This window comes from Phragmites australis, chromosome 17 (assembly GCF_958298935.1).
Source record: "Phragmites australis chromosome 17, lpPhrAust1.1, whole genome shotgun sequence".
Lineage (NCBI taxonomy): Eukaryota > Viridiplantae > Streptophyta > Magnoliopsida > Poales > Poaceae > Phragmites > Phragmites australis.
In genome coordinates, this window is record NC_084937.1 from 20,009,627 (window position 1) to 20,081,715 (window position 72,089).

General features: G+C 43.6%; 4 protein-coding genes across 5 annotated transcripts in view; all 4 read right to left on the reverse strand.

The window, feature by feature from the left end:
- Positions 1–31,553: 31,553 nt before the first annotated feature.
- Positions 31,554–37,731, reverse strand: LOC133897416 (plant UBX domain-containing protein 2-like). Its single transcript, XM_062338146.1, has 3 exons — positions 36,751–37,731; positions 34,391–34,669; positions 31,554–32,066 (listed from the first exon to the last, which is right to left on the reverse strand). The coding sequence occupies exons 1-3, from the start codon at positions 37,714–37,716 to the stop codon at positions 31,821–31,823; spliced, it is 1,491 nt and encodes a 496-aa protein (XP_062194130.1). The 5' UTR covers positions 37,717–37,731; the 3' UTR covers positions 31,554–31,820.
- Positions 37,732–39,163: 1,432 nt separating this feature from the next.
- Positions 39,164–41,086, reverse strand: LOC133896619 (HMG-Y-related protein A-like). Its single transcript, XM_062337218.1, has 2 exons — positions 40,917–41,086; positions 39,164–40,790 (listed from the first exon to the last, which is right to left on the reverse strand). Exons 1-2 carry the CDS (start codon positions 40,983–40,985, stop codon positions 39,897–39,899), a joined length of 963 nt encoding a protein of 320 aa, XP_062193202.1. The 5' UTR covers positions 40,986–41,086; the 3' UTR covers positions 39,164–39,896.
- Positions 41,087–42,106: 1,020 nt separating this feature from the next.
- LOC133897924 (putative 1-phosphatidylinositol-3-phosphate 5-kinase FAB1C) lies at positions 42,107–49,930 on the reverse strand. Its single transcript, XM_062338752.1, has 11 exons — positions 49,227–49,930; positions 48,208–48,891; positions 47,968–48,121; positions 47,556–47,894; positions 46,527–47,345; positions 46,076–46,407; positions 45,869–45,995; positions 45,596–45,754; positions 44,025–45,506; positions 43,671–43,937; positions 42,107–42,765 (listed from the first exon to the last, which is right to left on the reverse strand). Exons 1-11 carry the CDS (start codon positions 49,487–49,489, stop codon positions 42,511–42,513), a joined length of 4,881 nt encoding a protein of 1,626 aa, XP_062194736.1. The 5' UTR covers positions 49,490–49,930; the 3' UTR covers positions 42,107–42,510.
- A 20,127-nt stretch (positions 49,931–70,057) lies between these two features.
- LOC133897977 (uncharacterized protein At1g66480-like) overlaps positions 70,058–72,089 on the reverse strand; it is a 4,532-nt gene continuing 2,500 nt past the window's right edge. Inside the window, exons 2-3 of one of the 2 annotated variants that reach the window (XM_062338819.1) lie at positions 70,234–70,349; positions 70,058–70,135 (exon numbers count right to left, since the gene is read on the reverse strand). In XM_062338819.1, coding sequence (XP_062194803.1) covers positions 70,257–70,349 — 93 coding nt within the window. In that variant the 3' untranslated portion in view covers positions 70,058–70,135; positions 70,234–70,256. Of the gene's footprint in view, positions 70,136–70,233; positions 70,350–71,053; positions 71,472–72,089 lie in introns of those variants that run through there. The other variant, XM_062338820.1, reaches the window with a different exon arrangement.

A 72,089-nucleotide genomic window follows, 5' to 3' on the forward strand; every position in this document is an offset into this window, starting at 1 on the left:
TGCATTGCTGGAAGATACCTGCCCTGGGTGTTTAAGGACCGAGTCATTTCGCAACCATTCCTTAGCAACCCCCATGCAACCATGTGTCATGAATGGGAAGGACTTGACTTCTCATTCACTGGACTGAGTTAGGCATCATACAAGGAGGCTAGGAGCAGCGAGCAGTCAAGTGGCCATCTGTCCCTCTGTTTGGAGGTTGCTAGTACCGGCCTAGGCTTAAAAAGGGACTAGCCTTCAGTACATGGACTCTGGTGCTTGGGGGTAAATCTCGTAGAAAAGCCCGGCAGGAGAGGTGTTTGGAGAGTCTCGGTATGATTCGCTCCTCTGCTTGCAATAGTTGGAGGCTGAGCATATCGCGTGGGTAAGTTGTACAAGCTCTACAGAGTGTAAAATTGTTTGAATAGCCGTATCCACGGTCCTGGACATGCGAAGGCAGAACCTTTTTTTATTAGACTCTGGCACGTTTGTGTTGATGAGTGAGTGTGTGGACTAGATATCCGTGTGATGAGGTTGTTGGCTGAATCCGCCAGGATCTATGTGGTACTAGAGATACACTAGATGTGATGAAAGGTACTGCGGAGTGAGGTGTAGCCCCTCCCAGGACCGAGAAAACCCCAGATATAGCTTGTTACTTGGTTTTGAACTATTTAAACTGTTTTAAAGTCAATCATAGATGATACAATTGGATATCTGCATAAACTATTTTACATTTAAAACTAAACTATAAAGCCTTATCCTTGAATCACCCCTTTATACATCTATCAAACACCTTGAAGTACTATAGGGCTTGCTGAGTACCTTCCGGACTCATTCTTACTGTCATTCAGATGAGGAAGCAGATGCTGACTTCGCCGGAGGTGAAGACAATGATGAATAATAGTCTTAGAAGTCGTGCCCGCACCCTAAGCTGCTTGTGGCTTCGGCTTTTGCTTTACTCTGTGTTTTATTGGTCTCTCGGCCAGGTTTGTAATATACAGTACAGTTTGTAAACCTTTGTACTCTGTAACCTTAATAATTATGTTTGAAGTTTGACTGCGATACTATAACTATTATACTGTGCGTATCAGCTACTTAATCTAGGGACTGACACTGGAGGCACAGAAGAATCCGGGTTTGGGGTCTTACACAGGTGTTGGATGCAACTTGGCGGTCGACGGCGGGTAATCAAGACCAAGCAGAATGCTTGGTGCCGGACGATCAGGGAGGCAGGACGAAGTCAAGGGTGATACTAGCTGTACATATGGAGGTCAAGCAAGGTATAAGATGAAGGATGAAGATAACGTGTTGACAAAGTCAAGCGAAGGGGATGCGTTGCAAGTGACAAGGCAGTCTAGAAGATCGGGAGCGGGAGAGATTTGCCGACGGTTAAGATCGCAAGATGGAGGACAAACGTCAATATCAGAAGACTTGCTTGAGGTCAAAGCAAAGCAGCTGAGTCACACATTCAGAAGCATGCGAGTCGGTTTTCCAGTTTGGCCATACAACCTTGGGTAGATGGAGTGCATGTTGAATCATCGTGAAGCTTGCGTTAAGGTGAAGCTAAATCGTGAAGGTGCCACGGTCTAGTAGATGGAGGAGAAAATAGACCAAAATGCTCCTGGTGGTAGATAGGAATGTATTACAAGAGAGGAGTATTTTAATAACAGTTAAGGAAACTTAGGAGTTAAGTTTTCTAGGCTATAAATAGAGGGGTATGGTTGGTTGGAGAGGTGTCCCTTGAGCCAACTACATGAGAGTCTTGTGCTAGGATTTTAGAGGAGAGAAAAATGAGTGCTTAGTCTATGTAATAGGTGAGAGTTTTGAGAGATAAATCTTTGTAATCCAAAAAAAAGACTGACCTCTTTGAGTAATGAAGTTTATATTTTTGCATATGCTTGAATTTTCCTCCTTTTAGTTTCCCTCTATTAGTTTCCTTGCAAATTTGCAAGTTTTTTAATTTCCAGTTTTAATTTTTGGACTGAAATTTCAGCACCTTGCGAGGTCATTCTTCTTGTTGCTAGAGGCATAAAATTCGTATACACACGCTTATATGATGGGGTCTTGAATTTTTTTACCTCTAGACAATCGACTTGAAGAGTTCCATCTTTTCTTGTTTCTTTGCAAGTTATGATATTTCAAGTGCTAAGACATATGAATTAATCTTAAATGGAATCTACGGTTCATATACCATCCGTGGAGTCGTGTTGTCTTGATTTTCTCCTGTTAAATTTTTTTCTCTATTTTTGCTTTCACTTGAGTTTGAGGTGCGTTGGGTGATCCAAATAGAGGAAGATCATCGATTTCTTAAGAAATTTGTTAAGACGTCTATTCACACATATAATCATTAATCTCATTCCTACATCATTATTAATAGATCTTTAGTAACAAGTCGCAACGATCTGTTACTGATTCTGTATTTTTTTATCTGTTTTTTTACATAAGTAAATGAGAGGCACCGAAGCTGGACCACGGACCTTTCTCCGAGTGCTGGGTCAGCTCTAACATGGATGCATGCACTACGCTTATCATTCATTCATGCCAATGATAATAAGAAAAGAAAGCATGCCATACATTCATCTCTAAACAAAACCATTGCATCATCATTAGGATGCAACACATGTCATGAATCGAATGCATGATTAATTGTCCGAGGGAATGGTGTAATTTGCACAAGATAGATAAATGTCCGAGGGAAAATTCAGCAAAGGCAGGGGGAGCTAACCTAGACTGCCTGTTACATTAATTGAACAAGGTGTTCTCCTTCCTGATGAATTCGAAGTGTCGTCAGGGTGATACAATTTTAAACCCTGTTGAATTGAATGCGTGCATTTCTAGGGATATTGCTTTAGTTTAAAATGGTTTAAAATTGTATCACCCTGGTGACACATCGAATTTGTTTAAACCATGCTAAATTGAATGCATGCATTTATAGTATGCATCCCATACCTCGTTTGTACGCAAGCGATGACTCTGCAAGTCATTAGAGAACTCTTGCTGCATATTTAAAAATGGAAATATATAACGACGTGCAGTGCGAATTAATGTATCGCTGCAGATCGATAGTGGTGTGGAATAGTAGAAAACGCGTGATGTGATCTCCCAGTTGATATTGTGAAGATATATTACTTGTAACAATCATGTTGGTAGGTGCAATTACAATAATTTGGTCTGCCACATCTGGTCAAGCTCCAGCAACTTCAATAATTGCTAAGAGCAACTTCAGCGGTTTCTGCTCCCTTATAGTTAAAGGAGTATGCGGCACGTGTTTTTGCATGTCATATGTGGGCGCGTGAAGCTGTGGGAGCGGGTGGATCCACGTGGGAGGATGTGAAATCTACATGGGAAGCCGTGGGAGGAGAGGGTAGACCGTGTAAAAGATTCAGGAATCAGTATAGCTTCTGAAATGTCATGATCATCGGTTATACTCAATCAAATTTGAGTCCTCCTCCTTAAAAATAATCAAATCTATCTGTAAACTTTAAACTTAACTGAACCAAATCCTCCCTCTCCCTAAAAATTGCGCAAGGGGATCAGAGAAGGGGGGAGCAGAGGGAGCACAGGGTGGCGTCACCGGCGCGGTTCGGACATGGAGGGGGAGGCGGTGGTGGCATACTAGAGATCGGCCCCATCAACAGAGAATGTGTAAGGGAACGTGGGAGGGTGCCGGGCCCATGTATCAACACGGAGGGAGCAGAATTGAGACAGAACACGAGCTGGTTGAGGAATGACCACTATGTATTTTTTTAAGTCGTAAAGAAGAGAAGTAGAGATTAATATTTAATGTTGCTTTGTTTAATAATTAACCATTATCTTTTGTCAATAGAATACGGTAACTGCAGGGCACCCGACGTAGCCACGGGCCATTGGGCGCGACAATACCGCGCCAAACTTCTAGTGAAGAGGAAAGAGAAACACAGTAAATTATCCGATTTCCCCCAATCAGTTTGTAAGATCCACCTATCACTCCATTCTCTCTTCTCTCTTGCTGGCTTGGCCCACCTGTCATCCCTCTCCCTTCACCTTCGTCTCTCATATTGTATCTACATCCCCCAATCCACCCAAAATCAACATCTTCTCCCCCATCCCCCTCTCATAGCACCACCTCTCTCTCCTTCTCTGTGTGCTGCCACCCAAATCCAGTCAACCACAAACCAGAGCACCTCCCCCATCTCTTTTTCCATCTATCTGAAGCAGAGCAACAGACACCTCCATCTGCGCCATCTTGCTCCTCTCTCATCGGTGCCCCCAAGTCCACAAGCACCACCACTCAGCTCTCTCTCTCTCTCTCTCTTAGCCATCTCCCTCACAGGAAAAAAAAACATCAACGCTTTCCTCTTCTAGATATCACCGCCGCCAGCTCCTCCATGCTCCTCTCTTCTTCTCCTAGCGCAGATCTCTCTCCTCACTCCGCTGTGGTGAACCTGCTCGAGTTTCATGCCGTGGTGGATCGGCTCGAGGACGTCCGCTTGTGGATGCTCCACGTCAAGAGCGGCGAGTGTGTTGCCGTGAACCGCGTCCTCGCCACGCACCGCCTGCTCCGTGACGAGACTAGTGTCATGGCAAATCAGGATCGCAGGCGAACGGTGACGGCACAAACAATGACTGAAGGTTAGGCGATGGCGGCGGCATGGGCTTTGCATCGACGAGCTCCTCTAGTGGTAGATTGAAGATGGCGTGACCTCAGAATGGGATTTGTGTGGCCCCCTCTCATGGTGCTTTTGGTGCGCGGGCGGGGCCGTGGCCAAAGGAGGTGGCACGGGGTGGAAGAGAGAATGAGGTGTCAAGGTGGGGGTGCAGAATGGGAAAGAGCGGGCATTGCATGCTGGCCCACCTATTAGGTGTGGTGGTGAGGGACCGGCCACGGGACGTGGAGCGGGAGCAGAACGTGGGACTTACATGAGAGGGCAGATCACAGGAAAAAACACTATGTATTTTTTTTAGTAGTAGAGATAAAAAAAAATTTAACTAAAATCTCTGTCCAACAGTTTCCCTAAAAGAACCTCTATTTTTATTCATCCCCTAAACCGGCCTCCCCATCCGCCAAATCTACGGGTCCTCTTCGATCCCCTGTACTCGCTCCCGCACGCCTCCCGCTCGCTTCTCAGCGTCTCCAGCGAGCCGGCAGCGTCTCCGCACGCCTCCTCCAAATCTGAATTGCCCCGGCGCCCCTAGGGTCCAGGACGCCGCTCCCAGGGCGAGGAAAAGCAACACGTGGTGGAGGTCGGCAGGGCCCCCAGGCTCCAGCACGCTGACCACGCGGAGCTCGGCGAGCAGGAGCAGAATGCAGACGTCGGCGAGTAGGAGCAGCACGCAAGAGCTTTGCGAGCAGGAGCAGCAAGCGACGGAGCAGCAAGCGACGGAGCTCGGCGGGGCCCCTAGGCTCCAAAACGCTGGCCGTGCAAAGCTTGGCGAGCAGGAACAGCACGCGCAATCGCAGACATCGGTGCGCAGGAGCAGCACGTGGAGTAGGACTGATTCATCTTTGTGTTGGTAAATAATCCTTGCTTGCTTGGATGGAGTCCTTTGATCCAAGAGTTGGTTTTCTTTCTCTCAATCAAACCCAGATTCCACCCGAATTAATTCTACCACAAGCACTATGCGCAAAAATAGAGAACACACCACTTCAAACCTGCGCGAAAAAGAAGAATAAGTTGTAGGTAAAAGGATTAACAATAAAGCATGAACAAAAACATATGAACTAATTACAAATATGCGTTTGAAGATAGTTAGGTCGTAGGTAGGAACATCTGAAAATTAGTTTTGGTGTAGTCTCAAATACCCTGACTCTCTGTTGCGATGAACTTCTCGACGTATAGGCACAGAACCGTCATAGCACGGTGCATTCAAAAGCTTATATTGATTGTGTGTGACAACAATAATAAGTTTGTCATCATCATATGATAACGACAAATTCAGGGTTTGTTGCATGAGAAAACTGTAGTGACTCATTGTGATGTGGTGGAGGAGAATCATCAGGAAGAGCCAATATATAGAGGTTCAAAATATAGCCATTGGAAAATTAGTGGTGGGGAATATAGCCATTGAAAAATATTCGTTAATAGCCGTTGGAAAAATATCTATTACAAAAATAATCGTAGGAAAAATATACGTTACAAAATTAGCTATTGGAAATATAGTCATTACAATTCAAATATTTTATAAGATTTCAATACAATATAGGAGAGTGAGAAATAGAGGCTGAGATTTAGGGGATCTGCTGGAGAGAAGAATATAAGTGAGAAATCTTTTAGGGAAGACACTATATAAGGATATAGGAGATGAGTGTTAGGGGAGTTGTTGGAGATACTATTAGAATATCAGGGGATTCCCCACCAAGTTTGCATGGTAATAGTATTGACAGGCAACTAGGTTGCATGCAGTTGCACGTGGTTAGGTCATCTCCAGTTGATACTTAAAAATATGTTCCCTATAATATTATTATAGCATCCCTTAATACTATTGCAGCATCTTTTTTTTTCATCTCTAACAGACACCATATTTCCTACCTTCTATTCCTCTCCTCCTTCCCTCAGACTCACGTGCATATACTCATCTACAGTGATGTGGTGCTCTTTTTCCCCCGCAAAGAAGCGGCCAACGTCCGGCAAAATAGCGGCTCCCACATCGCTGTTCAGCCGGATAGAGCAACTGCTAGAGTTCGGCAATCGGGTTCTGATGCACGACACCGGGATAGAGATCGGCAAAAGCCGATTCTCCTGGAGATGGCCTTAAGGCCTGATTGTAAATCATGAACGCAATAATGTAGGAATTTTGCAGGATACTTTTATGCAAATTCTCATTCTTCTCTTTCTAGGAAATGGAAGCTTGAACCATCGGTAAAAAGCCACAAGTAAATGTGAGGGTAATATTTAATAACTAAGATGCATAATTCACCTGCATATTCGGGGTAAAAATATGTTGGCCAAGTTGGAAGGACAGCCGTAGGAGCTTCAAGCCATGTTTGGATAGGTGGTTAATCTAAACTGTAGAGCCATGAATGTATTTGGTGTTGAGTAACTCATCCAACGTCTCCTTGCGCATTCTACCTGATCTGCGTCATGTCTTCCTGCTTGTTCTCATATGTAAAGGATCGACCATGTTCGCATATGGAAATAATCAATCATGTTTGCATATAGAAATAATCGACCATGTTAATTAGCAAATCTAACGCTGATAGCAGCGGCCTGCCCCTCACCCATGTATCCGCATATGAAAATAATCGATCATGTTCGCATATGGAAATAATGATCATGGTTGCACATGCAAATAACGATCATGTTCGCGGGATCACGTAATCAATTTTATTTGGATTCACACAATTATACTTACTATCTCTTCCCAAACTTGTGATTGTCCATGAATCTATTTGTTTAAATCTGTTCCTCATCGTGTAATCACGTAATCAATTTCATTTGGATTCACACAATTATTTCTTACATGATAGCAAATGGCATCCATGGTGGCTTAGCAGCATCATTCTCTGAAAAGATCGAGGCTGGACTAGAGATCTGGCCTCGCGTCAGAGCTCCTTGAGTTCATCGGGAAGTGTCTCGCCTCTGGCCATGGCATGGAGTCCTTATGATCCGTGTGTTCATCGTGGCGGGCTGCCATGCCTTTTAAAAGCTTTGTGCCGCTCCTGTTACTCCTGTTTGGTCCCGAATCGGAGAGTGTCACCTTCTACAGCATGTCGGAGGGGAGGGCGTTCTCCTTGCCGCTCCCAGACGTGTGCTGCAAGGTGTCGTGTGAGTGACTGGAGCTGATGGACGAGGCGGTGTCCATGACACTACTGAATCCCTTCGCTGGCGCCTACGTAAGGCTCCTGTCGATTGATGAGCATGTTGTGGCGGTGTCCTCCTTGATAGGCATGTCTAATGTCAATGGCCAATGGGTGATGCACTGCCTGGATAGATGCTACGGGCATGCGGCTGCTCCTGTTGCCATCAATCTACATTATATGAGGGATGTGTTCTTTCGTGAGATCATGCTTTCAGCTCCATCCGACACCGGGTGTGAGTGGATGGCCATGGCCATTCTCACGAGCTCCATGGACACCGTATTCTACCACATTGGGGTTGACAATGCCTAAACTCTACTCGACACCAACCTGGAGTTCTCCTTGGACTCCATCTCATCCACTGCCAATAGAGGTTCTTGGCAATCAATTGCATCAAAGAGATCTCCATTTGCAGTAGCATCAATGCCAGCACAACACCTATGGCGACAGTGGTGCCATCATTGGCTATACCTACAAAGGTATGCCACTGCAACTACCTAGAGGCGAACGGTGAGCAGCACCTCGTTGGCACCGTGCTGAGCATGTGGCATAGGACAACGACGCTTTGCCTACCGTAGCATGGTCTATAGGTGCAATCTCCTCGATATGATGCTGGCGTGGTCCAAGGCAAAGGACGTCAGTGACCTCACACTATTCGTGTCGAAGCATTCCAAGGACAGCTTTAGTGGAGCAAGTATCTCCAAGTACAGGCACAACATCAACTACTTCTCTAAGCCTTTACATGGTGATCAAAACACATGGGACTAGAGTTTGGAGATCGTTGGCATTGCCACCGGCACATCAGAAGTGTAAGCTTTCCTCCTGGAGATGTATCATTCAGAGGCTCTATGTTGGTTATTAATTAGCTCATGAACTGAGTTGCGACAATATCGTAACCGACATGGCTCAAATGTTATAAAGGAAAATGTGGCTAATTCTCTCTTTTATATCATTTTTTGACACGCTTTTTAATTGCCCACATGGCTCAGACGTTATAAAGACGAATACGGCCAATATCTTCTTTATTTTAATTTTTGGAGCACCAATTAATTGCCCACACTATTGTGGTGTGGTCATCATAGCCAAGTGTGCATGAATATTAGTAAAATTGTGGTGGCCGTGATCCAAACATATGTTGCTAGCCACTCTATATTTTTGTTTCCTGGATTTTTTTGAGGCTTATGAACATCCATACGCCCATGTTGGTAGCAAGAAATGCCACCGCTATCAGCATTTGATGATTGACACGATTGCTTATTTCAATACGCGAACAAGATTGATAACCATGCCCGTGCAACACAAATGCAATGCCTTTGAGTTCTACCCATTCTTATTTCTGAAACACCATGTTGCACTTTGTAGGTGAGAATGACGGCTATATACTATGGCATTGCGAAGCAAGGAGCGACACACTGTTGTGCTTCACTGGGATAATGGGTGCCCAAGTCAGTGATCTTCGGGTCACTACCGAAGATGGCTATGTGGAAGATCAAGAAGCATGATATGAGGGCCAAGGCCAAGTAGCTTGGACCCATGAAGAAGAGCAGGATGTGAGCTTTCGTGCTGCTGTGATGAGATACATTTGTATGAGGGAAGTGGCTGATGGCACCAAGGCTGCATCATGAATAAGAAGCTAAGAACTCTACTTCGACGCTGCATGTAGTTGTATCCTTCAAAAAGGAATGCGTACAATATATGCCAAATTTGCAGTGTCCCCATCCAATGTTTTTTCGTATAATCATTTATGGTAACTCAGAGAAAGAATAATATGGGGAGTCCAAGCTAATAATGCAAGAAAAGAGGGACTAGCTTGCCTTATTGTTGCTATATTGCTTAACTGCTTGATGCTTGATTGATAATGTTTAGTGTGCATCTTGATCTGAGAGGATGTCAATGATGATGAGTAAACTGTAAAGGTGATTCAAATTGGTTAAAGGTGCTTGATAGTTGGACCAAATGTTGCAATAGGGAACGGGCATTGCGAGTTTAAGATTAAAAAAAAATAAAAGGTGGAGTTGACTTGCATAGGATATAACAGACAAACATAGTAAGATATGGATACATCAATTACAAAAATAAATTAACTTTATGTTCAATTTTATTGAATCCTGAAAAGTTGCAAGGAGGTAATAGAGAGTCAATGAATGTACGGGCATAATTGTCATGATTGATTAACATATGTCTTGGTTGCAATTTGTATATTAATATTTGAAAAGTAAGAGATAATATAATCATAATTTTCATAGATATTCAAAGCATATAGATCAAGCATTGGATACTTAAATCCTAATATCTTTAGTGCTATATCAATTGTCAGTCTACCTTCGCAGAAGAAGCTCCAACACTAACTTCGAAACCACATATTTTAATTCTTGCAGATGAGTCAGTGGAGGACTCCATCGTACAATCTGATTCACGTTCCTTGGCTACACTTGTAACTAAGATTTGTTCCTTTCCTTTCTATTGTTATGATCAATTCCAAATCTTTCCGCCACCCCCATCTGCTCCCCCTGGGACGTCCTACAAAAATCCTACCGAATCTACCCTACCAATATCCGACTAAAACCTAACAAAACATATATCACTCGACAGCATATGGAAAGGTTAGCATACAGAAATCTGACTAAAACCTACCAAAACATATACCAAACCCAAAAGGAAGTCCTTGCCCTCATGCATCATGTATATGTTATGGCAAAGGTAAATTCTTCTAATCTTATGTATATGGAAAAGTAGGTTAGCGGTTCTTCTCACGTATATGGAAACTTTACATGAAATGGATGGAGATCCTTTAGTCCTTCTCGTCATTAGTATATGGAAAGGTTAGTTCTTCCTTTTGCATTGGCCACCGAGGTGCGTATATATTGATCATTTTGCTTAAAACTAACGGGGAGGACAGGTCACCGGCAAGATTGCCCCTATTGATGTCAAGAAAACTTCAGGTAAATTATTTCTATGCAAAATATGTTATTTTCCTAAGCAATTAGCCCCAAGCAATTAGCAATTAGCTAAATATGTTATTTTCCTTTGATGGCATTATTTTTCTATGCAAAGATTCCATAATACTATATTCTAAAGTATGATTCTTCCTATTCGAATAGATAGCACCAATGAATCTTAGTCGAAAGAGAACGTATGCAGATTTTTCTCACAAACCGGTGGTGCCAAGGTGCATTTACATTCACCTAGCAACACGCAGCTAAAATAAATTGTATAAATAAATATAAAATATGTTATTTGCTATAGATTCAAGAAATTCGACGAGCTAGAATTTTAGGACGTATATAGAGCATTCAGTGTTGTTATTAGGGTGGACATGAAATTTCCAGTCCATGATCACGGTGACATGCAACGATTCATCCTCATGGATATCACTGTAAGTCCCACATATATAATAGAAATAGAGTAACAATATTATAAAGCAAGTTTCATAACAAGCTAATATTGTTTGCTATTAATTTTAAAGGGTCCAAAATTGAAGTGATTGTGTGGAATAGAAGCATCGACAGATTCAATAGATCACTCGCAGAAGGTTGTAGTTATACCATGCATGAAGTGAAATTCAAACCAAATTATGAGGTGGAATTTCATAATATTGGTCATCCTTATGAGTGTTACTTTGACCACCACACTAGGGTTGAGCCTTATACAATGCCAATTCAATTTCCACTTTACCTGAAGCATCTCATGTCATTTGAGGAAGTGAATCAATGTTCTAACAAGACATTCATGGGTAAGTTTTAAGTGTCAAATCTTAATTGTTGCCTATTCTATTGAGAGAAGTAGGAATGTTTATTAAAGAAATTAATAAGTGGTAATTAATCAGATAGACATAGCTGGAATTGTTGTGTACTGAGGTGAACTTGAGCACATTGGAACCTACCCACACAGTAGACCCTATAGAGAGGTCATACTCATCGACACAAGATGAACTTTCGTTGATAGGAAGCGAAAATTCGTTAACATCTATATATTGTAGAGATATGTATTTTATGCTAGAAATTATATGTTTTTTATTTTAAAATTGTAGGTTCAACCTTATAGTTGTTGGCATTTGGTGTGAGCTTTTGGTAAGATATGCAATAAGCTTACAATCTGTTGCTAATAATAAACACATGATTCTTAGTACTATGCTAAAAATGAATAAGAGACACAATAAGTGATTCCTCACCTTACTCTTTAAGCAATATAATATTTCTATACATATATATAATTGCACAGTAACTAAAAAGTTCAATCTTAAAAATAACATGGTGTTTGGAGACTTCAGACCACACCCTTTTTGCATTCAATCACGATCATCTTGCAACCTTCTAGTTAGTAGTTCCAACACAATTTATAAATTTTTTAAAAAAACACAAGTACTGACTAAGAAAATTATTTGAAACATCTATGATTGGATAATGCAGCCTTCCAGCCGTCGTTAGTTATGGCCTCCATTAACCTCAGTTTTGTGAAAAGATTTATTGAAAATATGTGGACGTACCTGGCAAGAATGGTGTGAGCTAATGTTGGAGACTGATGGCTAGAACTTCTACTTGAAGGTAGTTCTTAGTAGATGATGCGAGATAGTGTTAATAATTTGTAATTTTAAGTGAGACATGATATTTTGTATTTGTTTGCTTGGATGATTATTTATTATGATTTTTCTATTTGTTTATCATGTCTACTTGATTTTATTTCAAATAAAGTGGGCACAAGATCGATGGTGGGTTCCCGTGTCTCATTGATTTTATTTCACTATATCATCTATTGTGCCTCATTGATGTTATGCATGCGCCAAACAAAAGATAGATGATTATTTCATTGTGATGTAATATATTTGTGTATGCCCTCTACGTGTCTTATGTAAAGAGAATGAAAAAAGAATTATTTGTGCAATGCAATTTTATTGACAATATAATAATATTAATATATTCCTCTTTTAGGTAGTAGGCCATTTTTTGAAGTTGCCAAACATGTGGTAGCATCCAACCGAATCATAAAGAAAAGGAAAATATTTTCCGTATAATATCTTCGTTTCTGCAAATTCTACTTATGTGTTGTTATACCTAACACAAGATTTTTATAGTTATAGTAAAGAATGGGTGCAAAACTCTAAGCCATACCCCATAAGTTTAAGCCTTTTAAAACTCAGAAAACATTGGATGCTCATAAGTCAGTGGACTACGATTGTTTCAACATGGGCGTATGGATGCTCGCTAGCAACGAGATCCATCTGTTGAGTGATGCAAATATTCACTACGTGGAGCTACAGTTTTGTGTAAGTCTTGTATTCACATATTAACTCTTTGATTCATGTTTCTAAACTTTTCATTTATTATCCTAGACGGTCTCTGATTTCTATCGATTGATGTCGTTCCGTGAAAATCTTGACATTCAACGCTTGGTAAAAACAATTGATAGTTGGTCTAGGATAGACTACCATATCTCTATGTGCAAGTTGGTAAGATTGTATCGTTTGTCAGTCAGTGTCGTTTTTTATACTTTTCTAACAATTACCTTGTGCATATTATATTGCCACATGATCTACTCGGTGGCAACATTCTATCCGCACTGGATATGGATAGTGGAACTATATATTTGCACTAGACCTTGTGCCAGCATGGTTCAAAGTTCCATTGTATGTAAATTATAGTTCCAAACATGAAAAGATTGTCAAAAACTTTCAGATTGCCATGGAAATAGCAAACCCTGGTACGAATTATGATATCTGAGATGGCCTCTTAAGCTACCTCGTGGTGTTCCTTGGTTTTATGATTAGTAACTTGCTTCTAACCTCACTATAACTGATTCGTTTCTGAAGTGTAAATGTAACAATTAATTATTCTGTAGCAAAGCTTCTGGTTTCTTCGTTATTGCATTTATGGGCGCATGGAATGGAGAAAGATTAGAACTAGCAATTTATAGAGTAAGTCTTCTCCATCGCACAACAGTGTACAATTTGCACTGATTTGTGTCTAATTACTATTCTTGCTATTGATATATAATGCACATGCAGGATGACTATCAAATGTGGAAGCAACTTTTGGTAGATCTACTGAACACTGAAGTATAATAGAAATGAATTTGAAGACAACATCCCTCCTATGTACGATAAAGTGTTAAGTGCATTAAGTATTAGATGTTTTGAAATATAAATTAGTTATGATATTATATTTGTATGTGACTGTCTATTTAACCGTATATTACTTGATGCGTCATTTATTTTTCTTCTTGATACCCTAAACCATATCAGAAATTGTAAATGTGACAAAAAAATACGCTTACGTGTCACACGTGCATGGTTACTGGTTTGCATAAGTGTCTGATACACTACTACAAAAATAATTTTTTGGGACACCCAGGATGCCTTTCTGTAGGCAATTAATATGCAAAACTGCATAAGCAGTCAACGATTGCCCCTTGCAGTTTTAGGCCACCTGTGAAAATAATTTTTCATAGGTGGTTGCTTACGACAGCCACTTGTGAACCGTCTGTAGTAATGAATTATTTCTAGAGGGTTCCTTATATGAACCTTCTCTGAAAAATAGATGATAGCTTATCTTAAAAAAATTATAATATTTTTTTATACGAAGTCGAGTAGGATCAAACTTTATATAAAAATTGCAGCCCTCGACGAGATCTATATCTTTGTAGTTGAAAACTTTTTTATTTAAAATAATATGTCTAAATAATCAGTTGAAGTTTAGACATAAGAGAGATCAAAATAAGTGTATATACTACTGTTACCACAAGTCCTATTAATACAAACAACTCAATAACAAGGAGAAGAAAAAGAATACTACCAACTCCAAATCTCCAATAAAATCAGCAAGAAGAAGATCAAAGACCACCACTATCTTCCAAGAAGAAGAAAGATCGATGACAAGTTAGTGACCTACAAGATTGGCATGCAAGATAAGGGAGAGACTAATCATTTGGATGTTTAATGATTTCATTGATAATATAAAGGACTCTAAGAAGGTTTATATTCCTAAAACGAACTTTGAGTCCAAGCGACTCGGGAGGATTTGAAGACTTAGCTTGCAAAAGTATTAGTGATAACAATAGCATATGCACTCCTTTTGATCTCTTATGTTTAAAATTTCAAATGGTTATTTGGATATTTAAATAATTTCAAATGAAAAAAATCAAGTACAAAGATGTAGATCTCGTTGAGAGCTACAATTGTCATATAAAGCTTGTTCTCATCTGAGTTCGTATGAAAAAATTACTAGTTTTTTAAGATAAACTATCATATATTACTAGAGATGGTTCCTGGATGATTATTTTCACATGCGGTTCCTTATATGACACATGTGAAAATAGATGATAGCTTAACTTAAAAAATTCATAATTTTTTCATACGAAGCACGATGAGGACAAACTTTATATAAAAATTATAGTCCTCGACGATATCTATGACTTTGTAGTTGAATTTGTTTTATTTAAAATCAGTTAGATACCCAAATAATCGTTTGAAGTTTTAGATAGAAGATATAAAAAGAAATGCATATGCTACTAGTATCGGTAATCGTTCTCTGGTGGGATGGTAAGGAGGGTTCACGTGAGCTAAGAGACTCCGAGTTCGAGTGGTAAAAACCGCACGCACGTGTATTTCGTGAGAAAAACCGCACCAGCATGACGTCACAAGTCGGAACCTCATAGCTTGTGTGTGTATGTGTATATATATATAGCAACTTGTTAGCTTCTCGTATTGTAATTATGTACTTTTGGATACGTCTTTGTAACTGATCTACCTAACGAATTATAACTCACAGTTTTTTAAATTGTAACTGGAAATATGCACAATGGTAACCTATACTGTGTTTAGCCGCATAATAGACTCGATGTATGTATATATGTATGTGCACACTTGTAAGCTTAGAGAAACTATCATTTCTTTTTCATGGCTCCTTTCATCTTTCTTTTTGCCTGAAAGGGAGAATGTTTTGTTTGATATAGAAAAAATGCACAACATCGGAATTTTCGTAATGATTATTGGTCCTTCAAAAGAATACGGAAACCTGACAGTCGTTTGCGGGCCCATTGGAAAAATAGTAACTGTAAAGGAAGGTGGAATTTCTGGTTGTAAGACTAATATGCACGTATTCCGTTCATGTCAGCCGCCAACCAGGGTTACATTAGATAATTGTCACACTTTAAAATTGGGCATGAACTGCCTCAGCGGCGGAGGCAAATCTAAATAGAGGCTCAATCCCATCATTAAAATTCCATTGATTTTTTATACAAATATCAGTAGAGGTAGCGGTGCTTTTGCAAAACCTGTGGTGCTTACACCGCACACAGGCAATAAACCAAACTTATTAGTACCTGTTGCACAGTTGTAGTCGGTTCTCTTTAAGGGAAGATACAGAAAATTTTAAATTAAATGGCATGCATCAGTACACGATTATCTTTTCCAAACATGGTAGTTAAATAGTTACATAGCACTTCGATCATATACGTAGACACTGTCTCCTCTTGTTCAGGATAACAGTATATATACATTGTGGCCAGCGGCAAAGCTAGCGGCAAAATGATAATGGTGCACTAGTTCATTGTATATCGACATCCAATATAATTTCTAAATAATATAGGGTAACACTACTACAAAATATATGAACAGTATCAATTCTAAAATCTCATCAGTGCCGTTTTAGACCTGACACTGGTTACTCGATACTGATAGTCACTGACTATCAGTATCGGATCTAGAAACAACACTAAAAGTAGACATCACTGTCGATTCGTGGTTCCAACCGGCAGTGATGCCTCCTCTCAAAAAATGAAAAAATGCTCGCGGCCACTCACGCCCGCTGTCATGCTCACTTGCTCTGCCCAGCATAAAAAAATATGACGGCACGAAGGTCACCACCACAGTACACACGCCTCACAATCAAATCATCTCAACACAAAATAGATCAACTCATTTCATCTCATCACAAGAACACACCCATAGTACACACGCCTCACAATCGACTCATCTCACAATAAGATCGAACAAATTGAACACAATCGGATCTCATCATGCACCTTAGCAGCTGTTCAGAGTTAAACAAAAAAGAAAAAAAATCCAATCTTAATGCAAAGAGACTAAACCAATCCATCTAAAAGGTCACATATGGTCAATTCGTCAAGCAAAAGTACTCACGCTCGACTGTTACAGCAGAGCACTTCAACAAGCCAGATCACACAGAGCATAGTAAGAGGTTAGTTACATGGTGGTGTCGCCCTCTCGCCGCAACACGTCCTCATCGCCATTGCATCGGTGCCCCTCCTCCCGGCCGCTCCCACCTGAAAACGGATCAAATAAAATCTCAATTAGACCCCTCACACGGCCAAACAAGCAAGCGAAGGTGAAGGCGGAGGAGCCAGGTGAGAAGTGGTGGGGCACGAGCCTCTGCGGGGGCGGTGGTGGGCGAACTAGGAGCGCATCTTATGGTTGCACTTGGCGGCGGTCTGCAGGTGCTTGCGCGTGAACTTGCGTGCCTTCTTCCCCAGCTTCTTCGCCATCGCCATCTCTGTCTCTCTCCCACAGTACATTGTGTGGTGTGAATAGCACCGGTGGGAAAAGGATGGGAAGAGATAAGAATAGCCGGACGTGAGGATTGACCGAGAAACAAAGTTGTATTGAACGGTAATTTCAGGTTCGGCTGCTTCAGTATCGGTTGGGGCTATAACAGGCACTAATGGTCAGTATCAGTGCCGATTTGTGACTAGAATCGACGCCAGTGCCGGTTCTTACGGCTCACTCATTGTTCACGCGCGAGAAATTAAGAACTGGTACTGATACATTTTCTGTTACGGTTACTGTTCAACTGACACTAATAAAATGCTACTTTTGATCATTTTGTAGTAGTGTAAATAGGAGTTCTATTAGTAGCAAAATGCGGATTAATTAATCACTGATTGTGGCCACGGAACTGTAGAGTAAATACGCGGGGCACTAAGATATATGGGTTGTTGGTGTGGTATAAGGGCATCCGGAGTGTACGAGTTGCGGGTGGCCCATCAACTGCATGTGATTGTGCATGCTTCCGTTCAGTAGCTATCCAGCACACTCGACACTGAACCAAAGATTCCTATGTGACAACAACTGGTGTTTCCAATTAAGATTTCCCTCTGCAATATATGCCGACCAAGTTATTTTCAAAATGTTTTTCTTGAGGCAAATGTCTCTTTCAAAAGGGATGGGAATCATGGGTGCCAATCATGTAATCGTGTGGAAATAATGAAATCAAAATTTTCACAATAAAATATCACCCCTTCCATGAAAACAAAGAAATATCTGCAATTAATAATTGATACACACCGGATAATTTGATACAAGCATCTGTGTGAAAGGATTACCTTCTTAAAAATAGTTGTCAGATTGAATCTAGTGGTCGTCTTAAGTTTTTTTTTAAAAAAAAAAAATTGAAACCACAAGCTACTGCAGGAATCTCAATTGGAAGATTTTATCAGTTGCGGTATTACTGATTTTAGTCAATTTCGAGTCTTTCAAGCTATGTACATCCGAAGTGACTGTGACAAGCGTGAAAATATTACACATATCTCGATATTACACATGTATTCCAGCTCCATATCAATATGCTCATGAAAGCTAACCTACTTATGAAACACCAAACACCCATGCAGGGACGAAGCTACATTGATCTAAGGTGGTGCATTAGCATCATGATTAAAAAAAAAACTTTACTAATAACATATATAAATTTGTGTATGTTGTTAATCTACAATAAAATAGCATTAAAATCATCTCGGCTCAAGTTTTGACATACACTATGCTCCTCCCTTGTAAGAGCATCTCCACTAAATACGACAAACAACTTGCCATCACTATTTTTGCCCAAAGCCAAGAAAACAAGCTCTGCAGCAGATACGGCAAACGCGTCACCATCCCTATAATACGCCATCTCGGTCTCCTCCCTCGGCAAAGGTAACGAGTCCTTCATGCGTTGCCATCCGTTCGGGCCATTCCGTGTTCCCGCATTCAGCTGTTGTGCACGTCCGTGCGAGGAGAGAGAAGGCAGCAAATTGCCAAATGTATCAAAAATTCATTCATTCTCTTCTCTTTTATAAATTTAAACGGTAAACTTTTGAAGCTTCTAAAATCATAAAATTATTGGCAACCCTAATTTACATTGGGAATTTTAATATTTGGTGTGTGTTGCTATTGTTTGCATCTTAACCATTAAAATTATAGCCGTTGCAAAAAAATAGTCATTACAAATAAATTGGGTATGAATAAAATATAGATACATGAGATATAGAGAGTGAAATTTGATTAGTTTGTTGAGTGTAGAAATATGAAGAGAGAATTTTATGAAGTAGATAGCTAAATAAAAATACAAAAGTCAAATTTAGCTAGTCTATTAAGATGCTTCAACAATATTCTCAAATGAAGTATGAACAGTAGGAGCATCTTCCATATACTACTGTTCGCATGGCGCCACTGATGTTCACGTGGGCAGATGAAAAGACGGGACCGCTGGGGACAAAAAACCGCACGGCTGACCGGAAACGACGCCTCACCGGTCGGCCGGGCCCACGCTGCCCCCGAACCGGCACGAGGCCACGTGTCGCCCTGACCCGCTGTCTTCACGTTTCGAGCAGGTGCTCGGTTCCTATTTTATCCCCTTCCCGAGCTCACGTTTGCACATCTCGAGAATAATTTTTTCCACCCTGCCGCTTCGGCTTCCCAGACCACGAGCCTCACAGGCCTGACCAACAAGGTGGCGAGAAGCGGGGACGCTCGGTTGGTTTTGTTCTGCTGGCAGGAACAGGCCGGTCGGAAGTTTGATCCTTGGGATCGGCTCTAAGTCTCACGTATACGTGCTTAGCGAGTTTTCGAATGTAACATGTGTACTTAGATACACATGTGTGCGTATTTTGAGAGTGAATATATATATATGGTGTGAGTGAGTTGTGTGCTTTCTAATTTGTATCTCTTTCAAGAACAAGCGGGGAGGGCCCACTCGCCATCGTCGTGGTGTGGGGACTAGGCTACAGGGCGCATGTGAGTGTAGCTGTGGTGTGAGACCGAGAGGCGATTGATTTTGAATGGTGATTTGTCTAGCAGTTGTAGGTTCTATTTGGATAGGCTATAGTTTTGTGTTACTGATCATAATACTTGTATTTTTATGTTATAAATAGTATAATACTTATAGTTTTATGCAATTCACTCATATTAAATTGATTTTTCTACTCATTACTTGATATACATCTAGATCACTATATTGTAGGTACTATCTGTACTTTAATATTTGCTATTATGGACTTTTAGTTTTTATATGGAACCATCCTTTAGTATCATCGTTGATGACTCTGAACACCCATCTCTAAAACCCTGCATCCACTACTGCTCAGCGGTAGAGCCGGATCTAATTAAATAGAGGGAATTCCTTCAAACTAAGTCACTAAAAAATTCATTGATTTTAAACAAATATCAATAGAAGTAGGGGTTACATTTTCTTTATCTTCCCTACAAGAGAACAGAGCACACCACCACAACTGTGCGCAAGTAAAAAAAAAGTTTGGGTTATTGTTGTGTGTGGTGTTACAGTATATACATTGTGGCCATGGAGTACATACGCGGCGCACTAAGATGTATGGATTGTGGGGTGGTGTAGGGTATTCGGAGCGTACAAGTTGTGGTTGCCTGGTTGGCCCATCAACCGTATGTGGTTGTGCTTCTATTCAGTAGGTATCCTGTACAATACTTGACGCAGAACCAAATATTCCACCGTAGGCACGCAAATGTCTCGATGGGAATCATGTGATTACCTTAGTTCACTAAGGGTATGTTTATATTGAAACTATATTTACCACATTTAAGCTTAATTAAGTGTGGCTAATAAAATTTTAGCTATAAATATGATAAAATTAATAAAAATGAGTACATAACGTGTGAGTCAGATGTCTAATAAAGTATGGCTTACCATATTTGGCGTAGTCAACTAAATAGTTATTTAAAAATCTATGGTATAATTAAGTTTAGGTGTGGCAAGATTAGGTTCAAAGCATGCATTGCATGCCCTAACTATTCATGACAAGAGTAGTCGTCAGATGGAATCAAGTTTCTTTTTCGTATTTTTCAATTTTCGAAGGCACAAAGTTTAGAACTTCTATTTTTTAAGAGTTAAATGTGTTAAAGTTATACATGGAACATAAAAAAGAAAGTTGTCACAATGGTTCATGGTGTACCGACTACCAAGCTAGTACAGGAATCTCAATTCCAAAGTTTTAGCATTTGCAGCAGTATTATTGATTTGCAGCACGTATGAGGTCACTCTGTCAAACATGAAAAGTTAACACGTATTTCGATTCTAAACCATATTGCAGCTCTTCGTACCGTATCACAACAGGTCATGCAGGTTTAGGGCATCTTTGAAACGCATAATTCTAAAAATAAGAGTAGAAAAAGAAAAAACTGAAACAAATGAATCAGATGTAAGAGATTGACATAGACAAACTTCTCTACGAAGTTGTACCTCACGTCAGAAATCCTCCAAACATTTATAAGAAAACAACCACCAGATTTGTCAGAAATCATTACATACGAATTTCACAATAATTTAGTTTTTCCAAAATTCTTTTCAGTTTTCCTTTGTTCAAAAAGACCTTTACAAGACACAAATTCTTTACAACCACTAAGAGATAGAGATAGATGCTCATCCAGTTATCCTCACCAATTGGAGTGTGAACCGTAGAAGCATCTTCTATATATTCGCATGGCGCCAGTGATATTCACACGGGCAGACGAAAACACGGTACGATGGTGAAGAAAGTCATCTGAAATTTATATCGCGATATGATCGCTGACATATAAGCTATCTTTCAATAAATCTCGGATATTACTGATAATATCACCGTACAGTTAGTGAACCGCTCCCTCTGTTGGGGTCGGAGTGGGGGGCCGCGCGGCTGACCGGAAACGACGCCTCACCGGCCGGCGAGGCCCACGCGGCCTCTCAACCGGCACGAGGCCACGTGACGCCCTGTCTTCCTGTTTCTGGCGAGTGCTCGGTTCCTATTTTTATCCCCTTCCTGATGATGAGTAAATCCCGATTTCCTGAGCGCACATTTGCATGTTGGGAAAAACGAGGGAAAATTATACTGTATTTTTATTGGAACGACGAGGAAAAACTATTTTCACCGGGGCGATTCCCAGACCACGAAGCACCGCGGCCAGCTGTCGCTGTCCCTGGCGTGGGGACCGAGCCGGTGGGGCCCAGCACTCGGCGTGCAGATGCGCGTGCCGCTGGCGTGTGGGACCCTGGGTTAGCATTAGTTCCTCCGTTTTTTCGAAGCCAGCATTAGTCCATCTGCTCCTGCTGGTAAGCACGCATTACTCTGCGTTGTCGGTACATCTTCAGCTGTTGTGTGCCTTTATTAATCTGCCACTGCTGAAGTGCCACGGCTGAAGTGCCAGTCTTAGAAACTGTTTGGTACAACTCTTTCTGATCAGTGATTCTCTTAACGAAATAATTTTATAGTTGAAAGTGATTTTTTATGATTCTTTAAAGTAAAATATATGAAGTAAGTGATTCTGTACGGGAAGTGAATTAGAAGAAATTGCTTTTTTCAGCTCTCCAGCTTCTAATTCATTTCAAAGAATCACTCCTATAGATTCAACTCGGGGAGCTAAAAGCTGAAAGCTGCTGTTTGGCAGAGCTCCCCTGATTTCAGCTGGGAAGCTACTCTGGGAGCTCTGCCAAATACGTCATTAGCCTTTTTTTTTATTACAAGTGATGTCAACAGACATACACCATTAAATATACCATACTCTACTACTACTATAGAAATCTTCTTTCCACGGCCAGCTGCTAAACCAATTTTACTATCGGTTTTACAGCTGATAGTAGATATAGAGTGATAGTTTTTTATTATCATTGTCAATCCGCTGAAACTTTAAGTCAACAGTAATAATCAGTCCCTAAATCAATATCTTTTACTAAAAAACGATTTGTTACACCCAACCACCCCGGCACGCGTAGTCACAAGTTACAAGTTACATAATTTATTTCGTGCACATGAGATTTATGGCACATGAACCTGAGACCCCTCAATTCGCATGATCCATTCTTATCATCCTACATCATAGGTACTAGTGATAAAAATAGGATATATTTTTTTTATCATTGTTTTTTAAAACTTTGTTATGATTATTTAGATATTTAAATGACCTCAAATTAAAAAAAAATCAACTATAAAGTTGTAGATCGTCCCCATCTGACTTCGTATGAAAATATTATGATTCTTCTAAGATAAGCAGTCATTCATTATCACTACCGGTTTCTAACATGAATCTCTGCTGATTCGTGGCTAGAACTGACAATGATCGATAGTTAATTATCACTGTCGCTTTTTTTTAAATAGACTTTTAGTACCAATCATTGTTACAAACTAACAATGATATCTATCACTGTTAGCTCGTAAAAAACCGGTAGTAATAGAATGACATATATAGAGATTTTTATAGCAATGCTCAGGACTACATCCCTATTATACGTCTATAAATAATATCATTAAAAATACTCACATATGTATAAAGTTGTTGACACCAGGATTTGAACCCACGCCTTCACCATCACAGGAAGAAGTGGTTCCCGACCCTCTTAGCATTAACCACATGTCTTTTTGATCCAAAGGAACCTTTCACATTTCCAATTAGTAATTGAAGGATGTAAACTGCACTGCTGCATCCATATATGCTCGGCAAAAATTCAAAAGTAGATAACATATTCGATCGTATTTGTCGAAATAGATAATATATTATCGTATTTATAAATTTAGCAACCGTATTTAACACCTCATTTACCGAAATTTATAAATAGTACCATATTCAGCACCTCAGATACCGAATACAGCCAGCCCTCTATCAACTCCCGTTGCCATAAACAGTAGCCACATTGATTAAATTTCATTTCCACTCTCCTTCAAAACGGTAGTCTTCTGTTACTCCAAAAAATTTAAAATTTTTTTATATGTGTTCCATAATCTATACACAATCAATTTTAATTGGATTCACTGAAAATCCTTTGAAAATCCTTTGTATATTTTAAACTACAATTCTCAAAATAGACTACTTTTATAACTTCTAATAATTGTTAGTGCCTCAAATAAATTCCTAAAAATTTGGAAAAATTCACTAATATTCTTCTTATATGATGGACTAATTTCTAAAATTATTTCCAGACCTAGGTTATATGATGAAAAAATGAGTTCCTTTTACTTCTCCATTTATATGCATTTTTTTATCATTTTATGTGATATTCTTCTTTTAGTTCAATTTGAATTAAAAAAATTCAACTATCTCATTATTTTTATCCTGTTGACATGCTAACCTCTTAACTACATTTCTAAATAACGATAGGTGAGCTGGCGTGTCTCTTGAATGGTGTAAGAAGTAGTTGTTTGAAGAGGAGATGGTAATAAGGATGAGGAGGAGGAGTGCAACGAGGTCATGAACTTGGAGCGTCTCCATGAATATTGTTACAGAGGTGGTGTTTATGGTCGTGGTCACTACTTACCTGATGTTTGCCTAAGCGGCTAAGCAATACAGTCGCTATATTTTTATAGACTATGTAAGAAGAAAGAGCTATTTGTTTTGACTACTTTCACTGTCATTTTAGATGTATGTGTATGTAGTCAAACATTTAAAATTTATTATATATTGTTATATTTATAAATATTCAGATGGAAACACAACAACTTATGCATAGATTTGTCATTAAATTTACTTTCATAACTGATATGATTATATTTTTATAAATATATTATACTAAAAATAGTAGTTAAATTATATTTGGAAAACCATGCTACTGTTTAAAGTATAATATAATTATACTTTAAGCAACTACCGTTTGCACCGTTTAAGAGACGCGTCAGCTCGTCCACCGTTTTTCAGAAATGTAGTTAAAAGGTTAGCATGTCAATGGGATAAAAATAATGAGATAGTTAAATTTTGTTTCAATTCAAATTGAATTAAAAGAAGAATATCACATAATGATAAAAATGCATATAAATGGAGCATTACAAAGGAACTCATTTTTTCATCACATAACCTAGGGCTAAAAATAATTTTATAAATTAGTGCATAATATAATAAGAATATTAGTGAATTTTTCCATATTTTTAGAAATTTATTTGAGGCATTAGAAGTTATAAAAGTATCTTTTTTGGAGAATTTTAGTTTAAATATATAAATGATTTTTGGGTAAATCCAATTAAAATGGGTTGTACATGGATTATAAAATATGTATAAAAAGTTTTAAAAAATTTGAGTAACAAAAGACCACCGTTTTGAAGGAGCGTAGAAACAAAATTTAATCAACATGGCTACTGTTTATGGCAATGAGAGTTGACGGAGGACTGGCTGTATTCAGCAACTTATCTGCCAAATATGTCACTATTTACCATATTCAGCACCTGAGGTGCCGAATACAGTTGATATATGGCACCTTAAGTGCCAAAAATAGTGAAAAGTGCCATATTCGATATTTCAGGTGTCGAATATGGCACTGTTTAACATTTTCGGTAAATAAGGTACCAAATATGCATGCTAAATTTATAAATACGATGATATATTATCTATTTCAACAAATATGGTCGTTATCTACTTTTAGATTTTTTTTCCTATATGCCCTGTTTCCCATTGTACAAATTGAGGTTGTTTGTCAGACAAAGTGCGATCAAAACTGCCAAACTTTGACTGTCTATATTAAGCGAAAAAGTAGTGTATAGATTTAGCATCAAAACTACTATAGTAAAACATCGATTTCGTGTTTACGTACTTGTGAGTTCTAAAAACTCCTCAAAAAATTATAAAATATGATGCAAAATGATCCCCGCAAAAATTTGGCGGAAATACGATAATTTGTGAGCTATAAAAAAAGAGAAAAGTTCACCTAAAAAGCTGTGTAAGTTTCTATTTTTTTACAAATAACAAATGATCGTTTTTTCTCAAATTTTTTCAGTGATCATATTGAGAACTTTTTAGAACAAGCTGGCATGAAAACTCGAAATGGGTGCACATGCACCTAGGGTGAGAATTGCATTTCCCCAAATGTACTAACTCCTTTTTTCTCACAGTGTGATTGGTTATCTGTATTAGAGTAATATGATAGAGATATATAATCTTAGATAGAAGTGTGTTTAGTTGCTCGTATGTATTGTTTTAGTCTAAGCTAGAAAATGCAAATGTACATTCGTAGCCTAGCCTATCGAATGTAGGAGCCTGCATCTGCTTATGCAGATGAGCTCATTTATCAATATCACAAAATTATCTTCGTGCAAGCAGCCAATCATAGTATCAACTCTTTCACCCGCTCATACAACCTTAGATTTGAAAAAAAAAACAGAAACTCAGCTCAATCTATCCAGACAGATATAACCAACTAAATATTTTTTTAATAAATATAATTCCAATATATATATATATATATATAGATATATGGGGACCAGAACCGTACATGCAACTAATCATACCTTTGCTGTAGCTCAAATAGGCAGCGCGATGCTCTCAAATTGAGCGTGCGTCTTTTAACAGGAGAGAGGAAACAATGATGAATCCTGCATGTGTGGACGCACAGAGAGAGAAGAAAAATAAGAGCCATTCGATCACACATTACGCGTACATGAACGCGTGAAAGCAATGCGCATGTCGGCCCCAAACAAATAAAAGGATGGACCAAGTACTACTCTTGCGTGGCTTTGGATTGCATTAGTTGGTGCATCCTGTCATGCTTCCTTTTTCCTCGCTGGATCTTTTGTCTTCTGCGTATCATCTTCAACCATGCATCTACATCACCAATCAAACCCTAGCATAGCTAGGCAGCAAGCATTCTCACGCCAAGGTCCCAAACCGTACGTGTCCATGCAGGCTTCCAAGGTTCTCACCGAATCGTCGGACTCCACGTGCAAGCACATCTATCGATCGTGCTCGAGCGTTCTTGTAGCAGAAACGAGGTGAAGGCGTTGTTGTCGTCATGACTTAAGGACCAAGCAACGGGGACGCCACGCGCCGATCGACCACTCGTTGGAGCCGTCTGATGCACAAGTTCCAATCCATTGCTCCATATATATAGAGTGCCAGAAAAGCTCCCTAGCCAACTTTTTTTTTAAAAACAGTATTGCTAGTATATTTTATTAGGATATTTTGAAAGCCCCTCCTCATCTGAATTTCTGGCCGAATAATGTGTGCTGCGATTCGATCATGGGAATTCCTTCCCTAACTCTGACAAGGTCTCCAACGAGGTTAAGGTGAGGGCGGGGGTTCACTAGAGTCCGGTGGGCTTATAAAGAAGCCCGCGACGACTGGGCAGCCTAGCGGTGATGATAGTTGGTGGACAGAGTGACGAGCGGTGGTGGTGTTGCCGGTCGGGGTGGTGGAGGTCGGCTAGTGAGTAGGGCGAGGAAGGTGACGGCGGTGGTAGGAGGCCACGGTGCAAAGTATTATGCAACGGGCTGGAGTCTCATCAGAGGGCTGTGCCGGTGGCGGTTGGCACAACACTCTAGCAAGACACTACCCTACCACTGTCCTGTAGCAGCGAGGTGAGGTGGGTGTTGAGAAGGAAAATTATGGCGACAAGAGATAGAAGGAAGAGAGGGAACATTAGATCCTGATCCAATAACTAAGAAATCTGGTGAAGAGAAAGCTTAAATCACCCGAGCAAAAGTAGACGAATAAAAAAATACAATTATGATACACAAAAAGCAGTGGACGGAACAAAGAAACATGCACAGGAGACATGAGACGTAGAGTCACATAACTTTATTATTTTTTTATTTCTAATATCTTACGATCCCTCTGTATGTTTTTTTATGACGAACGAATCTAGCACTTCCTCCGTTTTTAAATAACTGACACCTTTAATTAAAATATTTATTTATAAATATATGTCATCATACGCTCTCCAATACAAAGTTTCCAATTTTATCTCTCCATCCCCTAAACTAAATACAGCTACTGGCCCTTCCAAGTATTTCTAGGACAAGGCCGAGCTAACATGCACGTATGCACAGATAAGCTAGGAAAGCAACGAAAACGAGCGCAAAAGATAGCCCGTCAGTTTTAAAATTTGAACAGCCTACTAATTTACGTAGAAGCAATTTTGTCATAAAATTATAAACAAATGATCGTCTAGTTTTCCATATCAAGATTATGACTGTCAATTAATTGAAAACGGAGGTAGTAACCCCAATTCCGTGTCGCTAATCTACGTGTTTTCAACGTGATAAATCTAGAGACAGGTGGCACTGACCGACGTAACACACAGCGCGAGAGCCGGGCATGGATTTGCACGAATCGGCAGCGGCCAGGACGCCAGGTGGGTGGTGGCCGGACCTCGGCACAGCAACTCGTGCTCGCGCACGACGGAGTGGAGAGCGCGGACCACGGGATTGGGATGCGTACGGAACGGCGCGGAATCGGATGGGTGGGTGGGTGGTGGTGGTGGTGGTGGTGGTGGAGAGGTGTCCGCGGCCGCGCGCGTCCGCTCGACCGGTACCCCTGAGTCCACGTGATGGGCTGGTGGGTGGCGCGGCACGAACCCGATTCCGCTATCTCCTTTCGTTCTCGCACATGTCGTCCAAAGTCCAAACCGCGTCGAATATAGTGGCACTACGTTAATTAATTTTAGAAAAATGAAATTATAGTGATTTTTACCATCTTCTAAATACGAAAACACAAATTAAAAATTATAGTGAATTTTGACTATCTTCTAAATACGAAAACACAAATTAAAAATTATAGTGAATTTTGACTATCTTCTACATAAAAAACACATAGTGTTAGTCTCTACTATATAAAATATGAGTTGATTCTCACGTCACATCTGCCTATACTCTTCTTCCATATAATAAAAACCCATAAAATCTTTTGTCATCCGTCTCGTCCTTCAGACCCCGTCTGGTTACTAGTTACGAATACAAGACTCATTCTACTAATAAAAAAATATAAAAATTAAGAGAAAAATTAGTAGATAATCTTCTTCTCTCTTTTTTTATCTCATATGAAATCAAACTACAGCATCATTTCTAACATATTCGTTCGATGATACTCTCATAGCGCATTCACATCTTCATGCTTTAAGTTTATAATTGATATTATCATATCTAATATTTATATTTTTTTTAGCGTACATGCACTTAGCTAGTGTTACAATATCCATGGAGTCGAGCAGTTTCACGGCGATTATAGGCCCCGTTTGGAACGCGGGGGATTTTCTTAATCCTACACAAAGGTGAAACATGATTATGTTTCTATTGATCGAGTAGCTTTATTACGTGCTCAATTGCATGCATGGACAGCACGTCAGGGCATCTTATTTATGTTCCCAATCAAAACAGGCGAAAGCGCGTGTTATAGGAACGACACTATTTTACTGAACAGAGTCTGGATCCTAATCAACAAGCCCGATGCTGCTCACGTTCCAAAAGCTCGCATGATATATAGTAGCGTACATAAAGCAGACGATTACACTGACTCACTGAGCTAGCTAGGCTGGAGTGATGGAGGGTTTTAAATAATTAGTTGCTAAAAGCTGCTGGCTTCATGATTCAGTCAATGATTTAGCCAGCATTCTTCTGCAATAGCCTACATCCACAGCATGGCGTCACGGTGTAAAGCGAAAGCAACTAGCTAGCTTTGGGGCATAAACAAGTCGCAACTGGGGAATAGTTTGCAGGCAAATGTGGCAGGCGATCGAGCTGCTGGCTCGCTGATTAGCCTATAAGATCATTGGGTGATGACTTTGGAACAATGCAATGCCTTGGTCAGAGACTACGTGAAGCTGCAGAGTCGCGTGTGCAGTGCGATGCATTATGCATGTACGGGTTGGGATTAATTTGCTACAGTAGTACTAAACTGCAACCTGCTGCATGCCGTGCCTGCGTTGTTTAGTTAATTAAACAAAGCGAGAGCCGGTGTGGTTTTGGTCGAGCTTTTTTTAACCAGTTCACGCCATGTTGGTGCGGGCATGGCTCCATGCATGCATGATGCCGCATCGAGATTGTTCCTAGCATATCATTGGCCATGATGCTATTTCAGCTCAGCATCAGCAGCTCGTGCTCGTGCTCGTGCACTGCACGCACGCGCGCACGACGACATGCAACGGGAGAGGACGACCACGGACGGGGTTGGGACGCGCACGGAGCGGTGCGAAATCGGGTGGACGGTGGAGCCGTCGCCGTCGCCGTCGCCGTCGCCGCCACTCGCGCGCGCCGGGGGCCAGGGCAACACTGCCCCACGTGATCGGCCGGTGGGTGGCGGGCGCTGGAGCGGCACCGAATCGGATCGGATCCGTCGTCGCGCCATCCTGCTTGCCGTCGCGCTCGTCGCCGGCCCGTTCGCCTCACGAGTCACGTCTCACGCCATCGCCCCAAAGTCCAAACCGCGTGGAATATATAGGTAGTGCCACTACCCTTTTACCATATCCATATTCCACGGCAACTGGACCCTGTTTGAAACACCGGAAACTTTTTTTTTATTCCCCCTGTAGAACGTTTCTCCGTAAAATTCCTACATTTTTACCAGTTACACATTTTCGGTGTAATCCGAATTCTGAAATTCCTACATTTTCTTTTATTTGCATGCACGTCGGCGAGCAATATATATGCTATTTAACTGAAGAAAGGCTGGACTCGAAACAGCAAGCTAGCCCGGTGCTGCTCACGTTGCGAATGTTCACATGATGGCGTGCATGGTGCAGAGTTGCAGACGAACAGAGGATTATACATTGAAAAAAGAGGACTGAGCTAGCTGGGTTGGCATGATGAAAGGGGCTCAGTTAGCAAAAGCTGGCATCATGATTCAGTCAAAGATTTACTAGCAGGCAGGCTTGCTTGTACAACCGAAAATCTACAGCATGGAGCCATGTACGGTCACGGTCTATAAAGCTAAAGCAACTTGGGAGCGTGCATGCTGCATGCATAAACAAGTTGACACTTTTTTTTAAGGAAAACAAGTCGCAACTGGGCCGGGAATAATTGCAGGGAAAGTGCGAGAGGCTTACCTACTTTAATAAAAACTCCTTCAAATTAAAAATAAATATCGTTTTAGACTTTGTACCATGATTAAGAAAATGATTTAAATTATATTATTGCCTTTCATTTATACTATATTGAGAAAGAAAGATTATTTATTATGAGAGTGGTAGCATATATTTAGTAGGGATACGGATGGAACAAAATATTAAAAAGTGCGTAGAACTTACATGATAGCATATGGTTAGCAAAGAGTTGGAGAGACTAAAATAACATTATACATTTCTAATCGGAGGTAGTATACTAAGATTATTCGTAAGATCACTAAGTGCCTTTGGGAAGGACGTGCGGTTTTGGCTGGGTTTTTAATTGACCCCAAATTGGTGGGTTTGATGGGCGTGCATCCCATGTTCCTGTTCTATCATTGGCCATGATGAGCCCATGATGCCAGAGCCAGCTTCACGTAGCAAGGAACGGACACGTGCTGCCGTCCCCTTCTTTTCCCTAGTCTGTGTGACCGTGCAGCTAAATATCAGAACAGTTCGTTCCTGTGCCACGCATAAACAGCACGAGCTGTGATGTTCCTGAAAAAAATGTTCGAAAGATGGAAAGCAAAAACAATGGTCCAAGAGAAAAGAAGTACTTGGATTGCATGCATCGCAACTCTTGTTGCCATGTGCATAAACAGGAGTAGAATGGTATGGTTCGATCTTCATGTAACAACATTGCGTGCATCCAACCAAAAATGTGCAGGCTTGTGAACACTGCATGCATCGGTCAGGCAAATGAACTGGCCTTGCCACCACCCATATACAAATTCGTAGTGTTCACAACAGTAAAATCAAGCAATCTTTCCATGTATTGCAGTTGTACATTTAACAGCCCGACCCACTTAAAATCCAGTTGTACATGGACATTGCGAGTTCTTCAACTGTCTTACCACGCAGTATGTCGAGGTCAAGCATTATAATATGTATCAGGTGAGTTCCAGACTACATAAACCCGTTAGCTACAATTCTGTCGAAAAATCGACCAAATATGTTGTGCACAAAGGAAGTCAGGATTCGCCCACCAATTAACTGCTATTTACAGCTCATGAGGATGCAGCTGTAAGCGGTTCACTGGCGACGAGAAGCTCGTCAAGCAGACCAGTGAACACGACTGAATCGGTCTCCTTGGGCTTGAATTTGAGGAGTGCAGAAGGGACTAGGTCGTCCTCTTGCAGAGTGCGTGGCCGCTCTCCTGGTTTCGGAAAATGAGGTACCACGCGCGGCTTAGGAACGGCTGGACAGATAAGTTCAAACTCCAAACCTGGCTGCTTCAGAGCAGAAGCGACGAACTGCGTTAAGGAAAGACAGCGCATTAGCCAGTGCTACAAACCAGAAGCTGGCATGGATACATTATACTGCAAGAATACCAGCTTAAACATTAACAGGAACAACTTTGAGTAGCATATGGTTAGCAAAGAGTTGCACAGCTACAAGACTTGTACAGAAATAAGCTAGCCTAGAATGACTGCAAGTCCGCAACAGCAGATTGTCGATGCTAGAAACCAGAAAATAGCATGAATACAATACCAGTTTAAACATTAACAGACAATTTCGAGCAGCAGAGGTGAGTTGTGACAGCATAGCATGATGTACAGGCAACAGCTACAAGACTTCTTTTAAAAAATAAGCTAGCCGAGACATGCAAGATGCACAATGTACATTCACTGGATACAAATAAATTGAGTTCATGCTAGCAAGGGTGTTATAATGAGGCTTTCCATCCAGCACTCTGCAACTTCCATGGTTTTTAAGGCGTCGTTGAGGCAACAAGGCGCTCCGGGATGGCAAGACGTCACTCACGCCTTACCAAAAGTAGTGAAGAATGAGGCAGGAGAGAAAGAAGAAAGAGTGGAGGGGAACCGGCCAGCAAGGCCAAGCAGCCCCCCCCCCCCCAACCAAAAAAATCCCCGCCGGTTCCAGCGCCAGAGGCCAACGCAGCGCTCCCTCCTGTCAGAGGCGGCGGTCAATCTGGCAAGAGGCAGCAGCAGCCGTCAATCTGGCAAGGGGCGGGGCAGTGAAGCATGGGAGCGCATGGAAGATGGAGTGGCTGGCTAGCGGAGAGAGATGGGCAGCGAGAGAAGGGTAGTGAGTGGTGGCACTGCGATGCGAGAGAGACCTAGCGATACAGGGAATCGAGCATCCAGAGCATCACGGGAGGAAAGGGGTATGGGCTGGTTAGTGGGCTGAGCCAGAAAGCTCCCTTCTCCCCCTTTTTTTCTTTTCCTTTTTATTCCTCCTCCCGGCTGTTATTTCGCTGTTTCTAGGTTGGGTATGGTGTCGCCACACCTCGCCTCATAATCGCCTAGGCGTTGTGAAGGGGGTGGGTCGCCACACCTTTAAAAAGAATGGTAACTTCTAATAGGGTGAAAGTTGAATATCAAATGTTACTGAAATTCCAGCACCACAATAGTCAAGTGCTGTACCCACAAACACCAAATGATAGACTATGCAATGCCATGAGGACCCTCAGTCACGTGACTGTAGAGGCTAGAAAACACAGACAAACAGGTTCATGGATCCAATGTAAGCAACCAAGGTAGTGAATGTCCTGAGTGAGGTACAGGACAAGGGAGTGAATCTGCATATTTTCGTAAAAAAATTGTACCCAGGTTGGACGCGAACCATGACACAGTCTTATCAATAATCCACTAACACTGCAACTCCTGTATTGCCCGATATGGTGCCTTGGAGTTAAGAGCCATATTGTGATATATGGTCAGACCAGATCACAAGTTTTCATAGTGTTTGATTTAAGGATCCAGATGGTGAATGGATCATCGGACCCCAACTCCGAACCAAACCCACTTATTAGTTTGAGAAATGGAATGAGTTGGCCCATCACCATCTCATGCCTCATAAGCACAAGATTGGTAGAAAAACGAAGAATGTGGTCATCCCACCAAAATTAAGGGATTGGACCAGTTTAGCCTAGGATGATGTAGCCCCTCAAACCAAACAAGCCAGTTACTCCCTCCGGTCACAAATACATGACGTTTTGGACAAGGTCCAGTCATACTTTAGAAACTTTGACCATCAGCAACTTTTGAAATATTTAGTTTCAAAACATGAAAATTATGTGTGGATTTTTCTTCCAAAATGCTTCCATAATCTCATAAACTTATTGGATTTTATAAATACATTCTAGTTGAAAATAGTGATCAAAGGTACGCATCGAAGACCGTGCCATGTCCAAAACGTCAAGTATTTTTTACTGGAAGGAGTATTATCTATTCCTCCTTTTGCAAATAAGTGCAATTTCAGACTTCATGGTTTCCAGGATACAACTTTAACAATTAATTTAAATATCAATTGTTTATAAACAAGCCCAGAGAGGCAACAACCCATGCATTTCAAGTCAATTCATAGTGAGCTAGTTCAACTAATGCTACCAAATTATGTTTAGGGATAGTGAGGAGAACAAGTCTGAACGACGGGAATTGATCACACCAATGGTCAAATGATGAATAGTGTAAAGAGTATAGTACACATGTTCAGTATATTTTAAATGTCACCAAGAATGGAATTTCAGCATATTCTAAATCAAGAAAGATATGACTACTGAATAACATGACAAATCATAAAGAGGAACAAGCAAGGTGTACCAGAAAATTACCTCATATAGTGAACCGGTGGGCTCTCCTGGAAGGAACACACCCTGGAGAATTACTCTATCTGGAAACTGAACTCGAATGACTGCTTGCTTATACTTCTGTCTAGCAGCCAATGCCTGCTTCTCCTTGTAAGACCTTGGAACTAGCAGCCGAGATTGTTCTAACCTTTCCCTCCTCATCTTTGCTTCATTCCTTATTTCCACACCGCTAAGATTGTAAAAGGAATCTGGCAAATCATTTTCTGCAACAGAACTTCCGAGAGCAGAGAAGAATACCCGAATCTGTAAAGTTGAGACAGCATAGCACCTCAATAAGTTGCAGCCCTAAGAAGATAAAACTAGGAACAAAATCTAAATACATATTGAAAACAAAAAAGAATTTACAAGGCAGCCGTGCACTACTAGTCCTCCATGCTAAAATCTGAGGTTTGCTAATATTTACTCGACACAAGATAGTGCTATCAGGAAAATGATACTTCAGTAACTACTGGTGCAACATTTGAGCAAAAAAAGAAATAAATTAATGTAAAAAAGGATCAAGATATAGCCATATTTATAGGTCACACTATAGTCACAGGAGTCGAGGTCAATGCCACGTTCCACGACCCTGGAACATCATTCCGATTCGCACGTCGAAATCGAAGAGGGTCGCTGTCCCGTCATTGCCTGGCTCGCCTCCCTGTTGCCGCATGGAATGGGATGTATCAAGGGATGGGGAAGCAAGAGGAGAAGAGTGGAAGATGGAGAAGGCCGCTGGTGCTAAGATACGAGAGGCAGCCGGTGTCGAAGAGGACCACCAGTGGCAGAGAGTACCCAGGTTGCAGTAGCAACCAAAGTAAATACTGACGGCTCTACAAGCTCCCAAATTCAACTTCAAATCCATTGATTGCGCCCATAGGCAATTCCTATGGGCCAGAACAGAGCCTCTCACAGGAGGAAAATGCAAGGTCAATTGGAGGAGGGTATGCAGGCTGACCGGAAAAGGAGGATTAGGCATTCTGAATCTAGCTTGCTTCGCGAGAGCGTTGCATCTCCGATGGTTAGGGCAATAGTGGACGGCTGAGAACAGGTCCTAGGTTGGAAAAGATATCTCGTGTAACAAAACAGATAGACTGCTCTTCACAGCTTCAACCAAGATAACCATTGGCAATGGTGGAAAAATCTCCTTTTGGCATTAGACCTGGCTTCAGGGACAACGACCAAAGGATATCGCCCTGAAGGTTTACACATCATCCAAGGTGAAGCGCCAAACGCTCAATGAGGCCATCACTAATGATACCAGGCTACGTGACTTAAGTCTTAGGACACACGTCTCAACACAGTTTCTTGCCGAATTTGTGCACCTATGGTCCGAGCTACAGAATATACAGCTGAATTGAGAAGCCCGTGATTCTCTCACAGAAGATGGTGTTTACTTAGCAGCCTCGGCCGACAAGGCTCAGTTCCTGGGATCGGTAGACACGAATTTCCACCCACTGATTTGGAAAGCTTGTGCGCCTCCAAAATGCAAGTTCTTTGCTTGGTTTGCAATCCATAATCGGTTATGGACCTCGGACCGACTAGCTGTCAAAGGTTTTGTTTATGCTGAATCTTCTACATCTACTTGTGTATCGCATATCATACCTCGACCCGGATTAATAAGGGTCACATTCTGTGTCAAGAACTAGCATCCCAAAGAACACTACCCCCTTGATCCACAATTTTAGACAACTGCAACCTGCGTCCCTCAACCCGGTCGACCCAGGTTTCTGGTGACTATGGATCACACCAATAGTCTGAGTGTGTGACACTTTTGCTAGCTCATACATATGTATGATGTATCAGGCACTGACATGACGCTGATAAAAACCTTATTCCAATATATTGAAGATGTATTGGAACCACAGCTGTGAGCCTAGAGCATATCAATTCAGATCCTCTAATTGCAAGTGTGTTCCCTGAACATGTATGCCCAACCCAACATGCAATATGAGATTCAAACATAAAAACCAAATATCTGCATCTGATACTCAATCAGGACTCATGTTTAAATGTTGACGTAGAACAATTTGTTTGAATGAATGAATGTTAAATTCTGCACTGGTTCTATGCCTTTATACTATCTGCGAATTTTTTGAGCAGGTGGTTTAAAGGGAAAACTGATTATAAGTAACTGCTATCTCCTAACAGAATTAACAAGGCATGTGTACAGTCGAAACATGCGGAAACTTAGTAGTGCATCTAGAATGCAAAAACATCATAACATAATCAAATCAAACAATCATAACGTTATTGTGTTCATTGACAGGAGTGAAGCTTTATGCTAGCTATTCAACGCTGAAACAAGCAAATGAAAGGTCATATCAAACTGAACACTAGCTCACCTGCCGATCAATGGTCTTCTTAACCTCCTCCTGTCCATCAACCCCATTGCTGCAGGTCTCCTTGGCATAAGGCTCCACCTGTGCGGGCGCGGAGGGCCAGGCCCTCTCGAGCAGGAGCACGGCCTGCCTGATCCCGCCAAGCTTCGCGTCACTAGGCACCTCGTCCATCACGGCGAACAGCTCCCCATCCTCGTCCCCGATCCTGAACCCGACCGACTCAAAGAGCTCCACCCCGCCCTCCCTGTCCGCCACGGCCTCCTTGATCCGCGGGTTGCCCAGCCTCACCCTCCTGAACTTGTCATTCCCGGGCTCCTTCAGCAGGTTCCCGAGCAGCCGCTTCACGACATCCACGGCGGCCGCGGGCGGGTCGGCGGCGAGGTACGCGGCCACGCGCGCGCGCGCGCCCCCCGCCGATGCGAGGCAGCCGTCGAGGTGCTCCGAGACGGCGAGCTCGGACGGGAACGGGTCCCCGCAGCTCGGGCACGCGACGGTCTCCCCGTTGGCCTCGGCGTCGGGGCGGCGCGAGGCCGAGGAGGAGATGAAGGGCGTGAACGGGGTGAAATCGGTGGCGGGCCCGGACGCTGGCGGTGGCGAGGGCTGCTTGGGGGCGGGCCTGGGGTTAGGGCTAGGGTTTGATGGGCGGGAGGCGGATGGGGAGGGGCCGGAGCCGAGGACGTGGGAGGGGCCCTTGAAGGTGGAAGGCGTCGAGGAGGAGGTGACCCTCTTCATGAAATCCTTCATCTTGTCCTTCATCGTCGCGGCCGCCGGCGGTGGAGGAAGCGTGCGCGACGAGGGGACTGGGGCGTGGACGCGCTCACGCGGAGTGGACTTCGGCTGTGGTGGTGGTGGTGGTGGTTGTGGTTGTCGCGGCGGGGATGAAGCAGACGAAGAGGAATTTCGCTCAAGAAAAGCTGGAGATCCAGCTTGTCTGGGAATGGTTTGGTTTGTGCTTCGTTGCCAATGCATCTTCGCTGGACTGGAGGCGGGCCGCTAAACCGCTTTGTTCCACCGTACTGGTTCACGGGCCGCGCGTGCAAGGTCACGGCCCGCAGTACCTGCACATCAGACATGGGCCGTGTGCGTCAAAGGCAACTCCACTGGAGACACGAGTTATCTGATTCGTCTATCCATCTCACAATATCTACTTATGTATTGGTTCTTTTATTTATCTTCATCAACCTCTCTAACCTGAGCAGCAAATAGAATCCAGCGTGCAGACAATGACCGCGTCGTCCAGCTACACCCTCCCGTCAAAAATATACTTGACATAGCACGGTGTTCAATGCATACATTTAATCACTATTTCCAACTAGAATATATTCATTTAATCCAATAAATTTATAATATTTTGAATATTCTTGGAAACAAATTCACACATATAATTTTCATGTTTTGAAACTAAATATTTCAAAAATTATTAATAGTCAAAGTATCACAAATTTTATCGGAAGAGTACATCGGAATAACACAATGGTACATCATAGCATACACCGTCGTTGAATAGTTGAACAGATGCAGCAAGCACATTTGTAGCTTCTCAATATGGAACATCTCTCACAACAACCGAAGCTTTTCATTGCAGCTTACTTACTAGCATATGTAACGTGCAAGGATCAACAGTAGGCAGGCCCTAGAAAGTAAGCAATATCGCAGATGAGATAGCGTCGATCCCCAGTCACGCCCGGGTCAAAACCTGGCTCAATTCTTTTTGTGAAAAAATACTATTGATACCATCGACAATCAACATAAAAATAATATATAGGAAATTCAACCCTGAAGCAGCAGCCCTAAATTTATCAAACTCAATATTTATCACTCAAGAAAAAGGTGAAGTGAAACTATATGCTGCACTTTTTGCAAGTCTAGCTATAAACTACACTACAAAAATAAAGTCGGTAACACTTGCAAGTTCAAAATTCAGTTCAACTAAGATATCTTGTGTAAAAATTTTATGCATGTTCTTGTATCATATTTACGTCACAGGATACAACAACGTATCATACTACAATCAGCCATGACCTCGCACCCTTGATAGTCCATAGCTTGCTTATTTTACAATTATGGAGGCTCATACAAGAAAACTTTCACGATTATAATACGTACACCAAAAATGCCTCAAAGAATACTGTGTTACTCTACAAATTTGTATGGAAAAAAAGGGAGAAGGAAATGATAAACTACTTCATATCTCATGACTTCATTACTGAATCTGACGACTTCTTTATTATTGGAATGATGGTCAGCTTCCAGTTCAAGAAAAATGAATCAAAATTCTACTTTTACTGAATATGTTTTTGCAGTTGTAATTGTACTTGCAAACAACAATATCATATGCAGATTGGGCAGTAAGCTAAATATCAACTGTATGCGCAATAAAATCATCCCACTTGGTGCTATGATGAAGAATGAACTCTTCTTAGAAAATAAGTGCTACTTTACTGAAAGAATTTAGGTCACTGTCCATCTGACCATGACAGATAGGCCAAACTGCCAAAGCTCTCTCTTAACCCAAAACAATATAACCCAGCAAGTAACAACAATTACGAAAAACAATTCCAAACACTAGCACAGTTCCATAACACCAAGGTCCAAACAACAACTCAATTTCTTTGATAACTCAGATAAAGTCGTCTCTGTCATCAGACATCAATTCAACAGCAATTGATAACATCAGAAACTGCAACAAATCAGGAACGCTCAAGGTGACAGCCACTATCACAACGACACAAACATCATCATCATCATAATGAGCAATTAAGCAATACGTGGGACATGATCGCATTAACTCAATCGCTCTCAGCAGAACAGTCAACTACGACAATTCATCCATCATCCATTGTACACGCACTCAGTGTTCATGTAGACGGCCGTCTAGACACGACAACTGGACGCTAGTCGAGGGCTTGGTGTCCAGTGTAGGGGTAGTCGCACCTCTAGACGGCTAGTCACAAGGTGACTTGTCTGTCTATGTCTAGCATCTAGGTGAACATTGCACGCACTCCCATCCAGATTAGCTTACGCCTTACTTCAACACATGCTAAGCAACTAGTCACGAACAATTAGTGCCAACCACAATTTGAAGAGCACAGTTAAACCAAAATCTTACCACCATTGTAATCACAGCAGGATTCAAGAACGGATGACGCTTAAGCATTGCCCGGCTCACAGACCACCGGAGACCTCACCTTGGGAGGGCGTCCACGCCCGCGTTTGACAGGCACAGCGTTAGCATCAGCATCACCGCCAGAAGCTGGAGCAGGCACGCGAATGGGGGCTTCCTGGGCGACCTTGGCCTTCTTGGGCGGGTGGCCACGCCCGCGCGGCATGCCGCTGGTGGCCATGGCAACAGCCTCGGCGACGGGGTCCTTGGGCTTGAGGGGCCGTCCGCGCCCCCGCTTGACGGGCACGGCACTGCCATCAGCGGTGACGACGGGAGCTGCAGTGGCGCCACTGGTTGCCCCGGCGACAGGATCCTTGGGCTTGGGAGGTCGTCCGCGCCCCCGCTTGGTAGGCACGGCAACAGCATCAGCGGCAACGACAGGAGCTTCAGCGGGCGCGCCATTGGTCGTCTCAGCAACGGGGTCCTTGGGCTTGGGGGGCCGTCCGCGCCCCCGTTTGACAGGCACATCAGTGGTATGAGCGGCGATGATGGGAGCTGGAGCAGGGAAGCCATCGGCGTCAGCGGCGACGGGAGTTGGAGCAGGGACGATATCGGCATTAGCGGCGACGACGGAAGCCGCAGAGGGCGCGCCATTGGTATCCTCGGCGACGGGATCTTCGGGCTCCGGGGACAAGCGGGGGTGCGGCGGGAAGGCAGGGGCAGGCTCGGCGGGTGCCTCGTCCTCGTCGTCGGGGCGGAAGTAGCTGTTCCTGGCGAATACGAGCTCGCCAATGGTCTTCATGTGGGAGAGGTGCGCCGTGAGGAGGGAGACGTGCGCGGGAGGGAGGCTGGGGCCGTACTTGCTCTTGATGTAGCCCGAGATGGCCATCTTGTTGGAGCCGTTCTCGCCGTCTAGAGCGTCGATCGCCTCCAGGATCATCTGCGTGCGGGCGAGGATACCAGACGGTGAACGAGCCCCGCGGGCGGCGAAATGCCAGATAACAAACCTCGCCGCGGACAGACCAACGGTGAGAAACGAGGCGAGGGAAGAGGGTTGCCTACTTACCTCAGGGTAGGACGGGAGCGGAAGCGGGGGCGGGGTGGTATTGGGGGCCTCCTCCCCATCGGCCGCCATGGATGAAACGGAGAGCTCTCGAGGTGCGGCGGCGCGAGACCGTGTGAATGGAAAGTGGAGAGGGGAATTGGGGTTTTGGTCGGTGAAGGGAAGGGGACGAGACGGTGGGGCCCAAGGAGGTTACGGGAGAGCTTTTTTATTTTTATATTTCGAAAATAAAAAATTTATCAAAATAGGTCATTTGAAAAAATTGTATAATTAAGCTGCTCTCGACCGCTGGAGGGCCACAGGCACCTGTCGCACTTCCACGGGCGGTAGGTTAAAAAAATGTTGTATATATTGTTTTTAAAATTTAAAACGTTATTAAAATAATTATAAATTTTTTAAAAAAAATATAGTGTAGAGGGTCTCTAAAAAATTTCAACTTAAATAATTAACTATACAATGAAAAACTTAGAAGACAAATTTTATTCAGAGATCACATTTTTTCTATAATTTTTTTCCAAGCCAGATTATAGTATCCTTTATACCACTAAATTTTTTAAAGAATTTTTTATAACTATTTTGATAGTATTTAAAATTTTGAAGTAACGGCAGACAATATTTTTTATTTTTAGAACTATCGTCCGGTAGACCTATCGCCTGTTGGAAAAATAATAGATTTATTTTTTAAAACATGTCGCCGGGTGGAAGGAAGCTGTGATATTAACCTAGTTGTTCAATTTTTCAAACAGGCGTCAATTTTTACAATTTTTTATTTTCAAAATATAAAAATAAAAAATCGCTACGGGAGGATGTCTGTATTCACGTGAACCACTGAAATGTGGTCCTGAACAGCTTGTGTTGGTTTTGTTGCGGCGTGCGTTTGCCAGTTCGCTCGCCAGGGAAATGACCGTCGTGCCCACGAGTGCAGTTCGTATTGAAAGTTTGAAACTGACCGCCATTTTTCACACTAGAATTGGGCTCACCTGGAAATTTACTCCTAAATTAGGCCTAATCGAACCCAGTTTACCCAAATCCAGGCTTCGAAACAAAAACGAACATGTGGTCCAACACACTTTTTCCCACAAACGACGACTGGAACCACACTTATCTCTCTATGGTTCAAACGGATTTGCAAAAGAGAGATAATTCAGCTGCACCTGAAGTACACTCACCAACAAGAGGCAAGAACACGAAAATCCACGGAAACAAAGTAACTGATCTGTTACATGCTTATATTAATTTCAATCTGCTCTCTCTCTCTTGTACAATTTCTCGGCATGAATTACATAAAAAGAATACGGCGCAACTCAGCGTTAAATACTCGCCGTTGCTCGCCGCAATTTACATGGACCAAGCCCTCAGAATTCATATGTGGCCGCTGGCCGGACACTGCACTGGCAATGTTTGGTGTAACGGTCCAGGTCAGGGGCCTGATCCTCCTGTCTACTCTATAGCTACAACATGTCCTGTAAGAACCAAATCAACTAAAGAATGCCTATTCGTCTCGGTTCACCCCCTTGCTCAAAACTTATCAAAGGGATGAACGAATGACGCTTTTGCTGACATGGTTACAGCAAGAGCACAAGAGAGGTGCTCTTAACTAGGAGGTCCACTGGTCGGGGACAGCGATGAAGTACCTCGACATGGCCTTCCTGAACCTCTTCTTGTACTGGATTGGCGAAATGACAGTGGGGGACTCATTCTTGGGGCCACCCAGGATGCCTGAGGCTTTCACCCACGTTTCCAGCTGCTTATCCCAAGTGTACTGGCGCAGGAAGTCGATGATGCCGACCACAAGCTCTTTCTTCTCCTTGTCGATGCCGACCAGAAGAGAGTAGTCCATGACATCCAAAGACTGCGAGATGGGTCATATTATCAGGTTCAATGATGAAGAAAGCTTTTTCTTTTGCAGTGTAGTTTATGTTATGGATTCTATTCTCGAAGAGAGTTGCAGGAATGGAGTTGAGAAATAATGCCCGCAAATCATTATTTGCAAATAACAATAACTTGCATAAAACTGGACAATGAGGGCGAAAACAAATAATACACATCATGGGATCAAATACTGATGTTTTAGATTGCTATATTGTTCATTGGTTCTAATGAATAATCCTGGTGTCAGAAACAATGAACAAAGCCCAAGAGTGTGGAGAAAACACAACTATTATTCTGGAGAAAACCAGAGACTAACACATTCTTTATCCTTAGTTCACAGATTAGAGATAAATAAATAAATAATCTGAAAAAACTCACATATTCAATATTGGGTTCCACTGGGATCTAAAAATCTTAAAAACGGTTGGCATCATCTAGAAGAAAATTAATGGGCATGCTTGTTGAACAGAAGAATTTTGAAGGAAAGAGAGATCCATTCTTCCATGCCAAAAGGAGCCTTAGACTTCTTGGTTGGCCGAACAGTTTAGTCCAAATCACAATTTATGATGTACCACGATCTAGCTACACGCAAAACAAAATGGAGTGAAATGGTGTGTGTTTTGGTTTAGAGTCACACATGATAGTTCTCATCTCACCAAAACAAATTTCGAACAGCAGTATCTCATTAAACAGATAAAGTATGGTCTAATTGGTAATTTGAGAAGTCATGAAGGTCTCTGCAATTTGCAAGTAAAAATAAATTTCAAACAGCAGTATCTCATTAAACAAATTAAGTATGGTCTAAATTGTAATCTGAGAAGTCATTAAGGTCTCTACAATTTGCCAGTAAAATCCTAGGTCTAAGAAGTTGGGAGAGCTACATACCGCAAGAAATGATGTATCATTCCAGACAGCTCTTTCCAATCTTTGTTTCGTCTTACTCCCCAAAAATATAGGCTTCGAATGTAGTGCCTCTACGAGATTAGAATCTAAAAGAACTTTATTGTGACCCGACGTATCAGAGTTGTAGCGTGAACGCACAGAACCCTTCAGATCATACACCCTAGATATTGTTCTCTGGAAGAAAATGTTCTCCATCACCATCAGATCCATCTTCACCTCCCGCCCTCCTTTCAAACTCTTGATACTAACCTGGATATCAGTAAATACAGTAAATTAGTAAAAATTTGAATCGAGAATAATGCAGTTGGATTAAGTGTTTAAAAGCAGAAAATGAACCTGATAAAGTCCCATTATTTTGGCCAGGCAAGTTGGGCTTCTAGAATTCAATGATTCTGTCAAGTGCCGGAAGTAGTGAGGAGCAAATTCTACAAATGAGTCCAGCTCTGTCTTGGTGACTTGTTTAATTATGAATCTCTCATCCATTGTCTTTGCAAAGTAAACATTGCTTTTTCCACCTTGCGCACTCCATCGCTTACAACGACTTAGTGAGCGTATGTAATAAATATCACTTGGACAACATTTCTTTCTAAGTGTAGCAAACTGCCTTGCAAAATAGCAAGTAACAGAAAACTTTGTACTATCTGCAGAAGATGCCTCATCATCAAAGTCAAATCTGAAGTGGGTTCCTTTAAATTTTGAAAGATCTTCATGTGAGGACAAAGATCCATCAAATCCATCACTGCTGACCTTAGCAAAATCTGAAAAGCTGGAATTTGCATTCATTTTATATGTGACATGCTCAACATACTCTTGTGATGTCATGGCATATGACACAATACTGGTTGGCTCATCATCATAGACAGCAACAATAATAGAACCTTCGCAGCTAATATTGGGCAGAAGCAGTCGTGCCCCATCACTCATCTTATGAGAAGCCAATGTGATGCATTTAGGCTCACGTGTAAGAACAACATTTAAGTTTCCTCTTGTCCTGGGAGATATTTGAGAAAAGGCCCTCCGCATGTTTGTCATCGGATCCTTCACAAGGCTTGTCAACGCTCTAAAGGAATCAGCTGATTTCAATGCTGGATGCAATGAAGCAGGTATTAATCCAGTTTGTTCTCGCTGATGGAATCTCAATGCAGTATCAAATGAATGGATTCGGACAGGAGCAGTAGCCTTCTTGTAACTTGGATTGCCCAACAAGCTAAGAGATATATTTTCATCAGCTTTGGTCAAATCATGTGGAAGATTGTAGTGTAATTCACCAGATCCGGACCATGCCATATCTATTTTATCAGCTAAAATAGATGCAAGTGAAGGTAACCTCTCTACTGGCTCTGTCTTGATGGGATCTTTCGATAGATGATGTCTTCCTTCACATATACTGAATTTGCTGAAGACCAAATCAAGACCTCCTGCATCACCTGCAACACCATCCACCAGCCCAATCGGCAAATCTTTCTCAACCATGACAGACTCGTTACCCTTAGAATGGCCCTCTGTAGATAAGAGAGGTTTCCTTGGACTTCCTGAAGAGCGTTGAGGACATGGTTCTTGATAGGTTCCTCCATGTCCTGTAATAGTCTGAAGCAATTCAGGTCTCCCTTCATTGGTCTCTTGGGGTTTTCCTTGATTAAATAATGGGTCAGTTCTGGAAATATGACCACCTGTCTTAAGTGAATCAATGTTACACAACCTACAATCCCAAGTGTAAGCATCTAGGAGGAGATCACGTCTAATACGGTTGAGCTCCAAAATATCAATCTTTGATTTAAATGAATGAGCACTCCCCCTTATAACTGGGACAAGCAAAGCCTGCAGGAAAAATTACATAAAAATCAACACAAAAAGAAAACATGAAGCATGAGATGAATAAAACGAAAAAAAAACTTAGGAGGCGCCACCTCATACTCATTTCTTTGCATGTTAAGCAAATCCTTCATCTCAATTATCTGCCTTTGTATACTTGTTTTGACTGAATCATCCACGGTGATGATACTCTTTTCGATATAATTAAGGAAATCATATACCTCCCTGTGCAAGGATTCCATCATGTGAAATACCTACAAAAGTATGTTGCAAGCATTTCATCATCCCTGCAACAATCAAAGTAGGGATGTGGAGCATGGAAATGAAAATGAATCTATGATCTATTTATAAACTATTTAACAGCATACCTCAAACGCCTCTCCTTTCACCCACTCTTGTGTACCATGGAAATTAAAATCTAGCAATGGGGCTGGAAGATTAACAGATAGAGTAACCATGGGACTATACTGGAAGGCGGCCACCATATTTCCATACCTGCAATGTTGTGGATGCAAATTTAAACTTCACTGTAGGGTTGGATGAGAGAGCAGGGAACATAAAAAAGAGTTACATACCCATAGAAACGGAGGCAATCCCTTTGGAGAGAATGCCCACAACTCGCAATTCGGTTGGCAGTCATATGATTTGAAAAACTGAGCTCCAGGAACTTCCCAAATGATAGACCCCAAGCTGCATCAGACATGACTACTCTATGTGTCGCAGGTGGCATTCCATCCTTAAGCTTGCACCTCATGCATCTGTGCCACATCCATATCCTTCCATCATGTTCGCCTGGCAACTTTTGAGACAGAAGGCGCCTAACACTGATTGTTAGGCTGCCATGCTGGTGCATATAGCACCTGACATGTGATTCTGAAGGCTCTTTACATGATGGGCAGCAATATGCCTGAAAATAAACACAACAAAGAATGATGTTTAGACAAATAACCAAGGAGTTGTTTAAGAATACAAATGACAAAGGAAATTTTTCACATAATAGGTTACATACAAGAATATCAGAAATACCTGATCAAATAATTCCTCGCGGAGGTATCTCCCTAGCGGCTTATCAAAACTACCATAAAACTTGATGCGGAAGAGGTGAGAACGCTCGCATGCCACACTTTTTGGGATGCAAGTGCTTGAGAGGGAAACTAAGATGCTCTGATTGTTGTCAGTACCAGATAAGTAACCAGCTGAAAGCTTGTCTTGGTCATCTGTATCCCCTGCTTGAAAGTCGTCTTGTAAGGGGAGGCTACTACAGTTTTTCGAATGACAAAGTTCCGTGCTTATCTTAGTTAATGCACCATCACGATAGACATCAGCAGCGATTGGAGATCGCAAAGAGTTGTATGAATCATCATATTGTGTGACAGCACATGTGGTTCTCAAGTCATCACCGAGGGAAGATGGAGAAATTAAATGTCCATTGCATGAAGCATTTGGATGGCATAAGCGGGATGAATCTTGAGAGTGGACACAGTCAACTGGAAATTCAGATACTCTACATTTGGGCACAAGGCTTACCCCGTCCAATGGTAACAAAGTTGATGATGCAGAAATATCATCAAATATCTGGCTGATACTAGCATTATGTGGGTATTTCTCTTCAGTAACTCGACTATCAGGAATACCATGATCAGCAGGCCTAGCAGAAGCGTAATCGCTATGGGTTTGCAGTTCTGGTGCACCTATCACAGATATTGAAGGAATTCTTGGAATTGTTGCGCCCTCATCAGCAAGGAATGATGTCTCAAGGGAGAGGTGATAAGCAGCAAAGACTGCAAGTTGCATTGCACGCTTAATCTTCTTTAATTCTTCCCGACAAGTTCCCCTCAGCAGAACCTGCATGAAGTGTGGCACACTTAATTGATAAACAGTAGGAATAAATTTTGCTGATTGGTTTTGAAATGAAATGTTAGTAGACAGGAAAAATCCTAATATTCAAGAATATATCAGTATAAGACAAACAATCATATGGGAAACAAAAAAACAAATGCCAAAGATAAGTATTTGACATTCCAGTCAAATATTTTCCCCAAAAAAAGTCATTACCGTGCAACCCAAGCGCTTCAGACAGCCTTCAAAGAACATCAGAGGCTTAGCTGATGCCTTCTCTGCATGTTCTGCTGATGAAGATTCTTGAACTTTCTCCACCTTGAACAAGTCACAATGTCCTAGCCTTGCTGACGCAATATTGTCAATGGATGAGGCAATCTGACCCCCTGTGCATCTTGATATCCTATCCAAAAGTGGCCTCTTCACATTCAGAACTAACGAAATATCTTTTGCCAAGAGCTCCTGAGCATAAGATGAGGCACTTTTCTCAACTAGCAGCACATTAGGTTGCCTAGACTTAATCTTTCCAACAATTGCTCTTAAATGCTCCTTTTCCTACAGCAAGGTCATTCATGAGTAAGACTACAAGCAAAATATTTTAAAATATCAAAAGTTAACAGACACAAACCTGTTCAAGTACAGTTCCTATGGATGCCAATTTATTGGATGCTTTCTGGTACTCAAGTGCCCCTCCTAAAATGAGCAATTTGGCATTCCTGTGCTCAGAGACCATCCGTTTGTGTCTTACATTCTTGGAGCAAACAATTCCTCTGACAAAATTGCTGCGTTCAATAATTTATTCATTAGTGCCATATGATGATCAGAAGATAAATGCTATGAGTAAGCAGCAACACAAGCAAGGACATACCTATCACTTGGGTTCCCGGATGCTATGCATTTAATCTTCACATAATCACTAGGATCCATGCTGCCACCTTTCTTAGTATCAGGTTTCACATAGTTAGCGGCTAGCCATGCCAACGATGACACTATTTCAAGCCAACTTTTGGAACCGTTGTCACTGGCCAAACTGATACCTTCCCCCTTCAGTAACTGCGCAACTAGAGCTTGAAAGTGCTTCAATAAATCATTCTGAACACCTTCTTTATGAGCTCCAGCAAAGACACCATCGGCACCCGCTATTTTATTAGCGCTGGAGCAACTAAGTTCCAAGACAACCCCATCGCCCTCATCATCGAATCCAAATAACCTTGATTCAACATCATCACCCTCATCTTCAGGTGGTGGTGGGCACCAAATATCATCACCAAAATTAACAATACAGGATGATGCGTTGACCTCTTCTCCCTCATCAACGATGCTAGCACTGACTTGCTCCCGTGCATCATCTGAGTCAGTCATTGTTACTGCATCATGATCAGAAGCATCATCCTGCCTCACCGCACAAGTAGGACTCTCTGCGGGGCTTGGGGTCATCGATCTGTACATTGAGTTACTAACACTAGAGTCTGTATCTGAAAAGTCATGTAAGAAGTCAGTCCCTGGGACTAAAAACTGGACCCTGGGTTCGTCAGCCTCCTCAGCCACTCGCCTGCATACGCAACAACCACAGATCGATTAAAATGTAAGTAAAAACCCATGACAAATCACCATATACCAGACACACACATCATGCCTCTGCTCTAGCCAATTCATGTATATTTGCTAACGGTACAACTGCCTTCCTCTTAGTCCACAGAGAAATGGGACACGATTTAAAGCAATTCTCTGGCAATCGACCAGCCAATTTGCACCTACGGGGTAGTAGCTTAACATGATAAGGAATCCTTGACATCTCGGTAGTTGGCTACAAAATCCTTCGTTAAATCATTTCTAGTGTGATGAACTGAAGAATTTAGCAGAGAGATTAGACAGACTTGCATTTACCTAATATCGCGGCAGGGAGGGTTAGTAGCGGCGTCGCCTTTGCCCCCGGATCTCGCCTCGGGCGGCTGGCGCGGCGGCGTAGGCGGCTCGACAGGCGAGCCCAGCCCGCGGGCCCTCGGCGTGCTCCCGCAGTGGCCTGCCTCCTGGCGCCGCTGCGTCTCGATTCGCGCGAGCTCGGCCTTCTGCAAGTGGCGCGGCGCGTGGCCGGCGTCGTCCGCGGCGAGGGATCTGGCCTTCTCCACCGCGAAACCTAGCACCCCCATCCCCGACACGCTACGCTAAGACCAACCAAAGGGGAAGGAGAAGTCCCCGAAAAGTCTCAGGAGACGAGGCGCCCCCCGAGCCGAAGCAACGCGGCCGCGCCCGAAGCTTCCTTCCTTCCTTCCTTCCGTAACTCCGTCCCCTCGAAGTCAGCGCTCCACCCACGCCCACGCGCCGGGACGGCGGTCGGCGGGAGGTGCCGGTTGCGCGCCGCGCTGTGAGTCGGAGAGGACGAGGAGAAAGCAGTGCCTGGGTGTCGGAGCTCGGAGATGGTGGCGACGCGGCGGTGGGTCTTATACAGGGGCTCGAGAGGGATAGATACCACGACAGTGACGCCGCGGTGGGATTTAACGGCGGGGCTGCGTGCCTCTCGTGTCGCTGCCGCCTCCGCCTCCGCCTCAGGCTCACAGCGGTGGCTTTCTTGCTTTGCTAGTGTTCCTTTTCCCTTGGTCTCTTTTTACCGCTCATTTAATAACTGGTTTTACCAAATACCAACTGAAAGTGAAAGGAGGCCCCCAAATATGAGGGTCTTTTTCTGTGGGGAAAAAAGGTCCTTGTCGGTAGGGATACACATGTTGTTGTAATAAAGCTTGGATGGATTCCAGTCGCTATCTATAGGTTTTTGTTTTTGTTGTTGTGAATTATATGTTGTGTTTTTTTCTTGATTCGGATGTCAAGAGAGTTTTCTATCAAAATTGTATTAATTGACTTTTAGATGACATGAATTAGTGTTGTTTGCCGTTCTAAGTTCTAACAAGTATGACCAGTAGAAAATTAGCAGAGAGTGATTATGGATAGAACTAGACTATCGTTCATGGACTACTAATTTTGGTTTTCTTTTTATCATATCCACTGCTAATTCTGACGGGGTTAAGATGATGGCAACTACATAAGAGCACAATTCACTCTCCACAATAAGTAGTTAATTAATTGAATACTTGTTTAAAGAGTTAAATCTTGACCATCACATTTTTTTTACTAGAGTCAAAAGTGTGCTTGCCACGTGATAAGAGAGGGTGCGATTGAGACCTAAGGGTAAGACTATAGACTTGTCTATGAGATTGCAAATGGATTTCTCGTGTCGCAATCAGATGAAGATATAGCTATAGATCTCACTTGCGTCTAAAAATGGTTTTTTTAAGGACATGTGACAGTTAACACGTAAATTGTGGTTCAAGAGGAGTGCAAACTATCTCTTTATGATCAAATCAAGATACGTGCAAGATACCACATTGATATTTATCTTCGCAAAGAACACAATCTTATTGCGCTATTATCATGATTTCTTAACTACTAAATGTTACTAACACATGTATGCACATAATAAATACTAGCAAAGTTATATCGTGGAAGATGTACTCCCTCCGTTTCACTATTTTTTCCATGGCCCCAGGAATATCCGTTTTACAATATTTGTCTATGCACTTGTTGTAATGGTTGCTCTCTTGTTTCCAAGAGATTTTAAAAGCAAAATGTGGCTTTTAGAGGGAAAATACCAATGCATGTAGAGTAATTAAGGTAGATTTACATGTTCTAAGGAGGCACGCACTTAATTCATTTTAGAGGATTTATTGCACCTTTTGTATTGCTTTTGAATTTTCTCGGTGGATGTGGACAAATATAGTGAAACAGAGAGAGTAAATAAAATCTTATCCAACTATTATTATCTTGATCATGTTAAAGGGAGTGATAAAGCCATTATGATTTCTAAAGGTAAGAAAACATTCTCGAATTTTTCTGACCCGCGGAGAATACCAAGATTTCATGAGGTTCATGCGGAAACTAAATTATTTCCTACGAAATTTCAGGGACTCAAGTAGTGTCGGTGTAATAGGTAAAGGGGTGCCCCATATAGCGGGTCTGCGTCGTGAAGTGTTAGCATGCAACAGGTATTGTCAAGATCATAGCCACACTGCATGACCAGGCCGAAGCTCGCACAACCAACCCTCTAGTCACGCAGCAAGGTCTTGCGACCAGTCCTCGTTGGTCGCAGAGCATGTACCCACCTACCTAGCCAAGTCTCATTTAATGCTGCATACTCGAGTATTTTTCCCTTCCCCAGACACTTGTTTTCGTTGTGGTATGGTTGTGGGGCGATTTGGAATTGCAGTAACCTTTCTCGTAGCATTTAATGATGTAGGATTGTCTGACGGGTGAGCGTGACAACATTCGATGATGGTATAGGACGCGTAGAATGACCAGAGCAAGGTAGCATGCCTATTAAATGTCATGATATGCTAGGGGTAGTTGGCTCCATCATGGGCAGGTCTGCCGCAAGGTTTGGCACGGTCTGTTTATTTGTACATCTTTTCCCCTGTTATATAAAGGGGTCATGACCATGTTTGTAAGAATAGAGAAGACATTCTATAACAAGTTCATCTAATTCATAAGACAATACACATGACGTAGGGCTATTATCCCACAGGAGGTCTTTGTCATGGGATACGACCCAAACGAGCCCAGTGTACTCCAAGCATGGGATACCGAATAAGAGTATGAGGACTCTGATCTCAAGCGGGAGATTTGCATGGCGGCCCATGCAGCAGGGGCAACAGCGACGCTCGTGTCGCAGGAACCGGAGGTGAGACCTAGGCCGTAGGCTAAGAGGGAAACCTAACCGGCGCTAGGCATGAGGGAGTTCTTACCTTGCCCCAGCAACAGCAACGCCGCCTGAAGAGGAGATTGTAGCGGCATCCTCGTTAAGGTCGTCGTGCTGCATGAGGAATGCGAACGCCGGGGGCTCCCACCCTCATGATGACTCACCACTCCAGGGTCAACAACTCGGCTACGAGATCATGACCTTCGTGCAGAACCTACAGACTACACGGGTACTTCTTAGCCATCCACTGGTGGCGATACCAGAAGGTTCGCCAGTGGCACCGTGGCTGCACAATCTCGCCCTCTTAGTAGAGACTGCCCGGCGTCAGACTGTGGCAGCGACCGCCCCGTCCTCCGTAAGGAACGATCGGGATCATGGCCGACCAGTGTCACGGTGGGCTTCGTTGCAGGAGGAAACCCGCTCTCCCTCGGTTGCAGGGAGTATGAGTCGACCCCCACCACGCACAAGCAGTCCGCCTACTGACCTGTGTGACTCGCTCCGCCACCGCGGCCAGAGGGCCACCCGAAAACAGGAAGAGTGTGCCTGACGAGATGAGGAAATGGGCAAGTAGCACTACCATTCACCTTCCCTTCGCTGGGAAGCATCGGAATCCTCCGTCCCCTCATTAGGGCCGCGAGACCATCGGCTCTCTCCCCAATCGCACGCTGCCCATCAACGAGCGGCTCCCCATTACAGGGCAGGGTGCAACGCTTTCTCGGTCCGACTGCGAGAGGTGCGCTGACTGGACAAATTTCAGCCAGTCCTAGCTAAAAAGTACGATGGCTCAACTAACCCGCAGGAGTTCCTACAGATCTACACCACCATGGTGCAGGCCGCGGGAGGTGATGGGAAGGTCATGGAAAACTATTTTTCGATAGCCCTGGTCAGTTCAGCACGATCCTGGCTGATGAATCTCATCGTGGGACGGTTCAGTCCTAGGAAGACTTGTGCGACCAGTTCATCACTGACTTCCAGGGGACATATGCCCGGCCAGGGGTCGAAGATGACCTGTACCAGGTCAGGTAGCAGCATGGCGAGCCACTACAACACTACATCCTGTTTCACCGAATGCCAGAATACCATTCCAAAGATCATTGGCGAGTCTATGGTCATAGCGTTTGAAAGAGAGGTCAGAGACCAGAAGATGGTCGAAAAGCTTGTCACTAAGGAGGTCTGGAGCACCACCGAGCTCTTTGAGCTCACTGATAAATGTGTGCAACCACTGAGGCTCGAAAGCACCAGATCAATGTGAGGTCGCAGCCGACCTCTGACCAGCCCGCTTCTTCCAAAGGAGTCGGTCGGAAGGAGAAAAAGAAAAATAAGCGCAAGGTCGGGCCACCCGACGTCATAGCTGTCAAGCAAACCAGCCAACCGCGCTGACAATTCAAGAAGAAGAACATGAAGAAGGGTAGATGCTACTGCCCAATCCACTGTACCGACGTCCACGACTTGACCGAATGTAAGGTCGTTGAGGCATTATTGACCAATAGCTCGGGGAGTGCAAACCCAGACGCAATACTTAGAGTGGCTGGCCAACCCAGTCATGGTACGAAAACCCAATGGTAAGTGGAGTATGTGTGTCAACTTCACCGACCTCAACAAGGCATGCTTGAAAGATTTGTTCCCCTGCCCTGGATCAACCAGCTCATTGACTTAACTGCCATTAGCAATCTTCTAAGCTTTTTAGATGCTCGTTCGAGGTACCATCAGATTAGCATGTGTAGAGCGGATGAGGAGAAAACCGATTCTGTAACACCCTTTATGGTTTTTTGTTATGTAAATATACCTTTTGGCTTAAAAAGTGCCGGTGCGACTTACCAACGGTGTATCTAGCTCATCCTTTGACCATAGATCAATAAGAATGTCGAGGAGTACGTTGATGATGTAGTTGTGAAAAGCCAGACCAAGGACGACCTCATCGCAGACCTCGAGGAAACGTTTTCAACAACCTTCGAAAGTACCGCATGAGGCTGAACTCGGAGAAGTGCATGTTTGGTGTCCCATCAGGGAAGTTGCTCAGTTTCCTCGTGTCTAGTCGAGGCATATAAGCAAACCCTGACAAGATCAGAGCTATTGATCGGATGGGATCTCTAACCAGGTTAAAGAAGGTTCAGAAACTAACTAAGTGTGTTGCTGCTTTGAGCAGGCCCATCTCGAGGATGGGAGAGAGGGGGTTGCCACTCTTCAAGCTTCTGAAGAAGAGCAACCACTTCTTGTGGACGCCAGAAGCAGAGGCGGCCTTCCAAGATCTCAAAAGGTATCTCTCCTCCCCTCTAGTACTAACTGCTCCTCAAGCAGACGAGGAGCTCCTGTTCTATGTTGCGGCCACCACACAGGTCGTGAGTGTAGTCCTAGTTGTTGAACGAGGAAGTCTTCAGCGACTAGTATACTACGTCAGTGAAGTCCTACACGACACGAAGTCTGAGTACCCACATGCATAGAAACTATTATATGCCATGCTGATGGCCTCTCATAAGCTCAGGCACTACATCCAAGCCCACAAAATCAAGGTAATATCCTCATTCCCGATTAGGAAAATCCTCCACAGCAGGGATGCAACAGGGAGAACAACAAAGTGGGCAGTAGAGCTCAGTGAGTTTGATATTCAGTTTGTCCCCCGAATGGCTATCAAGTCTCAGGCATTGGTCGATTTTGTGGTCGAGTGATCTTCCTTAGAGCCTGAGCATGAACAACGACTAGAGACGGACGAGCACTGGACCATGCACTTCGACGAATCGTTCATGTTGAAAGGAGCGGGGGCTGGAGCGGTATTGATATCACCAACTGGTGACACCCTCAGGTATGTGGTTCAATTATATTTTCAGGCCACTAACAATGTTGCAGAGTATGAAGGCCTATTGTCAAGAATGAGGGCAACATCCGCACTTGGCATAAATGCCTGCTAGCGAAATGGGACTCGCTACTGGTCGTAAACCAAGTGCAAAAGGAGTTTCAATGCTCTGACCCAACAATGGCGGCATACCTCGCTGAAGTGAGAAAGCTAGAGCGATGCTTTATCAATTTCGAGGTTAAGCATGTCCTCCATAGGGATAACTTCCTCATCGATGAGCTGGCCCGTCTAGCTTCTTCTCGTGAACATGTCATGGGTGGAGTTTTTGAAGAAAAACTCACACGACCATCCACTGCGGTCTCGGGCCAATGTGAAGGGGATACTCTGCTTGGAAATGGAGCACCTGAGGTAACACCTTTGGAGGAAACGCCTCCCTCGGTGCAGTCCTCGGGCAGCCATCATTTGGTCGTCCAGCTTGATTCGGGTACGAACTGGATGGATCAGATATTTTTATACCTTCAGAATCGAGCGATCCCTGATGATGACATGTCAGTAGAAAGGGTTATGCGGCAAGCCCGTAGATACTACCTGGTAGAGGGACATTTTTACCACCGGGGGAGCAACGGTCTTTTACTGAAATGCATCACTTAGGAAGAGGACAACATAGTGTTCTCTGATATACACGAAGGCATATGTGGTAGGTACGCTTCATACCGCACTCTGATTAAAAAAGCATTCTGGTAAGGATTCTATCAGCACATAGCCCTCTAGCATGCTTGCAAGCTAGTGAAACAGTGTGAGCTATGTCAGTACCATGGCCGACAGACCAACCTACCAACCCGAGCACTGCAAACTATACAATTCTCTTAGCCTTTCACTGTCTGCAGGCTTGACATCATGGGACATTTCCCCAAGGACCTTGGTGGTTATGAATTCATGTTTGTGGTAGTCGACAAGTTCACTAAGTGGATCGAAGTTGAGCCTGTCAGAAAATCACCGTCGCAGATGATTAAGTTCATACGAGGGTTGGTAGTGCGGTGTGGCAGTCTAAACCATATAATTATGGACAACGGGACTCAATTCACAAATAGCACTTTTAGAGACTACTGCAAAGAGATCAAGACCAAAGTTTGCTATGTGTCGGTTGTACACCTCCAAAGCAACGGACAGGTCGAGAGGGAGAATGAGATGATATTGCAAGTGGTCAAAACCAGGGTCTTTGATCGGATTAAGAGCTAGTCGAGATGCTAGGTGGACGAACTCCCTACAGTACTCGGGTCGCTATGAACCCCAACAGGGCTATGATCGAGACTCTCTTCTTCCTGGGTTTTGGCGCTGAGGCAATGTGCCCCTCGGAGATCACCCTCCAATCTCCTGGAGTGACCAACTACTCGGACAATGACCAGGTGAGACGACGAGAGGATGACTAAACCTGATTGAAGAGTTCTACAATCGTGCTATAATTCAAGCAGTCCGATACCAACATAGCCTCAGGCGCTACCACAACCGCAAGGTGCAGGAGCGAACACTGGTCATAGGCGACCTCGTCCTTAGATAGATCCAGAATAAGGCAAGCCGAAATAACCTCTCCCTCAAGTAGGAGGGGCCCTACAAGGTGGTCGAGGTTACCCGACCTAGTGTGATCAAGTTAGCCATGGACGATGGCCGTGAATTGCATAACTCCTAGAACATAGCCCGATTGCACAAGTTCTATATGTAAGGTTGTTCGAAAATGAGCCATTTTTTTCCTGTTTTGTAGGATTTTTGAAAGGAGCGTGGAGTATGGCTTGTAAGTTTTTCTGATTCAAAGATAAAATTCTCTGTTTTGCTGGATCTCCCAAATAAGAATAGTCTTCTGTCAGTGTGTAATTTTTTCAATTCAAGGGTTAGACCGCCTGGTCGGTAGCCATCCTGCTGATATGATGGTAGGGGTGGGAGCGGGTTTAGTTTTCCTTGTTGTTTTTCCTTGTTTACGTTGTCTCATCATTTTTTTGTTTTGGTTGATCGCTCACACATGAGCGCCAAATAAGGAATGAAGCCGTCGCTCGTTTAGTGTCAAGGGTATGGCGTCTGATGGATACCGATCAGGAGGCCGCAAGTCCAAACTCGAGTCGAGCACTGGTCGCCACTGAAAGACTTGTAGAGCTAAGGGATGTCCTTGGCACCATGAACCTAGCTAGCAAGCAACACGAAAAGCCAGGATCCCCCTTGGAACCCACTGAAAGTAATGACCATTGCGCGAGCATGAATTTTTTTATATGAAAATAGGTCCTCGAGTACAAAAAAAGACCGCTCGGATAGTGCCCAACGACTGGTTCTAATGATTTTATTCAGTGTCCATAAGATCTGAATATGCCCCTTAGCGAATCGAACTGGACGGTCAAAAGAAGGGAGCGAGTTGCATATAGAAATAAATCTACGTGGTCCGCTGAGCACCATCAAAACCTATAGAGACTACCGGAGCGAGGTTGAGGTCGGGAAAGTGATCGTTGATGCAGGCAAGGGCAAGGCAGGTGTCGGAGAATTCAACCTCAAAGTGGTGGTTGCCGACAGTCTGCGAAGCCTCTACTCAAGGTCACCTGCCTCCTCGGAGGTTGCCAGAAACCAATCTATATGACCGGTCATGGTATCTCTGGGGGTCAGGAGGACATGAACGTTGGCGGCCCAAAGCAATGAGTCAAAGGGGGTGAACGTTCGACTAATGCAATCGAAGAAGTACGCCCGTTGTTGGTTGTTCTCCCTTGATGTCTGCTCCAAGTCCCTTTGCATTGTGAGCAGTTCCTCCTGGCAAACTGGTGGGAAACAGGTCGCAGAGTGCGCAAAGGTTAGCTGGTCAGGTATTACTCGGCTAGTCTAAGACTACGTGCGGCTAGTCCTATGGAAAGACTGGCGCACCTCGAAGATCACTCTGAAGGATCTCTCGCTCAACCGCAAATCCAAGCTCGCACTCAGCCACCGCCTCCTGACTGCATTGGTCGTTGATGTCGTCTATGGTGGTGGTCAAGGGCTCAGAGCGAGCAGGCGATTTGGTCATGTCGGGGACTCTACGACCACAACAGTGACACAATCCCATCAAAGAAATGCAGAAGATCGATCAGGTATCATACAAACTTAAGATACAAGATGGTGTTTACTCTTCCTCGGTCTTCACCCAGAAGAGAGACCCTATGAACTCCAGCGGCCCTTGGCACTTCGCCTCGGTTTCAGGGCTAGCGGTTACGACCCCCTCCTGGACAATCTTAAGGTTGAAGCTGGGGTTGTGGCAGCGGTAGCACCAGAGAACATACCTTGTTGTGGTCTTAGCCGCCTTCATCACATCCTCCACCGTCCTCGCCGCCAGGATGCTTGGGAGTTGGGTGAATTTCTCCGCCAGGACATTGATGGAGTTAGCTCAGCCCTACGCAGACTCCTCCTTTGGCTCATTGGCTTGCAATACGACGCTCCTCAGCAGCCCCCGCATCGCCATGAAGGCAGTCCAAAGAAAGCCATGGGTCATCCGCTCATCCTCCAACACCGGATGAACTGCTCACTATGACCCCCGTGCATCCTCCAGTGCCTGCTCCAGCCTCTGACCTGCTCTCCCTGGTTGCTAGCCTCCTTGCCTCCATCAGCCAGCTGATCACTGAGAAGGAGGAGGCAATCCATAGATGCGTCGAGTTAGAGAGGCTGGTGGCCGAGGAAAAGGAGGCGAGGCATGCGCTTCAGTGGGAGAACGCTGCACTTCAACAGGAGAAGAACGTATTTCAAGCAGAGAGGAGTTTCTACCAGAGTCGTTGACGGGGTGGAGGACCTGCAACGACAACAAGTTGTGGGGTCAAGAAAAGAACTCAAAATGTCTATCTCTAACCGAGGGACTTACTGTCTAGCCGAAGGGGTGAGCACAACTCTCGACCTCGTGAAACCATTGAGTTGACCTGACGGGGAGGCCACATCCGTCGTCGTGCCGCGGGCAGATGTCCCATGGGCGCATTTGGATGCTTCTGTGGTGGCCAAATCCTTTGCCGACCTTTTTCCCCCTTGAACGGGGACTCAACGATTAGACTGGTCGGACCCAGCTGGTGTAGCGAAAATGACTCTATTAGACCATGATTGTGATTTTTGTGATTAATGACAACATAGTCAATGAGACTAACATGTTTGTCAAGAATATATGTTAGTAGGTCTCATAGATGTATTACACGAAGAAGCCATCGTAGCTAGGACAAAGTTTAGATTGAATTGGAGAACTCCCAAGAGATTTGTTCTGACCGGATGGTACAATGTACTGAAGGATATAATCATCAGAGTATTCTCAGCAGAGGAGAAAGAAGGCACCAGCTAATTTGGTGTTAAGACCCATATACTCATCGGAGTGTTTCTGCTCAGAAGAAAAAATGGAAGAACCCACCGGATGGTCCGATGATCAGTGAAAGATATACACCGGAGCAATTCTTGCAGAGATGGTTGCAAGTGCTGAAGAGAGATGATTAGTTGACCGGATGGTACGGTGTTTGGCTTGTGTACACCGGATGATCTCACTGGAGCATTCCTATCAGAGAGGATGCAACTGTTGAAGAAGAAGGAGGAAGTCGCCGGATAGTCCGATGATCACAGAGATAGTTGCACCGGAGTATTTTCAGGGAAAAGAAAAGAATGTTTAACTCACCAAATGGTTCAATGTGAATGGAATGAATACCGAATGAATGCACCGGAGCATTTTGCACAAAGAGACTACAAAGGCACGGTTTGGCTCAGGATAACTTACAGGATGGTCCAGTGATGAAGAGATGCGCACCGAAGGCTTCATCGGAGTAATTTACACAGAGAAGATGTAAAGGCTCGGATGACTCAAGATAACTCACTGGAAGGTCCAGTGATGGATTTGAAGGTACACCAAAGTGACCGGTGTTCAGAAGAAGTTTGAGTGGAGTTCCAATGGCTAGTATCCACTGATGTACACACCGGATAGTCCGGTGCTTGTACTACTATTGTCATCGGATCATCCGATGTTCACAGTAAAGTTCAGTCGTTAGAGTAACGGCTAGTCCACGAGTTTGAGGCTATAAATATCTCTCCACTCAGTCATTTTAAGGTGTGTCATGCTGCTTGAGTCCAAAGGATACTATATACATTTGAGAAGACATCTAACTCATCAAAGTGCTTAAAGTGTTCATCCAAGGCAATTTATCACACCATTAGAGAGTCATTAGTGTTATATAGAGAGAAGTGTTGCTAGGTGCTGCAACCTAGAGAGTGGATCAATGAGTGATCCAACTGTGTACCGAGATGTACGCCGGCTCCTTAGAGTCTTTGTGACTCGCCGATAACTTGTTGACCCTCCGATTTGGTGTGGAGTGACAACAAGACACGTGTACGGGAATGCGAAGATCCTTACCTTGGTGGATCAAGCTCTAAAGTGATCATGATGATAAGGGACTAGAAGAGAGGCTTGTGGTGAGACTTTGCCTTGGTGACTTGGTGGCTCATCTAGGTTGAGGCCTTGTCTTTGTGACTTGTTGGCTCAATAGCTGTGACCGGGTGTCGACCGGGAGCATATCTTTTATGGAGCTCCAACATAGACTAGGGGTGACATTCATGCCATTGATACCACGGAATAAAAATCCCTTGTGCTGAGTTTGTCTCGCTACCTTATTTACGTTTTCGTATTTACATACTTACAATTTACCTTGCTAGAGTAGGTTGCAATCTTCTTGAGCGGTAGAGTAGACACACTTGGTAAACATAGAGCACATTTAGATAGCAATTGAAATATGTTTATCTTGTCAAGTTTTTTTTTAGCTGAATAGATTCTAAGTGTCATAATCCCCCCTCTTAGGATGTCACCGATCATCATAACTGGCTCAGGGAGTGACTGACCGCTACTGTCGCTCCTCTATTGACCAGTGTTGCATGCAAGATCTCCACATGTGGTCGACGTCTGACCTGGAGCAGTCTGGCTGCCTCCATGACCAAGTGTGTCAGAGGCGCAACCAGATCGATCAGGAGGAGGCGAGGCCGCACACTGTTGGGCTCCCTGGTAGAGATCACGATGAACTCCACTCCCTTAAGCAGCTTGGCCGGAGGCCACCAAGACCTCATCAATGACCAGGCGCAGTACGTCGACTTCGAGAAGACCCTGCAAATTGAGTCAACTATGAAAATCCAGGTCATAAGAAGACTCGAGGGCAGGAATTGTGGAAATGCCGAACTTACCCTGTTGCTTGTGCTCTCTTTGGAGGGGTGAGATCACATAGTGAAAGGGTGTCGACCGGAGGATCATCTTTTCTCGGGGAGCCCGGCATTAGGATTCGAACCCATGAGTCGATGGTGTTGTCGGTAAGATCTGACTAACAAAAGGGGTGTGAGAGGTCGCACACTTTTTGGAAGAAAGGGTGGTACCAGGGATTTGACGACATGGTAACCTGTGAAGCTTGACCGGGTCTCATCATTTTGCCCAGAGTACATGAACGCTGGGTGTGCTCACCTTCGCAGGGGACACAATCGGCAATTGATGTAATCATGGGAGACAACCAACCTTGTTAGCCTAGCTTTTCGAAGCTGACCAACTCGTTTGACTAGGGTCAGTAGATCGGGGGTGGTCACGGACGAATTCCCCTAGTTCTCCGTGACCTGTGCCAACGCGATCGGGACACAAAGGTTGTACAAGGAAACATCGTCACGAGGTAGAATCAATCCTCCCTCCAGTCCGATCACGACGACATGAGGCCCACCTTGATGTAGGAGTCTGTGATGCCATCGCGGAGGCGGAACCCACAGCTCCCTATGGCCGGTCCGGTTACCGACCAGGCTGTGTAGAAGAATCGAACGAGGTCAAGGCACGGCTCGACCCCGACAAAGTTCTCACACAGGTGAGCGAAAATGACGGTGGATTTAGGGTTGAGATGGAGGTGGCAGATATCGTAGAAAAAGATGACGGTGTTGAAGAACTTGGAGAAGGGCGGCACGAAGCCCGCTAAGAAGAACGAGATGAATAGCAGGATCTCCCCTTGTTAGGGGTGGGCATGCTCTCCCCGTCGCGGTACCATGTGGAAAGGCGGCGGGTGAGCAGGCTGGCCTCCTGCATCGCCTTTAGCCTCGTCGTGTCGCACTTGGATCTGGGAAAGACAGAATCGTTGTCGCTGCACGCCATCGGATTGCAGTGGAATATGTTGTGTGGGCAAGGACAGAGACAGAGATGGCAGGGGAGACAAAGAGCTCTAAGCACAAAAAGGTTTAGGGGTGATGGAAGACGGTGAAAAGATTTATGGAGAGCTATGGGTGCACCAATTTAAAGGGCCGTCGTGGTGTCTCAACTGTTGTAGGGTTAGGTTTGTGCAAAATTCAAAAGGACGCACGCGGGGAACCAAAAATCCCTCAAACCTGAGGGCAATTAATGTTTCTCTCTCCACGTATTCTCTCTCTCTCTCTCTCTCTCTCTCTCTCTCTCTCCCCCACGTTTTTCTCCCTCTCTGGACGTTTAACCTCCCTCGGAATAAGATTTCCTCTCCACATCTTTTCTCTCTCTCTCTCTCCCACGTTTTTCTCCCTCTCTGGACGTTTAACCTCCATCGGAATAAGATTTCCTGAGTCGATCATTAATGTGGGTTGCGTTGATGACCACTCCCCAAGCAAATTTACGATCACCTATGGCCCAGGTGGTGGGACTGGACCCGTCCACGACAGCGTATCATGCAGCAACCACTGACCCCCATAGCGAACCACTCAGTCCACCATATCCACAAGGGAGCTTAGGGATACTGTCGGTGTAATAGGTAAGGAGGTGCCCTACGTGACGGGTCCTGCGCACAAAGTGTCAGCATGCAGCAGGTATTGTCAAGACCATAGCCATACCGCACGATCAGGGCAAAGCTTGCACGACCAGCCCCCTGGTGGTCCTATGACCAATCCTCGCTGGTCGTAAAGCACGTACCCACCTACCCGGTCAAGTCTCATTTAATGCTACATACTCAAATATTTTTTCTTCCCTAGGCATTTGCTTTTGGCGTGGTATGATCGTGAGACGGTGTGGAATTGCAGTGACCCATCCTATAGTATTTAATGCAGTGGGATGGTCTGATAGGTGAACATGATAGTGTTTGGTGATGGTACAGAACACGCAGGACGACCAGAGCAGGGCATGCATACCTCTCCAACGCCATGATGTGTTAGGGGTAGTTAGCACTGTCATAGATAGGTTTGTCTTAGGGTTTAATACGGTCTGTTTGTTTGTGCATCTTTTCTCCTAGTATATAAAGGGGTCAAGACCGTGTTTGTAGGGTCACAGAAGATATTTTGTAATAAATTCACCTAATTCATAAGATAATATATATGATATAGGGTTATTATCACACAAAAGTTCTAAACCTAGATAAACCTCAGTATTCTTAGTACAGATTGATACACACGTATAAAAAACACGGATCAGCGCATCCGTCATCCGGTATCCTAAATTACCCATAAGTAGCCTCTCATCGTCCAAGAAAATAGGAGCAATTTTTGCTACTTGCTTTTGGCAGATGCACCTACGTCGCTTTTTATAGGGCAAAGCGTGTATGCCACGCAGGGTTTTGCTTCACAGGAAACTGCAAGGAGTTTGTGTGGTGGCGAAGGCGACGCTAGCTTCCAAGAAGAAAGGCCCGGTAGATCCAACTTGAAGGATAAGGATTTGCTTCCAAGGTTTTGGTCGATCCCGAGCTGCAAAGCCGCGCCACTCCGTGGCACGACGCGCGCCCGTGGACGCGGATCGGATTAGCTCAGTTGTGGCCGGATCACGTCGATCAGCTCACACTCCTCTCCCACACATGAGCCGTAGTTAGCAGTCGGTCGGTCCTACCTGGCATCTATAACAGTACCAGAACAGCACCACACAGGATCCTATGAATTTAACATCATAACTTTACTTCAAATCAAAAAGTATTATATAATTAATTAAAAATATTACATAACTAATCAGAAAATGTTAAACTACTTACAAAACCAAAATATTAAACTCTAATAAAATTAAAATTTAATCTTAAAAGTCAATCATATATTATAGTAACTTAATAGGAGTGAAGCATAGGATCCTGATGCCAAGGCACGAGCCATCTTTTAATGTTTCACGTCTCCTCCGCTCCTCTGCCTCTCGGCCTGCAGATCGATCGCCGCCGCTGCCCATTTACTGGCAGAGAGCAGATCCGATCGAGGTTGAAACGATACGTAACGTAAGCTGTAGGTACTCACGAGAGATAAGCCTTTTGTCCTTCCTGCTGTCTTCAGCCGAAGGCGTTGTACCGTCCAAAAGGCTCGCTGCACCGGCTATCTGCATCAAGCGTAACGTATAACGAACATGAATTCGGCAGGGAAAAGGATCTCAAGATTAGGTAACTTGACGAACGGAAGCTGGAGGCGGCCGATGATCATGATTAGAACGAATCTTAAAGCGGAGGAAGGATCGGTCTGCAGGCAGCAGTGATCGTGCGTGTCGACCGCCAAAGCAACGGCGGGTGAAAGAAGGATCGAGGCTGAGTTCAGTTTAGTCCTCATGGTTATAATTAGTGTTATCTGTACATCGGTATCTAATTGTTTTATCAAATCAGATATTTTAAAATTGAGTCAGATTTTAAGTTGTATTTCACGTATCTAAATTTTTTTTCTGAATCAAAAACCCGGATAAATCGAAGTCTAACATCTATATCTGTGTTCAAATAACACTGATTATTATCCTAGCTGCATCTCGCATAAAGCGTGACGACCGCCGCGCAGAAGGGCGGCAGCGAGAGAATGTCCCGGGCACTTTCCCGGGTCAGTGGCGTCCGCCGCTCGCTGCAGACGCGTGCCTGGTCCATCCCCGTCCCCGTGCGTACGTGCTCCCGCTCCATCCGTAGGCTCGATCGTAGCACGGCAATACCGTGACCTCCCTCCGTGTGGACCTGTATACGTACGCCGTGCCGTGCTCGTTCTGGTACTGAATGGCGTCCGGCCGTCGCGCGAATGCGAGCAACTTTCCCCGGCGGAATCCACGACCTAGGTCCATTCCCCGTTTGGTCGTGCGCTCCAAATTAATAGTGCCATCGGACGGACGGACGGACGGATCTGCCTGTTTCGATCTAGTCAAATCGAACAACATCCTGAGCTGCAGGTTCCTGGAACATGTCAAGGCCATACAGTATATATTAGTCGCAGGACGTATTGTCAACGCCTTAACCGCTAACTTGCATTGTTTTCTTGGAGATGAGAACCCACTTGGACGAGCAAGAGCTAATGAATCATAAGGATCGAAGGAAATACTACAGATTGCTCTCAACACTCAGCTAGTGAGCATAATACTCCAATGCCAAACAGCACAGTCCGCAAGAACAAGTGGACAAGGCTTGTTAGCATCAAAAGTGCCTGTGGTGATGCTGGCAGGACTGAAGGAGCAGATCCTGGATCTCCTCCTGGTACTCTGAGTACCATCACATCACTCGTGGACGCAGGGGGCAGCTTCAGAACACGGTCGGTGCTGCCGCTGCCACACGTCGGTGCGTCTCAGAGCACATGGACGACACCGTCCCAGAGCTGCATCTGCATGTTAGTGCTCCTGGACGACGATAATGGTGATGTTGGGAGGAGAAAACAACAATTGACGTACTCGTCACCCCAGTCCGTACTCTGAATTCTGACTTAGTGCAACTTCCATACTAGTACCCCGTCAGAAGAATAAGTGCTCTCATAGGGACAGCTTCGCTCAACTTCATACTAGGGTCATATGTGGTGCCTGAAGCTTTTTCTACTGCTCAGCTGCTCCTGAGTCGGTCATGTTGGATGTGAATTCTAACTAACGACTGATAAAAGGGACTCCCGTTCCACCTAGCGCTATAATAGATGGTGCAATCAACTAGTTATGATTGTGATTATGTTCTATGCTGTGTCTGTATATAGATGAGAGGGAGCCGACACCTCATGGGAACATCGATCTCGTGAGGTTTAGCTTCTCCCAAACATACGCACAATCTACCGATCAAATTAGGACACGCAGCGGAGCGAAGGCCGCCGCCAACGTCACCCACGACCCTCTTCATCGCATTAGCGACCTGCTTCGACTTGCCGATGACTGCATCAAGCTGGCCATATCTACATCACCTGCATCACGTCGGCGACAACGTCACCGACGGTTTGCACGGCATCAACAGTCACCATCACGCATGGCTACGCCTACATTACACTCCTCATCCTTCATCTGATGGCATCTTCGAATGCTGGTATGTACTCACGCTTCTGCAATTACGTGTATCTGTTGTTATGGCTAATGGTGATCTAAGATGAGTTTAAGTAATCGACAATGGTATCATAGCTTAATTAATTCTAACTCAGACCTAATTAGGCTTAATTGAGTTTAATCATGTTCGGATGATGTCGATTATAACAGTAAGGCTTAATTATCTTGGTTAATGGTCAAATGGTCTTAATTTATGATCAATTATGTGTTATTCAGTCTAAATTAGGCTCCGATTAATGCTTATGATCATGTTTTTAGCGTTTATGTCTCGCATCAACCGAACTTAGCCCTAATTAGTGTCGGATTAGTGCACATGTTTATGAATCAGGATTCTTTGCCTCGGATTATATGTATTTTATGCATATACGTGTGCGTTCTTGTATGCTATTTGGATCGGTTTGAGGGCATTAGGGCATGAATAAGCCTCAAGTAGCACTTAGAAGGGATTTTGGGAATCCGAAAGAAATCTAATGAAAAACCGTAAGAAAAATTCCCTAAATCCTCAAATAATCTCAAATCTTCACATCAGAAACCCTAAACTAAGAGGGGGAGGCAAACTTACGTTTTTTTTGCGCATAAAGGTTGTCGTTGAAATCGTCGGAGTTATTAGCTATTTGAATGTAGATTTTGTGGAGTGTGTGGATACTAAGAAATCCACATCATGTTATATCTTCACCCTCGCTAGAGGAGCAATCTCGTGGAAAAGCTCTAAACAAACACTTACGGCTTTGTCAACGATGCAAGCTGAGTTTGTAGTATATTATGAGGTTATCGGGGCAGACTGTATGGCTAAAGAACTTTATTCCGGGATTAAGAATGGTCGACAGTATTTCAAAGCTTTCAGGATTAAGAGTGATCAACATTATTTCAAAACCACTTATATTATACTGCGATAATCAACCTGTAGTTTTCTATACAAGTAACAACAAATCGAGTGGTGCTGCCAAATACATCGACATTAAGTATTATATTGTAAAAGATAGAATCCATAATCAAACAATAAATGTCAAGCATATAAGTACCAAGTCACACTTGCGGATCCCTCACTAAAGGCTTACCACCTATATCTTTCGTGACCATATTGCCAGCATCGGGTTATAGAAAGCCTATGATTCATGATTAAGAGGACCATAATGCAAACCAACTTCTATTAGGAATAACGATTTTCTATTTCGAGATAGAGTGATATACTATAGGTATTTGAATTTCAGTGGTATTTCATTGGGCATTGTAATGTTTTATTTTGGTATGTTGTTTCATTGAGAGTGAGCTTATGATGTTAGCCTTACGACCAAGGAAGAGAATGTTGGATGTGATCGCGGACCCCCTCTCCCTAACGAATCCTAGCTAACGACAGACAAAATGGGAGACTCTTGTTCCACCTAGCGCTGTGATCGGTGATGCAACCACCTAATTATGGTTGCTGCCCCGTTCCGTGCCATGCCTATATAGATGAGGGGAAGCCGCCACCTCACGGGGGCATCAATCTCATGAGATTTAGCTTCTCCCAAACATACACACGATCTACCGATCAAATTAGGGCGCCACAGCGGAGCGAAGGCTGCCGCCGCCAACGTCATCCACGACCCTCTTCACCGCACTAGCGAGCTGCTTCGACTTGCCAGCACCTGCATCAAGCCGACCACATCTACATCACTTGTATCACGTTAGCAACAACGTCATCGACGGTCTGCACGGTATCAACCATCACCATCACGTACAACTATGTTTACATCATGCTCCTCATCCTTCACGGATGGCATCGCCGAACGCTGGTATGTATTCACACTTCCGCAATTCGGTGTGTGTGCGTTGTTAGGACTAATGGTGATCTAAGATGAGTTTAAGTAATCAACAGGTCATGGACAAACTTAGTCACTGCGAAGCCATTTTCTTTGAATCCTTTGTCGTTAAACTGAGCCATTCGTCCAACTCCCAGCGTTCTGCGCGCATCAGGTTTGACATCATGACATGCATCCCTAAAACAAACTAGCCAGATCGTTAGAAATTAGTATCATCCTGGAAGAGATGCCTGTGGAACTGGACGGAGATTCAGGAGGCATGCGGCAGCAAGAACCGGAAGGTGCAAACTGCAAACGGTGGTGACATGACATAGCTTCGCTTTCAGTAGGGCGGGAAGACCTACAACTAACCGTAAGGGGAAGGTCGCCCATTTAATAGGTAGTTCTGCTGATTCGTTTAAAAAAAACTACAAGGGGAAGGGGACATGGCTCATGAGCAAATTAGATCAGCACCATGTCAGCTCTTGGCGTAGTAATCCACGACGTGTGGGCATGGCGAATTGGTTATCAGTACTGCTTGAGGATACTGACTGTATCTTGGACGGTGGTGAAAATTAGTTCCAGGTCATGCTCAGAAGGTACACATATATATAGGATTAAGACGGGAATTGTTTCTTTAAAGATCCGAAACGGGCTTAGATTAATTAAGGAGAAGGAAGTACTTGTATTATGTAAGACATATATTGCAAAGAAAACATATAGAAAACAGAGCATTCAGATGGTTTGCGTGAGGCAGAGTACTCCCTAACTCAGAAATTAGAATATGAATCCACGCTAAAACATAACCAACTAAAAACTAGAGAGCTGAGCGGCTGAGAGAACACTAAAACATTAGGACAGGAATTGAAAGTACATGGTTAATTGTAGGAAGTGCTGCTCCAGTGCTGCTGATTATTTCTACAAATTACGCTTACTACAAGGAGTGCTCCAGTACTACTGATTTATCTTACAAATTATGCCCCGCGATTTTCGTGGAAATGAACCAGTACATGAAGGGGCTAGGCAATAGCCATCGCCATGAAGATCAAAAAATTGCGGTTTACTTTCCAGAAGCGGTTAATGGTCGCTTTCGGAGAGCTTACTCATCACAGGCAGCAAGAATGCAACAAGTCGTGAGCCACCGATAGTGGCTGTCTGGAAGGGTCTTTGTTTCTCCCGGGTGCGATGAGTCATGGTATGGATCGTGTGCTTGGAAAGATAGGTCCTCAACAGAAGCTATCCCCACAGACGATTGAAAAGGCGCCAATCATGCTTTAGAACGGCGAAATGGGTCCCGATTCAACGCTTTTTTTTTTTTAAAAAAGAAGCCCTCCTCCCTTCTAGTGATTATACCATCGGCCTTAGTCATGCTAGCTTTTCAGAGCTCCTTTGATCCATGGCTGCCTTGCTCCTTAAGTTCCTTAACGACCATAACACCGGCTCCTGATTAACGGAGCATGTGATCTTTACGAGGAGCGTCGGGCGTGGTGGGTGTGATTGGTTATTCGTATGGACCGATATATAAGCTGAGGAGAAATATACTGAGTAAAGTTATATTTCTTAAAAAAAAATGTTTTATTTGTTATATCTGTTTAGATAGAATGAGCTAAGTTTCTGTTTGGTTCATCGAATCTGAGACTATATAAATAGATATAAGAGTTGAGATTTTAATTAATTGCTGGTATGAAAATGATTTTATAACACTAACAAGTAAAACTACTTATACAAGCGGATACAAGAGATTTTATTGATCAAGCCAGGCTATGGAACGAACTCAATTGAAGCATCCATCTTAGTCCATATCATAAATATGTATTTGCATTCATCGAATCAAATTAAAACAATATATACGGTAAATCAAACATGCTTCTTTATCCGTCGAATCAGAATCCTCCGATATGGATAACCAATGAGCCCTAAGAGCTTGCTCGCGAGAGCCGCCATTACCAACCCGTGCGTGGCCGTGGGGAGCGGGTTGCCTGCCGATGCAAGGCAACGCGAGCGGCGGCGTGCTGGTGTCGTCGGGGATAGGCGATCGTAGGCAGTGGCGGCAGAGACGTTGGAAGGCTGGTTGCCGTGGTAGGATAGCACGCGCCGGAGCTCGCACTCGGCGACGTACTGGAAAGCGAGTCATGCTCCCACTTGTCGCAAGCGCGCGACGCAATACAAGAGTAGGTGGGGCAGGCGGCCCGTGCTGCCCAGCGCACGATTCTTGCTTCACGATGGGCTAACAATTTGTTGGGCTCATCTTTTGCTGGCCTAGCACAAAATTATAAATCAATAAAAACAATAAATTTGTAATAAATATTATAAAAACAAAAACCAAATAAAAAGAAAAGAAAAAAGAAAGAACTTACCTTCTCATGGGTTGTAACCCATGTTAGTGGGCCTCTTTTAGCCTCATGGGCTGACCTATGCTAAAGCTTCTTTCAGTTGATCCATAGATGATCCGTAGATATGCGGACTGAGTTGCCTTCCTTAAAAAAAACAGAGGTGACCAATCATTTCACCTTCTTGTCCGGAATTACTCCGCCGCCAGGCCGCCAGATCGGGATCCTCTAACTTCACCAGTCGACCAGATTTTGTTGTTCGTTTCATCTAACGGCTAGCTCGACTTTGGCCTCCACGCATGGCTCAGGTGACTTGAGTGTCTGGTGGAAGCAGAGAGGCAGGGGGCAGCGCCGATGATGAGGGGAAAGGTGGCAATGCTGAGGCTTGAAGGACGAGCAGTGCAGGTGCAGGTGCAGTGGTGGGAATTTTCCTCGGCGAACTGTTGTGGAGAGAACGAAAGCAAAGGAGACAAAGGGGGCGGCTGGATAGAAGGGACGGTAGATCCAGGTTGACTGCACGACGTGACGCCGGGGTTCCGAAGTCAGAGGATCACCTGCTGCCGACTTTGATGCAGCACAGCAGCAGCAGTCCTGTCGAAAATGACCAGGATCAAAAGCAGTGCCGGCGACGGCCACGCGCGGCGGCGGGAGTACATCGGTTTCGCAAGCACGCGTGACGCGTCGGCGCCGTCGCAGCAGCGCACATCAACTCGACCTCTCGCCGGGGGCAAAAACTACTCCGGCGTCGCTGTCGGACCCATCGCAAATCACCGCGGTCAAAAAAGGGCAATGTGAAACTGCATGCGTAGGAGAAGATAAAACGCACTGGAGAAGAGCGGGAACTGACTGGAGCAGTAAAATAGTACGCATATATACATTCTCTGATCATACTGATCAAAAGTGAAGCTAGTTTTACACACCAGTACAGACGTAGAGTACAGCACAACATCGTAAGCTTTTCTACTTTCTTTTTCACTACTTAAACTACTGCCTATGGTAGCAAAGATGGAGATGACGACTCTCTCTCTATTTTATTTTTTTGGAGAATTGCCTAGTTAGGACTCGAGAATTACTGGGGAGATAGGAAGCCATACATATTTATCCGAGCGGCTTCTCATGCTCCAAACCCCAGCAATTCCTCTTGCTGAAGAGATCGACCGACCAAAAAGAGAAACCCCAAAAGAAAGGGAAAATAGTTATACACTTTGCTCCCGTTTGTGTCATCCGATGATCACGTCGGGAACTGTCACAAACCTCGTCCGTTTCTGCAACAAGGGGGGAAACAGGTGTAAATTTAACAGATTTTTTTCCCAAGCTTCAAAAAGCATGAACAAATCAGAACGTGTGATGCAATGGTTTTTTTCCTCGTGAATGAGCAATGCAGTATTTTATTTATTAAGAAATATGTGATGCAATGTAGAAATTGAAGGATGTAATGAATCAGCAGAGGGTATCGCTGATTTTGGTAACGGAGAAGAGATTGGGATGGGCCGCTGAAAGCCTTGTTGACAACTGAGAGATTTCCCTTGAAAGGAAAGCATTGTCAACCACTGTATACTCTCCCTTTCTTTTGTGTTACCGGGAAGCAAAGCTATGTTTCATGATTGTCCTTAGCCCGGACAGAGACGACTTGGACGTCAGGAGGTAGTAAACGCTACAAGGACTGATGGTATTGCTTACAACCTAATGAGGCTTATCAGTTCATTACTTCGACAGCGACACGATCCAACAAATGTACTTTTGATCGCTAATTTTTACCGTAGCCCATTTACAAAACCTAGTAAAATTACATTATACCGTCAATAAAGTAGTTCGAGAGAAACCTCTCTACAAATACTATTCTCATGCATAATATTAACATTCAGAAATATATAACAGCCGAA

Coding starts and splice junctions, on each gene's coding strand:
- LOC133897924 (XM_062338752.1), bottom strand. CDS start 49,489: ATGGGGGTGCTAGGTTTCGCGGTGGAGAAGGCCAGATCCCTCGCCGCG. Junction 45,755..45,868: donor TGAAAGGAGAGGCGTTTGAG/GTATGCTGTTAA, acceptor ATACTTTTGTAG/GTATTTCACATGATGGAATC. Junction 43,938..44,024: donor AAATAATGGGACTTTATCAG/GTTCATTTTCTG, acceptor ACTGATATCCAG/GTTAGTATCAAGAGTTTGAA.
- LOC133897416 (XM_062338146.1), bottom strand. CDS start 37,716: ATGCATTGGCAACGAAGCACAAACCAAACCATTCCCAGACAAGCTGGA. Junction 34,670..36,750: donor AGAAGACCATTGATCGGCAG/GTGAGCTAGTGT, acceptor TCAACTTTACAG/ATTCGGGTATTCTTCTCTGC. Junction 32,067..34,390: donor CCACCGGTTCACTATATGAG/GTAATTTTCTGG, acceptor TCCTTAACGCAG/TTCGTCGCTTCTGCTCTGAA.
- LOC133896619 (XM_062337218.1), bottom strand. CDS start 40,985: ATGGCGGCCGATGGGGAGGAGGCCCCCAATACCACCCCGCCCCCGCTT. Junction 40,791..40,916: donor CGCTCCCGTCCTACCCTGAG/GTAAGTAGGCAA, acceptor GCCCGCACGCAG/ATGATCCTGGAGGCGATCGA.